Raw genomic sequence first — 72,089 nt, 5'->3', positions numbered from 1 at the left:
TGTCAGCTGCTGGTGTTGGTCCACTGTGTTTTATCAAGGGCAGGGTCAATGCAGCTAGCTATCAGGAGATTTTGGAGCACTTCATGCTTCCATCTGCTGAAAAGCTTTATGGAGATGAAGATTTCATTTTTCAGCACGACCTGGCACCTGCTCACAGTGCCAAAACCACTGGTAAATGGTTTACTGACCATGGTATTACTGTGCTCAATTGGCCTGCCAACTGTCCTGACCTGAACCCCATAGAGAATCTGTGGGATATTGTGATGAGAAAGTTGAGAGACGCCAGACCCAACACTCTGGATGAGCTTAAGGCCGCTATCGAAGCATCCTGGGCCTCCATAACACCTCAGCAGTGCCACAGGCTGATTGCCTCCATGCCACGCCGCATTGAAGCAGTCATTTCTGCAAAAGGATTCCCGACGAAGTATTGAGTGCATAACTGAACATAATTATTTGAAGGTTGACTTTTTTTGTATTAAAAACACTTTTCTGGTGTTTTTTATTGGTCGGATGAAATATGCTAATTTTTTTAGATGTTTGGGATATTTGTTTTTTCTTTACTTTTTTGCCAAAATCATCAATATTAAAACAATAAAAGGCTTGAACTACTTCAGTTGTGTGTAATGAATCTAAAATACATGAAAGTCTAATGTTTATCAGTACATTACAGAAAATAATGAACTTTATCACAATATGCTAATTATTTGAGAAGCACCTAATCTGAGGTTTAGCCTATTCGTAGCCGCAACTGGGCCGAGGACTCTACTATCGGCGGGAGGTAATAGGGCCGTAATAGGGCCGAGCCCTCTATGTGTTACCCGCGCGACCGCAGCCGGAGGAACGGCGACCGGAGGACAGGGACAGACGCAGACATCGCCACAGCCCTCGCAGCAGCGACAGCAGATTGCGGTGCCGGATACCGACACACCGGAACGGGATATATCTTTATAAAATTTCATTTAATTGTGAAAGTGTTTGCTCGCACAGTCTTATAGGTCTTATAGGAATCGGCATGTGTATGTGTGTGAAAATAATGAAAATAAAAAGCGTTACAGTACCACATGTATTTCACGACATTGGGTTTCACGGTTTATTGAATATACCGGTACACAAGCGGTGGGACACGACGGCCGTTTTTGAGGTACGAGACATGATATGCAGTACAGTTGGTTAGACCGTAAATATAGGTTATACAGAAAAGACAGATTAGACTAAATAATACTGGTTTTTAAAACATGTTTCCTCCCGGAGACGTCACTTGGAACTACCGGACCCGTGAGTCGAAACCCGAAAAAAAAACCTGAAAAAAAACCCTGAAAAAATCCCCAGAGTTGAAACATTAAGAAGAAGAAAGTATATTATATTATATATTATTATTATTATTATTTTTATATATTATATTATACTATTACTTTTAACACCAACTAATCTACTGTTCTTTCGTTCTCGGGTAGCTGGTCAAAAGACCATTTTGTACACGATACGAGTTTACCATCGGTTTATTTTCTTCTTCCTTCACACATTCATCGCACGTTACACGAGTTAAAGAGAACTTGGCTTTCCCATTCTTTTTGGCAGTTTTGGAGACACTAATTTTTTAATGGTGGAAAATGCTTCTCTCGGTCTGAAAACGTGTTTAGAATGTTTTGTCATTTCCAGCCTCCCTAAACTGCCAAATGACACCAGCACTGTTCCACTGTTGTGTGATTTAATGTGAGAACTTGGCTTTCCCATTCTTTTTTGCTGTTTTGCAGACCTCTCGGTCTGAAAACGTGTTTAGAATGTTTTGCCATTTCCAGCCTCCCCAAAATGCCAAATGACACCAGCACTGTTCCGCTGTTGTAACGCGTGATATTATGTATGCAGACAAGAGAACTTGGCTTTCCCATTCTTTTTGGCAATTCACACTAACTAATTTACTGTTCTGTTCTAATACAAATGTGGTTATTCTTCCACACGCCGCACGCTACCCTTTTCCTCTGTATATTTCTTGCTCGTGTTGCGTCTTGTTTTACCTTTGAAAAATTGGTGGTTGTAATGAGAATTCGGTTGTGGCTGCAGTAAATACGACCAAACGATAAAAGACCGTTTTGTACACGATACGAGTTTACTATCGTTTGGTGATTTACTGTTCTTAACAGACTCACGGGTCCGTGAGTTACCAACCCCACTTGCCGGCGCCGTGAGTTTGTGAACTCGCGGGCCCGTTCGTTCTCTACGGGAGGCCGAGATGGCGAATATGGAAAAGAATGAACTTTATCACAATATGCTAATTATTTGAGAAGGACCTGTATAAGACTGTGCGAGCAAACACTTTCACAAACTCCCAGCCTGGTTCATTACTCAAAACCGCAATCATGGGTAAGACTGCCGACCTGACTGCTGTCCAGAAGATATGCTAATTTTTTGAGAAATTCCATCGGTTACGTTTAATTTGTATTACAAAAAAGGCTCTTTGCGCAAGCATCGTAGTGCCATTTGCACGTTTGTTATGTTGCCTCAACTTCGATTTACGACGTTCGAACAACGTTTAACGCGGGACTCGCACACGAGTTGACGTCGACACTCGCGGGCCCGTGACTCTCTCTCTCCCGAGCCCGTTCGTTCTCTACGGGAGGCCGAAATCACAAAAACGGGAAAGGGCCTCTCGCTATAAGGGGGGGTGTTTTTTTGCTACCCCCCGCCGCGTCACGCTCGCCACATAACCCAGACCTGGAAACTTGTGGCCATCCACAATGATAAATCGATAACTGACGCAGCTTCTAGGTGATGTATCCGTTGGTAGCATCCGATTTAGAGAAATCAGGAGTAGGCTAGTTTGGGCTAGTTTGCTGCACCACAACAGAGGTGACTGCATTTGCACCTTTTCCAGAATAATAACGAGGAATGAGGGTAGGAAAAATACCTGTTTCCATGGCATTTGTGCTTTCAGAATAACTGATTCAGGTTCACACCTTATGGGCCTCTATACATAGATTACACTTGACAAGTATTTAGTCCTTGATCTTGAGGAGGGAGAAATAGTGTCGGTGTTTCCATGGCAGAGAGCTCCCATTGTCAGAGCCATAGACAGAGCTGCCAACCGTGTAGGCGAGGGATTGGTGATGCATTGTGCACGGGTACTTTCTAACATGTTACTCCTCACTGGATGTATGTATGGTGCAATGTGAGGAGGTGGAAACATGCCAAGCGCAGAGGTAGCAGTTTTTAAAAGTTATAGGGGGGTCAGCTCCAGCTGGTTCTGACCAGTTAAAGACCTAAAATCTATTTTAGAAGATCAGAGAATAGATGGGAGTAAGAATGCCTCACTGACTAAAACTCATTACACATAACATATAGGGGAGACACACAGAGCTCAGTAAAGAGCATTCGTGCAGAGCGAGGTCCACGCGTGATCACACACAACAACAGAGCTGCAGAGCACGGGAGAACACGTGAGCACTGAGAAACTACCACACAGCTCTCCCAGAGCACGGGAGAACACGAGAGCACTGAGAAACTACCACACAGCTCTCCCAGAGCACGGGAGAACACGAGAGCACTGAGAAACTACCACACAGCTCTCCCAGAGCACGGGAGAACACGAGAGCACTGAGAAACTACCACACAGCTCTCCCAGAGCACGGGAGAACACGAGAGCACTGAGAAACTACCACACAGCTCTCCCAGATGCTGACACGGTGAAGTCCACATAGTGTCAGCTAACAAGATAAGCGCTGCTTTAGACAGGGAGTAAACATTCAAGCTGTGTAGGCAACTCAACCAAAAAACCTTGGATGATAACAGAACTTAAATGAGCATTCTGTGAGGCTCATCAGTAGCTGGGATATATTTTGAGTCTGATACTTATATATATGTGACCGCCGCTGGTGATTTGGTCCTCAACTAGGCATTTTCATTTTTCAGTTTTTTACAGATTATGAAAGTGCAGATTGTAAGCTTTCAAATGAGGTCTCATACATTGAAATCTGAACATATTTGAAGAAGATATGCTTATTTGAATGCTAGTACTGCCAAATCAACTTAGCTGAGAAATCGCCCTCCAAAGTTCTCCAACAATTTCACACCTCTGACTGCCAGGTAATGGGCGTGAACAATAGCCTGGTAACCGCACCCCCAGCCACTCCCCCACTGGACGATCTGTCATTATCTGTCAGAGTGGCTGTCAACTTGGGGTATTACCTGAGAGTGGGGTGCTCTCTCACTGATGACCCCACACTCTTTGAGTCAGTATTAATCTTGTGTTGTGAATGCAGTTAAGAACAATATAAGATGAAGTTCAAATTTAACGTTCTTTATTGTCAAATACATGATATACATTACAAGCATAAGTAGTAAAGTGTACAAAAAAAGGCAACAGTCTAAGTGTTAAAGTGTACAGTCAGTTGTGTAGACAAGGTGCATAGTGTTCATTGTGATCAAGTGCACAACAAAGTAATAAGGTGCATAGTGTTCAATGTGATCAAGTGCACAACAAAGTAATAACAAGGTGCATAGTGTTCATTGTGATCAAGTGCACAGCAAAGTAATAACAAGGTGCATAGTGTTCATTGTGATCAAGTGTACAACAAAGTAATAACAGTCCCCAGCTCAATACTCAAGGTAATAACAGTACTCGGCTCAGTATTCAATATTCGAACAATGCAGTCTGTGCAAGTGTGCGCAAGTCTGTGCAAGAGAACACGCAATGCTTCAGTATACAAACAGGAAAAGGCTGTGGCCTTTCTCCTGCAGTGCTGTCCATCCTGATGATCTGCAGTGAATCTACAAGCGGACAGTCTTGTTCTGAGCTGCTGTGGAGTTTGGCGGGGGACATGTGATGTCTCGTCCCTCATCAGAACAGAACTCTCTGATCTTGTTAAAGAGATATGTCTGTCTGGCCATGTCCAGTCCGGGTGGGGCTTGCACAGGAAGACCTTCTCTGGGGGGCAGGACATCAGGCTTGCGCAGCAGCTGAAACTCGACTGCTGGTGCATCACGGTGTTCTCTGGCCACAACCATGCCAGGTCTCTCTGCATCAAAACTGCAATAGAATAGAAGGAAGAAAGTACATTAAACTATTGCCCACAGTACTGGCACTCCATATACATAAAATAGTACCAGAAAGTGTTGATTAAATAGACTAGCTAATGCATGATAATTACCTGAAGTGCTGGTAACTCGAAATCTGTGGGAGTGCCCGGAAGTAGGGTTTCAGATGCTCTTGCCAGTTGTAGCATTTGCATGTCCAAGCGCATGGGGGTCTGCACTTGTCCACCATTCTCCTGGTAGTCTTGGGCTATGGCCTGGAGCTTGTTCTTGCTCATGCTGTAACCAAAACAAAAAACAAGGTGTCAGACTAACATACCTCTCATGTTCTCTCATTCTGTTTCTCTCTGTAATAGCTACCTAGCTAGCTAGATATTAGCTGCCTCGCTGGCTAGTTTAGGAACACAGGGCTAGCTCAGCTAACTAGCATGTTAGCTAACGTTAGCTAGCTAGATATTAGCTGCCTCGCTGGGTAGTTTAGGAACACAGGGCTAGCTCAGCTAACTAGCATGTTAGCTAACGTTAGCTAGCTAGATATTAGCTGCCTCGCTGGGTAGTTTAGGAACAAAGGGCTAGCTCAGCTAACTAGCATGTTAGCTAACCTAGCTCAGCTAACTAGCATGTTAGCTAACGTTAGCTAGCTAGATATTAGCTGCCTCGCTGGGTAGTTTAGGAACAAAGGGCTAGCTCAGCTAACTAGCATGTTAGCTAACCTAGCTCAGCTAACTAGCATGTTAGCTAACGTTAGCTAGCTAGATATTAGCTGCCTCGCTGGGTAGTTTAGGAACACAGGGCTAGCTCAGCTAACTAGCATGTTAGCTAACGTTAGCTAGCTAGCCTTTGTTAGTTAGTGCTAGATTTGTTATGCCAGCTAGACTCAGTCACTTGTTTAGAAATGAGCTACTGCTAAACGACTAACGTTAATGTAAACAGCACAGATAGTATAAAGATAGCTTACTCGAAGCATTGTCCTCTTCTTCACTACCACATTCCGAGTTTGTACCATCGTCAACATCCATGTAGTCCTTTAGGTACGAATCCATAAGTTCTCCATTGTCGAATCGTCGAGCGGCGTTGAGCAGATCTTTGTTCAGAGCTTTCGCAAAAGCTGTAGCATCCATGGTTAAACGTGGAACTGAAATGTAAACAAACGGCGTGCAGTTCTTATGGGCAGGGTGGGGGCGGAGAACCCGGAAGCAATAGCCAATGAAAACAAATCATGCTAATCGATCTGCCCGCCCCCAAGCCCGGCTCGAAATCAGCTAAAAACGAGCTTAGTTTGCAGACTAATTAAACGTATTTCGTGAACCTAAAACTGTTGTCTGTTATAGTAAGTAGGTTCTTCACAACTTCAACTTTGGTAATACGCAAAAAAACAAAAAACGAAAAAAAACGTTTTTTTAGCTATTTTGCCCTCTAGCGCATTTCGGGGTTTGCCGAGTTGCGGACCAAATCACCAGCCGCTGTCACATATTTGTTCTTTCCTCCCTCCTCTGACTAAAGGTAAATAACTGTGGGCCTGACAGAGCGGGGCGAGGCATTCAGAGAATTCATTCATTCTAGTGGTAGAGTGTCCTCCCAGAGACTGAGAGGTTGTGGGTTCAATCAGTGGGACTTTAACTTTAATCTGTTGTCAGCGGGCTAGACGTGTTTTCCAGCTCTCCTGGTGGACGGCATTAATGACACACTGACCGATAGCATTCCTATCTGATAGCATTCCTATATGACAGCATTCCTATATGATAGCATGATAGCATTCCTATATGATAGCATTCCTATATGATAGCATTCCTATATGATAGCATTCCTATATGATAGCATGACAGCATTCCTATATGAAAGCATTCCTATATGATAGCATGACAGCATTCCGATATGAAAGCATTCCTATCTGATAGCATTCCTATATGACAGCATTCCTATATGATAGCATTCCTATATGTTATGAAGAGTTAAGGAGTTGCGTGAAGCATACATCAATATTTCTAGCCGACGGCGAGAAAAGTACTCTGCCTAAAATATCATGCTGTAGAACATAGGCAAGTACTCTTTATATGTATAGTAAATTGTGTTTGTAACTTAATTGTGGCTCATTCAGTCAGTCATAAATTCAGAATAGTAGTAAATATTGTAGATGGATGAGGGACAAAGTACTGAAGATGAGATCATTTCAATGGGGTTTTAGTAACAGGGAACTGTTTTAGTAAGGGGTAAGGGGTTTTAGTAATACAGGGAACTGTTTTAGTAAGGGGTAAGGGGTTTTAGTAATACAGGGAACTGTTTTAGTAAGGGGTAAGGGGTTTTAGTAACACAGGGAACTGTTTTAGTAAGGGGTAAGGGGTTTAGCAACACAGGGAACTGTTTTAGTAAGGGGTAAGGGGTTTTAGTAATACAGGGAACTGTTTTGGTAAGGGGTAAGGGGGTTTAGTAACACAGGGAACTGTTTTAGTAAGGGGTAAGGGGTTTAGTAACACAAGGAACTGTTTTAGTAAGGGGTAAGGGGTTTTAGTAAGACAGGGAACTGTTTTAGTAAGGGGTAAGGGGGTTTAGTAACACAGGGAACTGTTTTAGTAAGGGGTAAGGGGTTTTAGTAACACAGGGAACTGTTTTAGTAAGGGGTAAGGGGGTTTAGTAACACAGGGAACTGTTTTAGTAAGGGGTAAGGGGTTTTAGTAACACAGGGAACTGTTTTAGTAAGGGGTAAGGGGTCTTAGTAACACAGGGAACTGTTTTAGTAAGGGGTAAGGGGTTTTAGTAACAGGGACCTGTTTTAGTAAGGGGTAAGGGGGTTTAGTAACACAGGGAACTGTTTTAGTAAGGGGTAAGGGGTTTTAGTAACACAGGGAACTGTTTTAGTAAGGGGTAAGGGGTTTTAGTAACAGGGAATTGTAACACATTTCTGGTTAGAGTGCACATACAGAGACAAGGAGGGCAGCTTTGAATTGTCCATTAGGCAGCTTTGTCCATTAGGACAATCCAAAGGACAGATCAGGGACCAATTCAAATGACAGATCTTTTCTGATCATTGCTTTCATTAAGTGTTTAGCACCTTACTCAGCACTGTGCATTCTGTATACTGTATTTTATATTAATTTGTATATGATGTTTTGTATGCATTATTGTATTTTTGTATCTATAATTGTATTTTTGTGTTTATAGTTTTATATCATGTTTTGTTTGGAGGGCTCCCTTCCAGAAGATACCTCTGGGTCAATGGGACAGACAAGGTTAAATAGATTGATCAAATTGTATAGAAAGATGAATACTTACATAGCCTTTCTGCAGACCTGCACAGCTGGGATCAGTCTCCTCCGCCCCTCCTGTGATGTGTTGTATTTGTTCAGGTCAAGCTCATCCAGAACCCCCTCTGACATCTGCAGCATGTAGGCCAGCGCTGAGCACTGTATTGGAGTCAGTTCGGTTGATGTCTTCTTCTGCATGTAAGCTTGGATGTCCTGCTGAACTGAATGGTCATTCATCTCCATTAAGCAGTGGAGGAGATTGATGCACCTCTCTGGGGAGATGTTCTTCTCCTCATCCCCCCTGTTCTTGAGGAATCTGCTTGTTTCCTGGATGCTCTCTGGACTCCTCTCAATCTGAGGCAGCAGGCCTCGTAAGAGTCTCTGATTGGACTCCAGAGAGAGGCCGTGGAGGAAGCGGACAAAAAGGTCCAGGTGTCCGTTCTCACTCTGCAAAGCTTTGTGTACCGCCCCCCTCAGCAGCTCATTCAGAGACAGCTCCTCACTCCTCCTCCTCCGCAGATCAGCATCAAGGAAGGGCTCCAGTGCCTCCATGTTCTTGGTTGCGTAACAATGGTACATGTAGACCGCTGAGAAAAACTCCTGAATGCTCAGATGCACAAAGCAGTAGACTGCCCTCTGAAAAAGCACTGACTCCTCTTTGAAGATTGCTGTGCAAACCCCTGAGAACACTGCTGCCTCTCGGACATCGAGGCCACACTCTTTCAGGTCTTCTTCGTAGAACATGAGGTTGCCCTTCTCCAGATGGTCAAACGCCAGCTTTGCCAGCTTCAGGAGAACTTCCCTGTCGGCCCTCAAGAGCTCCTCCTGTTCGGTCTTGATTTCCCCTTGATACTTCTGGTTCTTCAGCTTCGTCTGAATGAGCAGGAAGTGTGTGTACATCTCAGTCAAGGTCTTGGGGATCTCTCCTTGCTTCTCTGTACTCAGCATGTGCTCAAGGACTGTGGAAGAAATCCAAGAGAAGACTGGTATGTGGCACATGATGTAGAGGCTCCTTGATGTCTTGATGTGTGAGATGATTCTTCTGGCCAGGTTCTCATCACTGATTCTCTTCATGAAGTACTCCTCCTTCTGTGCGTCATTGAACCCTCGTACCTCTGTCACCCGGTCAACACACTCAGAAGGGATCTGATTGGCTGCTGCAGGTCGGGAGGTTATCCAGAGGAGAGCAGAGGGGAGCAGATTCCCCTGGATGAGGTTGGTCAGCAGCACATCCACTGAGGTTGACTCTGTGACATGACAGCAGGTCTGGTTCTTTCTGAAGTCTAGGGGCAGTTGGCTCTCATCCAGACCATCAAAGATGAACGTGGCTTTAGAGACAGCAAGTTGCTCTGCATCTTCCATGTGTAGTTCTGGGTGGAAAACATTCAGCAGTTGGAGTAAACTGTACCGGACATGTCTAATCAAATTCAGCTCCCGGAAAGGAAGCACAAACATGACTTCCACATCTTGATTTGCCTTTCCTTCAGCCCAGTCTAAGATTGACTTCTGCACACAGACGGTTTTTCCAATACCAGGGACGCCCACAGTCAGCACAGTTCTGATGGGTCTCTCTTGACCAGGCAGGGGTTTGATGGGTTTCTCTTGACCAGGCAGGGGTGTGATGGTTCTATCTTGACCAGGCAGGGGTGTGATGGTTCTCTCTTGACCAGGCAGGGGTTTGATGGTTCTCTCTTGACCAGGCAGGGGTTTGTTGGGTCTATCTTGACCAGGCAGGGGTTTGATGGGTTTCTCTTGACCAGGCAGGGGTTTGATGGTTCTCTCTTGACCAGGCAGGGGTTTGATGGGTTTCTCTTGACCAGGCAGGGGTTTGATGGTTCTCTCTTGACCAGACAGGGGTGTGATGGGTCTCTCTTGACCAGGCAGGGGTGTGATGGGTCTCTCTTGACCAGGCAGGGGTTTGATGAGTCTCTCTTGACCAGGCAGGGGTTTGATGGGTCTCTCTTGACCAGGCAGGGGTGTGATGGGTCTCTCTTGACCAGACAGGGGTGTGATGGGTCTATCTTGACCAGGCAGGGGTTTGATGAGTCTCTCTTGACCAGGCAGGGGTTTGATGGGTTTCTCTTGACCAGGCAGGGGTTTGATGGTTCTCTCTTGACCAGACAGGGGTGTGATGGGTCTCTCTTGACCAGGCAGGGGTGTGATGGGTCTCTCTTGACCAGGCAGGGGTTTGATGAGTCTCTCTTGACCAGGCAGGGGTTTGATGGGTCTCTCTTGACCAGGCAGGGGTGTGATGGGTCTCTCTTGACCAGACAGGGGTGTGATGGGTCTATCTTGACCAGGCAGGGGTTTGAAGATGTCATTGTAGTTGATGGGTGTGTCACTGGTGATTTGTTTCCTGGATGCTCTCTCAAGTTGCCAAACCTCATGTTCATTATTAACCCCTTGACTCTCTCCCTCTGTGATGTAGAGCTCAGTGTAGATGCTGTTGAGGAGGGTTGCATTCCCTGTTTTTATGATTCCTTCAATCACATATTCAAACCTCCTCTTCAAAGTGGCTTTATGATCCTCTACGGCTCTTTGGAGACCTCTAACAACTAATGAGAGACAGGAAGTATGGAAATTAGATTGATAGGAATACAAACATTCATGGCAAAGCTCTACAGATGGTGAGAGGATCTAAATCATGTTAGAGAGCAGATAACCAAGTGAATCTCTTACTTGTTTCATCACTTCTCTGAACGTATTGCTCTCTGGGTGGCTGCAGTACAGATGGTGTTCTGGGTCTCTCTCTACACTGGGGGCCGGCGTGGTCTGCTGATGGACCAGGTGGTGTTCTGGGTCTCTCTCTACACTGGGGGCAGGCGTGGTCTGCTGATGGACCAGGCTGCTGCCAGTAGGAAGTGATGCAGGCTCTGCAGAACCTGTGTCCACAGGAGGTGAGGACTGGGTCCCTCAGCATCTGCTCACACACAGCACACCTGGACTGATCCTCAGTCAGGGCTGCCCTGCTCCCCTCACTGCAGGGACGGAGGAACCATGTGTATTAAGAGATGTTTCATACAGTAGGAACACCAGGGTAAGAGGGTGTTGGCGGGTTTTTGGGATAATGTAAAATAGATTTAAGAATGTCTCTATCAAGGACCAAATAGTGGTGTGTGTGTGTGTGTGTGTGTGTGTGTGTGTGTGTGTTTCTAGATGTAGGACTAGAATTTAGAAGTCAGATTTAGCTTAAAGAGAGAGACACACATGGAATGAATGACTGAATGAATGGAAATTAATGAATGGAAATGTTTATATGGAGTCACACAGGGATAGATTTCAAGACATACAGAGAGAGAAAGATGAAGAGAAAGAGAGAGGCAAGGACTCACACAGAGAGAGAGAGAGAGAGATAGATAGATAGATAGATAGATAGATCCGTAAATAGATAGATATACAGATAGACAGACAGATACTGTAGACAGATATAGATCCGTTAATAGATAGACAGATATATAGATAGATCCGTATATAGAAAGATATACAGATAGCAGATAGACAGAGACAGAGACAGAGACAGAGACAGAGACAGAGACAGAGACAGAGACAGAGACAGAGAGACAGAGAGATAGATAGATAGATAGATAGATAGATAGATAGATAGAAAGATGGATAGATAGATAGATTAGATTTATCAGTAAGAGTTTACTGACGTGACAGCTGATCATTTTAGTACGTTACAAATGCAAAAATTATTACAATATTGGTAGCTACAGTATGACATCATTGGTAGTTTATGACATTATTAGCTGCTATACTCTTTCTCTGAAAGGGATTGGTTGCACACTAGATCTGTCACACTTCATTTTTATGATAAACATGACTCAGGAGTTTGATGTAAATCTTCCTGTTAACTTCACTTTAGTGAAAAACTAACATGTCACCTTTATTAAATAACATCAGTGGTTCATATTCACCTTTTCTCATCAGGGTTCTTTCCATCACTGAACGTGAGAGGAAGCTCCATAGACCTGTCACTCTTCATGGACACACAGCTGGGTACAGGTGAGGCTGGTCTCTGCTGTTTGAACCTGTCAAAGACACAGAGACATCACCAGAGTATTATCAGCTGTAACTGCTGTGATTGTTGGAGTGAAAATGTAAATCAATATGAACCATGAACAAGACGCCCATATGAAAGTAACTTCTCCCCATACAAGCCTACACATGATGACATCAGCCCACACGTAATTAAATGAACAAAACGGTCACTTGCAATCTACAAAGTAGCAGGAGGCAAAAGCTGCTCATCTGGACAAGGACACATGTAACAACAACGCAGGTCATCACCGCTCAGGACAAGGGGTGTAAATCAGCGTGTCTACCCGGGGTTGGTGTTTACATCACTGCTGATCAGAGCTGGAGCTGAGAAATACCCGTGTCTACTGCAGAGTCAGCAGACATGAGACTGAATGATGAGTGTTCCCTTTACCACTGAAGACTAAACACACGTTAGTGGGTGTTGGTGGGGTTTTGAACTCATGTGAAAAGGATTTATGAATATCTCTATCAAGCGCCATCTAGTGGTGTGTGTGTGTGTGTGTGTGTGTGTGTGTGTGTGTGTGTGTGTGTGTGTGTGTGTGTGTGTGCATGCGCTGCTAGAGATGGGGCTAGGATTCAGAAGTCAGGTTTGGTGTATAGTCAGCTGAACAGCTCTGAGAGAGAGAGAGACACAAGAGTCACACAGAAACAGATTTAGAGACATACAGAGAGAGAGAGAGAGAGAGTGATGGATGGATGGATGGATAGAGGGATGGATGGATAGATAGATCCGTAAATAGATAGATAGACAGACAGACAGACAGATACTGTAGACAGATATAGATCCGTAAATAGATAGACAGATATATAGATAGATCCGTAAATAGAGATAGACACTGACAGACAGATAGACAGAGACAGAGACAGATAGATAGATAGATAGATAGATATATATATAGATATATATATAGATAGATAGATGGATAGATTAGATTTATCAGTAAGAGTTTACTGACGTGACAGCTGATCATTTTAGTACGTTACAAATGCTAAAATTATTACAATATTGGTAGCTACAGTATTACATCATTGGTAGTTTATGACATTATTAGCTGCTATACTCTTTCTCTGAAAGGGATTGGTTGCACACTAGATCTGTCACACTTCATTTTTATGATAAACATGACTCAAGAGTTTGATGTAAATCTTCCTGTTAACTTCATTTTAGTAAATAACTAACATATCACCTTTATTAAATAACATCAGTGGTTCATATTCACCTTTTCTCATCAGGGTTCTTTCCATCACTGAACGTGAGAGGAAGCTCCATAGACCTGTCACTCTTCATGGACACACAGCTGGGTCCAGGTGAGGCTGGTCTCTGCTGTTTGATCCTGTCAAAGACACAGAGACATCACCAGAGTATTATCAGCTGTAACTGCTGTGATTGTTGGAGTGAAAATGTAAATCAATATGAACCATGAACAAGACGCCCATATGAAAGTAACTTCACCCCATACAAGCCTACACATGATGACATCAGCCCACACGTAATTAAATGAACAAAACGGTCACTTGCAATCTACAAAGTAGCAGGAGGCAAAAGCTGCTCATCTGGACAAGGACACATGTAACAACAACGCAGGTCATCACTGCTCAGGACAAGAGGTGTAAATCAGCGTGTCTACCCGGGGTTGGTGTTTACATCACTGCTGATCAGAGCTGGAGCTGAGAAATACCCGTGTCTACTGCAGAGTCAGCAGACATGAGACTGAATGATGAGTGTTCCCTTCACCACTGAAGACTAAACACACGTTAGTGGGTGTTGGTGGGGTTTTGGACTCATGTGAAAAGGATTTATGAATATCTCTATCAAGGGCCATCTCGTGGTGTGTGTGTGTGTGTGTGTGTGTGTGTGTGTGTGTGTGTGTGTATGTGTGTGTGTGTGTGTGTGTGTGTGTGTGTGTGTGTGTGTGTGTGTGTGTGCACACGCTGCTAGAGATGGGGCTAGGATTCAGAAGTCAGGTTTGGTGTATAGTCAGCTGAACAGCTCTGAGAGAGAGAGACACAAGGAGTCACACAGAAACAGATTTAGAGACATACAGAGAGAGAGAGAGAGAGAGAGTGATGGATGGATGGATGGATAGAGGGATGGATGGATAGATAGATCCGTAAATAGATAGATAGACAGATATACAGATAGACAGACAGACAGACAGATACTGTAGACAGATATAGATCCGTAAATAGATGGATAGACAGATATATAGATAGATCCGTATATAGAAAGATATAGAGATAGACACTGACAGACAGATAGACAGAGACAGATAGATAGATAGATAGATAGATAGATAGATTAGATTCATCAGTAAGAGTTTACTGACGTGACAGCTGATCATTTTAGTACGTTACAAATGCTAAAATTATTACAATATTGGAAGCTACAGTATGACATCATTGGTAGTTTATGACATTATTAGCTGCTATACTCTTTCTCTGAAAGGGATTGGTTGCACCCTAGATCTGTCACACTTCATTTTTATGATAAACATGACTTAAGAGTTTGATGTAAATCTTCCTGTTAACTTCATTTTAGTGAATAACTAACATGTCACCTTTATTAAATAACATCAGTGGTTCATATTCACCTTTTCTCATCGAGGGTCTTTCCATCACTCATCATGGGAGGTGGATCCATAGACCAGTCACTCTTCATGGACTCACAGCTGGGTCCAGGTGAGGCTGGTCTCTGCTGTTTGATCCTGTCAAAGACACAGAGACATCACCAGAGTATTATCAGCTGTAACTGCTGTGATTGTTGGCGTGGAAATGTATATCAATATGAACCATGAAAAAGACGCCCATATGAAAGTAACTTCACCCCATACAAGCCTACACATGATGACATCAGCCCACACATGATTAAAAGAACAAAACGGTCACTTGCAATCTACAAAGTAGCAGGAGGCAAAAGCTGCTCATCTGGACAAGGACACATGTAACATGGATGGATACATGGATAGATAGATAGATCAGTAACTAGACAAGACAGACTATAGTGGCTTCTTTCCTTACTTGTCCCACTGTCCCAGCAAGGCAAGGTGTTATTGATGCACACTCTATTATTGCAGAAGTACCAATGTCCATAATCCAGGGTAAAATTTCAACCAAAAATTTGATTCATTTTCCTTTACATTTAAAAAAACATTCACGCATCAACCTAGTAGGCAAAAAATAAAGCAACAAACAATAGTAGCTTAATCAATCCTTCAGCAATCATTGTCTAGGTGAGTGGTCAAAAGACTGTACCTTACCCAGGCTTGCTAGGACTCTGCTCTGCCATGCTCTGCTCCTCACTGATTGGATGATAGCTCTATCAACAGGTGATCAGTATTTCAATCATTCTACTTCCATACTTCCATTACCAACCAAAAGGGGAGCCCTGGCTCCAGGTAAGTATATTCAACTTCTTTTACAGGTTTCAAGGTAAGTGATATTCATAAATCATAATTAAATATTTTAATATGTTTCTTTTGTTCAGGTTAAACTCCAAATGAAACATAAGTCAATTGTGGCTCCTACACAGACAGACAGACAGACAGATACGTTTTGCTAGCTCACTTTACAGTCTTAGCTACCGTTAGCTGCTTTTAGCCATCTGGCTATTATCTAGCGTTACAAGAGCTCTGGTCCAGCCCACGTGAATATCTCTGATAACGTTACTATATTATATACTATATTTATTATATAACATTATTATTTAACATATTGTTATTGCACCTGCTTTTGGTAACGTCCTGTGGCAGTAACCTGCACAGCGCACTCAATTCAACCATAATAATGGACCCTTCCTTGGCATTAAACTGCCCTGCAAGGTTTCTGGAGTGAGAGCCTAAGCTACCAGAAGTGTTGTGAGTGCTGCTGTGTTGTATTTAAGCAGCGTTACGTTGGTTAGAAGTCAGAGGGTTTCTCCTGCTTATTCTCTCTCACTCAAACTACATTCAATATGCTGTAGGTCTACCGCTAATGATGTCATTGGTGCTGTTTTATTCTTACTAATCACTTTCATAATTTCCCCCTTTGTCTTGTAGCTCGATCACTACATTTCCAGTACTGGGAGGGGTCGGACACAATCTTTCTTGCCCGCGCTTCAGGACTCTGGAGGTGTGTAGGTCCAGGTTGCAGCCAATGTCACCTAATGATATTATTAATATTTTAGAACCTCCCCTTTTGAGTATGTCTTCATTTTATGTCATGTTGTATCTGGGTCAATACAGATGTAAACCTGCAGTACCAATAAAGTTTTATGTAATGTATTTATTCTTGAAAACATAGCCTACTTCTCACAATAACATCATCTTCCTTTGATCAAACACCTGTTTACTGAATAACTTGTCCAGAGGCCTTGTATTGTAGCATTGTGCATATAGGGGCTATTGTGTTATTATATGACTTGATGTTTGTGATGTTTGTATGACTTGTGAATGAAGTGAGGAAAATAGCTGTATTTTCAGAGAAATGTTGGTTTAATCTGATCCTGTTAGCTATTTCTAAACTATGATGATTGACTTCTGAGTATGGCTGTCGGCTGGAGTTTTCTGTAAGAAACGGTGTCTCTCTTCCATAGACTTATGAGATGTCATTTTTAGGGCTGGTACATTCTGTGCCAAACAGCAATTGTTGTGGTTAGCGTTGAGGCGGTGTAGCTTATCTTGACCTTGCAGGGCCAGAAGCCACATCAGACCAGACCAGACCAGACCAGACCAGACCAGACCAGACCAGACCAGACCAGACCAGACCAGACCAGACCAGACCAGACCAGACCAGACCAGACCAGACCAGACCAGACCAGACCAGACCAGACCAGACCAGACCAGACCAGACCAGACCAGACCAGTCTGATCGGGGAAGAAGGGGGGTGGAACGCCCCCGAACCATAAGAACCGTGCTCGAGCTCAGATGCTTTGATTTGAGTCCAGACAGCATACAGACAGGTCAGCTGTACATTAGACTAGATGCCATCGTCTTTTGTATGTCAAACTTTCTGTAATAAACAGCTTTTGATTGTCGCTCAAATCCTGTGTTGGACAGATTCATTTGGAATACACCTGAAAAGGGACACTGGACTGTGTGGTATTTTCTGAGATTGGGGACCGTCTTTTACTGTAATCAAAACACAATGCAGAGCTTAATAAGGTCAATAATGATAAAAGACAACGAAAGTCAACAGAAGTCCCCCACCCTACCCCTGACCCCTGCCTCTACCTGGGCCCAGGCACACTCACACACACACAGACATACACCAGTCCTGGGCTCAGATCCCCTTCCCCTCACCCTCACCCGGGTCCGTATCCTTTTCCTACCCCCTCCCTACCCCAACCCCTGCCTCTACCTGGACCCAGGCACATTCACACACACACAGACATACACCAGTGTTTGCCATGTCTCTCTTATGATGTTTTTAGCCTTTCTTACTCTGAAAATGTAATTTAATGTTATTTATTGCTTTATAAATGTTCTTAGCCGGTAGACAAACATACTCCAGGAGCTTTCTCGATCGCCTTGTTGAGAGGGGTCAGGGAAGAATTTTGACAGCTCACTTATCTGGCCCCCGGGTGATTACTGTTTTTTTGCTTCCCTCTGGAATATGTAGGGGTGGGTCGTATGCCCACCTCCCTTGTTCTCTGTAAAGCGCATTGTGTTGCCTCTGGGTATGAAATGCGCTATACAAATAAAGCTTAGATTGATTGAAGTCAATTACATTTCACTGGTGGGTTAAGATATTAAGTCAGTCAATCAGTCAAAGTCACTTAATCAGGACAAAACTGAGGTACTTGTCATTGGAGTAGAGGCAGAGAGAGAGAAACTGACCACTAAAGTCACTGGCACTCAGCCCTAAGCACCAAGCTAAGAACCTGGGTGTCATTTTAGACTCTAATTTATGCTTTGAGTCCCACATCCGAAATGTGACCAAATGGGCCTTTTATCATCTTAAGAACATTACCAGAGTGCGTCCCTTCCTCTCCCTGGTAAACACAGAGAGACTGGTACATGCTTTTATCACCAGCAGACTGGACTACTGTAATGCTCTCCTTTCCTCTCCCTGGTAAACACAGAGAGACTGGTACATGCTTTTATCACCAGCAGACTGGACTACTGTAATGCTCTCCTTTCTGGTCTGACAAACAAAGCCTTAAACCAATTACAACTGGTACAAAATCCAGCAGCTCGTGTGACCGGGGCCAGAAGGACAGCACACATTACACCGGTTTATAAATCACTGCACTGGTTACCTGTTAGTTTCAGAATTGATTTTAAGATTCTTTTATTGATTTACAAAACACTGAATGGTCTTGCCCCTGAATACATGTCTGACATGGTTTTAACTGATGTGCCCGTGAGATCCCTCAGGTCCTCTGACAGCCCTCTCTTGGTTGTTCCTAAGGTGCGGTCTCAGACCCATGACAGTCTCTTGGTTGTTCCTAAGGTGCGGTCTCAGACCCATGACAGTCTCTTGGTTGTTCCTAAGGACTCAGACCTATGACAGTCTCTTGGTTGTTCCTAAGGTCTCAGACCAGTCTCTTGGTTGTTCCTAAGGTCTCAGACCCATGACAGTCTCTTGGTTGTTCCTAAGGTCTCAGACCAGTCTCTTGGTTGTTCCTAAGGAGCGGTCTCAGACCCATGGCGAGGCCTTTAGCCACTACGGGCCGCGCCTATGGAACGACCTGTCGGAGGACCTGATGGGGGCAGAGAGTGTAGATACTTTTAAAAGTAAACTTAAAACACACATTTTTACCCTGGCTTTTACCTAGTGTGTTCTCTCAACCTGCACTTGTAGTCTCTTGGTGTATTGCCTTTTTATTTCATTTATATATATATGTATTGTGTCCGTTTTCTTTTCCTGCTTTTTTAGGTTCAGCACTTGGAGTTGCACTTTGTGTATGACTTGTGCTATATAAATAAAGATTGATTGATTGATTTAAGTTTCTATTTTCCTTTTATAATTCACCAAATAATTATAATTTCTGCAAAGCACTGTCATGGGAAAGTTGTGTAGGCCTAATCTTCACTGCAGTGGTCTTCTGCTCCATTCCTACAATATCACCAGACAGAATGTTGCTCCTCCCAGAACCAGCACCTCCATCCAACCCAACTGCAGGAAGCATTGCGCCTTTTTGGATTAAACAGCTCCAGTAATGATATTCTATTATAACCAGACGGCATTACAATATCACTCAAAACGACCTGTTGTCACGCCCCCGCCTCGCCAGCCCCGCCTTCGTCCCGCTACCACGCCCTCTGACCCTGACTCAGATTCTCCTGGTACGTCCCAGAGGGCGCAGCGGGAACTGTGCTCTCACCACTCTCAGCCACGAGCCGGGCGTGGTCCCACTCCACACCTGCCTGACATCACCAATCAGCCTCAGCCACAAGCCGGGCGTGGTCCCACTCCACACCTGCCTGACGTCACCAATCAACCCATCTCAGCCAGGTTAAGAAGCCGGGCTACTCAGCAGTCGGTGCCAGATCGCTGACCAACCTAGTGGGTATCACGTCTCTAGCTTTAACCTAACCTGCATTCATCCAAACCCTACCTCACCCTTTTTGTTTTCCTTTGTCCTAGTCTGACCTCCCTGCCACTGCCTGAACCTTGCCTGGAGAACCATGTTCCTGCCTGAACCTTGCCTGGAGAACCCGTTCCTGCCTGAACCTTGTCTGGAGAACCACGTTCCTGCCTGAACCTTGCCTGGAGAACCACGTTCCTGCCTGAACCCCACGCCTGTCTGACTACCACGTTCCTGCCTGACCAATAAACGTGCCCCAACATGGGCTTGTCCCCCTACGCCTATCATGTCTGCTCTTGGGTCCTCCTCCACCAGCCCAACACCTGTTATGACTCCAGCCTCTCCACCTCCACCTCCCCAGAGTCCCCCTGTTCACCGTGCGCTCAGCTCCCTCTCCTGCAGACGGACCCTGACGGCCCAGCCAGCACAGTCTCTCTGCTCACTCATATTACAGGACCAGCACTATATTATACATCCTCTATCCCTTTAGGACTCATATTACAGGACCAGCACTATATTATACATCCTCTATCCCTTTAGGACTCATATTACAGGACCAGCACTATATTATACATCCTCTATCCCTTTAGGACTCATATTACAGGACCAGCACTATATTATACATCCTCTATCCCTTTAGGACTCATATTACAGGACCAGCACTATATTATACATCCTCTTTCCCTTTAGGACTCATATTACAGGATCAGTAGAATATTGTGTAAATGGTAAATGGACTGCACTTATATAACGCTTTTATCCAAAGTGTTATACAATGGCCTCTCATTCACACACCAATGGTGGTATCTGCCATGCAAGGCGCTAGCCTGCTCACTGGGAGCAGTTTGGGGTTCAGTGGTAAGTAGTAACGTATGGCCAGCCGGTCATTATGTTAAAACAAGAGCCCTTCAGTGTGTTAGAAAACCCCTCGGCTTCACCTGGGGATTCTGAACACACTGTCAGACTCTTCTTTTCCAGACGTCATCTCTTACTTATTTGATAAACTCCTCTGAAAAGGATGGCTCCACAGATCTGTCATACTTGATTTTCATGATAAACATGATATGATGCAAATCTTAATGTTTAAATCCTTTTATAGAATAACATGTCACCTTTGTTAAATAACATCAGTGGTTCATATTCACCTTTTCTCATCGAGGGTCTTTCCATCACTGAAGTTGAGAGGTGGACTCATAGACCTGTCTCTCTTCATGGACACACAGCTGGGTACAGGTGAGGCTGGTCTCTGCTGTTTGATCCTGTCAAAGACACAGAGACATCACCAGAGTATTATCAGCTGGAACTGCTGTGTTTGTTGGAGTGGAAATGTAAATCAATATGAACCATGAAAAAGACGCCCATATGAAAGTAACTTCACCCCATACAAGCCTACACATGATGACATCAGCCCACACATGATTAAAGGAGTAATAAAGGGAAAATGCATGTTTAGCCCTGTTTTAAGGTTACTTATGATCATACACAATGATTCAGATCAAAACGTTGACAAAACTAGCACTTTTGAGAAAGTCTGATAATTGCTCTACCACCGTTTAGGTCATACAATGGATGTGGGTGGGCACCTTGAAAAATCTTTCAAAAACATGTTAAACCCTCGATTTCAAAGACAAGAAGCTCACCGAGGGGGTAATTGGTGTCCGTTGGTGTTCTGTGATCAAATTTGCCGCAAAGTATGAATCCTGTAGGGTTTTATTGATCATTTCATGAAATCCATTGACTTGTATTGAAGCAACCGTTGTAGATGTGTAGATCAATCCGCAGAGGGGATTCAGCAAGCGGAACTACTTACGGTAGCTATTGTTATTGTTTATGTTGCAAGGCTACCCAGTTTGCGGAAGTTTACACACGTATGTGCTGCGACTAAATAGTTCTATGCTAGATATTTAAAAAAGCCTTTCCAGATGAACTAGAATCTTACTTTATGGCGAATTATATGTCAGAACGCCAACTAACACCTCGGTGAGTTTCTTGTCTTTGAAATTGAGAGTTTAACATGTTTTTTGAATGATTTTTCACGGTGCCCACCCACATCCATTGTATGACCAAAACGGTGGTAGAGCAATTATCAGACTTTCTCAAAAGTGCTAGTTTTGTCAACGTTTTGATCTGAACCATTGTATATGATCATAAGTAACCTTAAAACAGGGCTAAACATGCCTTTTCCCTTTACTACTCCTTTAAATGAACAAAACGTTCACTTGCAATCTAAAAGTAGCAGGAGGCAAAAGCTACTCATCTGGACAAGGACACATGCAACAACAACGCAGGTCATCACCGCTCAGGACAAGAGGTGTAAATCAGCGTGTCTACCCGGGGTTGGTGTTTACATCACTGCTGATCAGAGCTGGAGCTGAGAAATACCCGTGTCTACTGCAGAGTCAGCAGACATGAGACTGAATGATGAGTGTTCCCTTTACCACTGAAGACTGAACACACGTTAGTGGGTGTTTGTGGGGGTTTGGACTCATGTGAAAATGGTTTATGACTGTACCTATCAAGTGCCATCTAGTGGTGTGTGTGTGTGTGTGTGTGTGTGTGTGTGTGTACGTGTGTGTGTGTGTACGTGTGTGTGTGTGCATGTGTGTGTGTGGGTATGTGTGTACTGCTAGAGATGGGGCTAGGATTCAGAAGTCAGGTTTGGTGTATAGTCAGCTGAACAGCTCTGAGAGACAGAGAGACACAAGGAGTCACACAGAGACAGAGATTTAGAGACATACAGAGAGAGAGAGAGAGAGAGAGAGAGAGAGAGAGAGAGAGACGGGTAGATAGATAGATAGATAGATAGATAGATAGATAGATAGATAGATAGATAGATAGATAGATAGATAGATAGATAGATAGATAGATAGATAGTTACAGTCTCCTACTCTGAAAAGGATTGGTTGCTCCATAGATCTGTCCCACTTCATTTTTATGATGAACATGTTATGATTTACATCTTAATGCTTAATTCCTTTTAAAGAATAACTCTAATATGTCACCTTTATTAAATAACATCAGTGGTTCAATATGAACCATGAAAAAGATTGGAGGAATGTCTGAGTGGGAAAGGATGGCTATCAAGGTGGGTGTCGGTAAGAACACATAGGAGATGCTGGGTAACCTTTGACCTCTTTACAGGTGAAGCTCCGCCCTCTACACCTGGGTGGGTGGGACAGTGGCTGGGCAGCCAGGAGGGACAGAGAGTTGGTCGGCTCTTTTAGGATTTTTAACACCCCCCTGTCTCAGAAGCACATTTCCCCTCCTGGTAGGGTGGGTTTGATCCCGCTACAGCCTTCTCCCCTGTGTCTCCCCTTCTCCTCACCCCTCTCACCCCTACTGTCTCAATAAAGAGGAAACTAGCATCTCTCCTTCATTACAGGATATGAAATAACAGCACTGGTCATTATTACATACCTTTTCCCATCAATGAAAAGAAAAGTACATCATTTAATGGACAATTAATTAGCATCTGCATTAATCAGTTGGTGGGGACTATATCTATTAATAATTAGCTCTGCAGGATCTGGGTTGAGATCTACATTATGCAGATGCCACTGGCATTGTCCTACGGTTGTCAAAGCTAACTAACAAGTTTGTGTGAGTGTCATTCACAGTACTCCACCCTGGTGGCAGTTGGTGCTTTTAAATTCATACCCGTTTTCTAACTTGTCACTACAGTTTCTCCTACGGTTCCCAGGATTCCTACAGTGTAAATATCTAAGCTGTGACATTTATTATGTCTGAAGCAGGCCATGTTTTCCTCATGCCTGCCCTCTAGTGCTGGTGTGCAACGGTATTGCTTTTCATAAATTAGAGTGGTGAGCATGTCATGAGATTAGACACCAAACCCCACATACCAACATCTCGCTCACTGAGGTAATTTGAAGAGGGTGAATATTAATTGATGACTACTTTGACAAGGTTGATAAGAATCTGGTCAATATGAGCCAGGAAACGCACAGTAGGGTCTATAAGTTGAGCTGAAGGTAGAGGTTAATAATGAATGACTACAGAGGTAATCATAGATGTTGGTGCAGTTTATGTTTTAGTATAAAACAGTTTAATAACAACAATCTGAAATTCCTACCGTGACTCAGTGGTAAGATCTCCTTCTCTGAAGCTGATTGGTTGATCCATAGACCTGTCACTCTTCATGGAGATACAGCTGGGTACAGGTGAGGGTGGTCTCTCCTGCTGGATTGAGCTTCAACACAACAGAGAGAGACCTTCAGTCTCTCATGTATTCTGACTAAAGATGATGTCATCATATCACTGCTGAGCTCTGAGATGGAGACCAGTCATGAACAGTTCTGGATTCTCATCTTACCTCTTAGCTTTGGTGTCCGTGTGATGTTCCCCAGAGAGACTCATTTTAGAGGCAGTGTTCTCCTCCTCTCTCTCTCCAGAGAGACTCATTTCAGAGGCAGTGTTCTCCTCCTCTCTCTCTCCAGAGAGACTCATTTCAGAGGCAGTGTTCTCCTCCTCTCTCCACAGAAAGACTCATTTTAGAGGCGGTGCCCCTGAAAAGCAGTCAAATTATTAATAGATCCATTGGTAGGTTGATGGTTTATAAAGCAGAGATGAATGCGTACATCTTTTTCACATACAGCATGACGCTCTTATGGCACAACAGTCCCAGAACAGCTCAGTGACAACATGATGTCAACAACAAAAAACAAACATCTTTATTTGTCATGCGGTGAGACACCGCACATCACACGGTGTAGGTGGCGAAACACACAACACACACACACACACACACACACACAATGGCTGGAGCATCTCCACTGTCATGAGAGAACCTGCCTCCCTCAGAAACCTGTCCAGCTCCTCCTAGAGAGACTGGGCAGCTCAGTGAGTAGAAGGAGCAGGAACGTGGTCCTGGTTGTCAGAGGGACTGGGCAGCTCAGTGAGTAGAAGGAGCAGGAACGTGGTCCTGGTTGTCAGAGAGACTGGGCAGCTCAGTGAGTAGAAGGAGCAGGAACGTGGTCCTGGTTGTCAGAGAGACTGGGCAGCTCAGTGAGTAGAAGGAGCAGGAACGTGGTCCTGGTTGTCAGAGAGACTGGGCAGCTCAGTGAGTAGAAGGAGCAGGAACGTGGTCCTGGTTGTCAGAGAGACTGGGCAGCTCAGTGAGTAGAAGGAGCAGGAACGTGGTCCTGGTTGTCAGAGAGACTGGGCAGCTCAGTGAGTAGAAGGAGCAGGAACGTGGTCCTGGTTGTCAGAGAGACTGGGCAGCTCAGTGAGTAGAAGGAGCAGGAACGTGGTCCTGGTTGTCAGAGAGACTGGGCAGCTCAGTGAGTAGAAGGAGCAGGAACGTGGTCCTGGTTGTCAGAGAGACTGGGCAGCTCAGTGAGTAGAAGGAGCAGGAACGTGGTCCTGGTTGTCAGAGAGACTGGGCAGCTCAGTGAGTAGAAGGAGCAGGAACGTGGTCCTGGTTGTCAGAGTGCACCAGAGCTCACTGGAAACAACACTATATTCCACTACTATGCATATTCTGGATCTGCATTTACAACGTTGCTCTAACATTTTTCCACTGCTGAATCACCACATTTCCCCCTAGAGGGATCATTAAAGTCATCCATCCATCCATCTCTAATCTGTCCTCAGTGTTTAGTGCGGGCTACTGGCTGGCTATTCCTTTGCTCAATTATAGCCACTGACCCAGCAATAGAAGAGTTGTTTTAACACATCTTCGTCGTGGGTCCAGGCAGATGAAGATGAGTCAGTTTGTTCAACTATCCTACAGCTAGGACTCTATTGCTCCTCAGTTCAACTCAACTGTATTGCAGAGTCAGGGTGATAAATCAAGACACATCAGACAATACCTTCTTCACTTCCCTTAGTTTGTATGCAGCACAGATCAATTACTACAGGTGTGGCCAGATTGACAATCAGTGGTCATGTTGTCAATCAAAATCAGTTCATTCAGTAATGTTACAGGGCTCCGTTTCCATGTAATCCATAATGGGTGCTCTAAATTATCTTCGCCAGCAGGTGTCAGTAGTGTATAAAGCATTTATGGGGCCTGAATAGACCTAATGAATCTATTATGCAATGTGCCTCGAAGCCTCTGTGTTTCAGAAAGCCTCATTTCTCCAGTCGCCATCACTACCTACTTCCTCGCAAATCCGCCTTTTAGTGCTGCTGGTAACCTCAACGCCAGAGGGAAATTAGCCTACACTCAGGACATTTATGATTTTACAAGTGTCTGTTCTGCTTAAATTTGAACGGCTTTTGAAGAACATTTAAAATTGTTTTCATTATTCATAAACAGACATGATGACAACGCGCGTTTCTAACTTACAGCCGCTTCTGTGAAGTTTAAAATAGTTTGCAAACATTCGCGTAGGAAGACGAAAGTGAGACTGAGAGCCAAAGGCAAAAGCACTTGGCAATATTTCAGATTGAAACCCAAAGCTAATAGGGAGCTTGATAACAGGACATGTGTAAACTCTTGCTTACAGCCTGGTTCTCTCCCTACTAACACAGTGCGTAAAACTGACGGGACACATTGGTGTAATTGTGGTAACTTTGCGACGGTACCAGCAGCGGACCTAGCTGACACCTAGCTGACACTTGCCTTTTCAGTTGCAAAATAACCAAAATAGCCGTCCTCAAGGACACTGTAAGGGAACGTAGCCGCCACTGCTGCTTAAATCCGTAACTACGATGTAATTAAATAACGTGACAATGTGGTTACATCACAGTCCCAATCGGACTTTATTGGAAATGTGTCACAGTGGGTCAGAACATGTGTAAATTACTTAGTTTTAAAATAAATTTTGAAGTCATACAGTTACAGAATTGTAATAATGAGGAGAAATCCTGCATGTCTGTTTTGTGTGTAATTTCTCATTTACAGTTAATATAAACACTAAAGATTTGCAGTCAAGGCCTAATAAAAATAATGATAAAAAATATGCCTATGAATAAAGTCCTAATTTTGCAACCTAAATGTGAGCAATGAACGCTGAGCAGTGAACGTAAAACAAAGAATGCAAGGCATTGGGCTACTTTCTTAGGTGACACAATTGAAGAACTAGACAAACAAGTTACACACTCTGGTACAGTAGGTGGCTGTATGCACATTAAAGTTGTTTGCGATCCACCCAGCGAAGCAGAAGAAGACGGGTTACATTTCCGCTCCGTTTGAAACAGAAACGATTGAGAAAGACCAACACGCTGTCTTTGTCCCCGCGACAACACATCCTGTAAGTATCTCAATTTCAATGTATACATAGCTAGCTATGTATTTTGGTATCGTCCCAGATAAAACACCAACGTTATGTGCAAGCTACCCTTTTGTAATGATTATCTATATGCAGATGCTCTCTTTCCAATGTTAGCTAACTAGCTAGCCAGCTAACATGATTAGCCTTTTTCTGTACATCATGGCTAGCTAAGTAGCCTACGTAAAATGACTCTGTCGCAATTATTGTTATAACTTTCGCTTTTGTGTAATTGTAGCTTAAATTATAATGTTGGCTTGGCAACTTGAGAATATTTCAGTTGTGTACACTATAACTTTTATGAAGTGTTGTCGTGGGCCATTGTTTCCTAATTACGGGCAATGGTGGAGTCTTCTCAAGTCTAGCAGGCTCGCGCAAGCTCCTGCACGTTCGTACTGTTTCATCGCTTGGAATAAAATGCGATAATTAGCTTACTCATTGATTTCGCATTAACCCACAACACCGTTAGTATGTGTTTGTTTTTAGGCATTCATTTTTCTGAAGTTAACGTTAACAGAATACTAGAAGCCCCAACAACGGAGCTAGGCTAGCTAGCAGGATTTGTTATAGCAGCCATCTTGGCTTTTTTGGTTACAACAGCCATCATGGTGGTTTTGGGATGTGATTTCATGTTACTCTTAACTGTTGAAATGGTTGCTCATGCTGTCAAACGGGTAAAGAATTGTGTACTACGTTTTCCCTCACATACAAATCCAAATTTAGCATAAAAGGTACTCATGATGTGGACTACTAATATAGTGTCTTGCAAAATCTATTTAATTACTGAGTGTGAAGGGTGGTAGACATGTTGCCCTGTTCCTCTAAACGTGTCAGAAATCACGTGGTCCTGTGGAGTGTGCAAGTCAGCCAACGAGAGGGTCACCCACCCACTCTCTCTCTCTCTCCCTCTCTCCCCTCCCATGCTCTGTTGCCAACCTCCCAGTTCTTGTTTGAACTGAGCAAGAAGCAGGTGAGCGGGACAGGAAGAGGCGCTAAGACGGGGACAGGCGTGGCCAGGGGCAGTCCTGGGACAGCACCACAGGCTCTGTGAGTCTTGTTCAGTTGAATGCCCTCATGAGTATTAACAGAAGAGCACCATATACATATGCACACATACACTCTAACATGTCGCTCTCTCCTCAGCTCAGCCCAATGGTCTCTGATGGTTCTGTCTGGCCAGCCCTTAGGTGGAGAAACACCTGATCATCAATATAGGCAGGCACACGTAAGTACAAATGCACATACGTTTCCATAGACGGGATAAACAAATGGGAATATTGATATTGAGTTAATGTTAGCGGTAGACATGTGAGATTCATAAGACGCATCACTGACGCCAGTGACGCCACAATATCAGGGAAATTGAGCAATTGCTTCCCTGTAGTGCAAACTTGCAAGATTCGCTCAGTTATTAACCCTTCTTGCCTTTTTTGTTGGTTTTCTCTCTCCTCCTTCCTCTCTGTGCAGTTCTCCTGTGTGCCGAGCCGCTATCCCATGTATTGCCACTGCTGACAGGGTAGAGCTCAGCCCCATGCAGAAGTGAGTGATGAGGAGAGGGAAGATCATTTTCCCTTTTTTTTTCCCTCCAGTTTTAGGAACCGTCTCAAGAATGTGTTCCCCACTTTTATGCCTTTAAATCAGGGTTGGAGTATTCCAGGTGTGTGGCCATGGCCATGAACACCAGTAGAGGAGGGAACCAAGTGTCTCATTCTCTGCGCAGTTGTGTGGTTGTTACCCCCCACTAGCTACATATTCATTCAATCTTTATTTAACCTCGTGAATCAATTGAGAGTAAGCTCTCATTTACAATGACGTATAATCACTCTATATTTGAACTTGTACTACAGGTGAGAGAATCCTTTTTAATGCTCTCCTAGCTGTGATGTTAGAGTTGTGCAAGACTTGGGTGTTCTCCTGCTCTGAGTGCCCATTCTCCTATACCTCCCAGATCTACCTCCACAAGCACATCAAGAGGAGCCATGACAACCTCTGTCTCTGCTGAGGAACACACAGAGCATTATGAAGTAGCCAGTGCCTTGGCGAAGGTGTTTGAGCAGCAGTCATCAATGGATTAACTCCCAAGACACAAGGAAGAGACAGCGCAACACGCGCTATGACTCCAGTGACGAAGGTAATATAATAAAGTGCATTCAACAGTCCCAAAAGAGTACTACTTGAGTTGACTAATCTGAGCTTATTTACCTCTACTATATGTTCCAGTGCCCAGGCAGCCGGTCGGCAGAACTCAGACCAGACCAGCTATGCCAGGTGCCAGAGCCGGAAGGCCTGCTCTGCCAGTTATCAATGCAGGTATCCATGCATGTTTGTGTTGGTGAAATGTCTATGCATATTTGCACACTGACAGTTAACTCAGGACTTTCTGAAGACTCATGTACTCAGTTCACTAATTCGCTAATCTCACATCTCACTACTTGGCAGTAGATGTTCATCGCCCGGGTCCTTTGAGCCAAGGCGCTGTGAGCCCAGGCCCTTCAGCCCTTCAGACGTCCAGGCACGAGCAGCATGCATCAGCGATTAGCACCCCGGCAAGACCAGGTCAGGGTCTGACATGTCTCATGTCGAGTTGATTCTTCCCCTTATGCCAGAATCACTACGCCGCCAGCACCATAGTTTCCTGCTCATCCCTTTATCCTCTGGTTTTCAGGTAGTTCTCTGATGCCATCGCCTGTGAGACCAACAGCTCCAGCAGTGTTGCCATCAAGCTCTGCAGATGCTGGTATGCTGAATTTTGTGAACTACTTCATGCTGCATGTAGGGATATACTTTGAGTTGAATATCCATTATGGGACCGTACAATTGCTTATAGCCACATCTGTGTTTAATATCCAGACTTCCAGAGGATGATGTGTCAGCAGTTCTCCAGCGTCATGCAAAGTCTGAGGGAGATGGCACAGACAATGATGAGGCTGGAGCAGAGGCTGGAGCAGAGACTGTCCGGCGAGTCTGCAGACAGCTATCGGGGAGCAGTACTGGATGACCTGCACCCTGCTAAAACGGAGGAGGAGCTGCTGGTCTTGGAGGAGCAGCTGAAGGACAAGGATCATCAAAGGAAGATGGTGAGTAACTTCAGGGCAGAACTTTGTTCCTTATTTTTGCAGGGAAGTGTTAAGGAAATGTAAAAGTAAATGATTGTCTTTATGTTTTGCAGACACGATATCTGAGTTCCATTGGTGGCAAAGATCTGCCAGATGTGGTCCGGCGGGTGCTGTCAGCCATTGCCATACACAGAGTGTGGTGTGTCTACAGCATCCATGGGAAGAGGGGGAAGAAGCCTCTGAAGAATATGACCCTCTACAATGTCATATTACGTAAGGGATTGTTCATATTTTCGCAAAATAATACATTGTCTTTGCTTCATGCCATGTGCAATGAAACCATTCCCTTTTTGGTTAAAAGGTGCAGTTATGGCCTGTAAGCCAAGCACCACTGTGACGGAGGTGTCTGCCCAGCTGCAGGAGATGCTGAAACATGCCCCTGCTCGATGCAAAAAGGTATGTGATGTCAGGCCGTTAATTTTCTCGTATCCAGTGACATGGCACGCTTCCAATGAACGTATGCGACTTGCTTTTACAGCCATTTCATTATGTCCTTAGGCATCTGCTCCAGCCCAGCTGACCTCCCCAGCCCAGCCCCTGACCGCAGCTCCAGCCCTGACCACAGTGGAGTATTCAGATGAGGATGACCTCTTCAGCCCAGACCCTCGATTCAGATGTGGGTGACCTCCAGCCCAGCCCGTCTCCCTTTCCAGCCTGCCAGGATGGATGCCTTTTTTGTAAAAAGTTTTTGTAAATTTTAACTCTTTTTTTTGTGGGATACAATGGTCTGTTCCCGGTCTGCCTGCCACAGAATGCGCACTTTGTTTCATTTTTGTTTTTAGAACTTTTGCAATTGTCAGATAATGGGTTGCTAGCCAGAGCTTGTACATACTTTTTTTTGCTTTTCTGGCTATGCGTAATGTGACAGACCGTAAACCTCATCCTTGTAAATATGTATACTTTTAATTTGTAATGTACTTTGTGTAATAAAATGTTCTAAACTGTTAATGGTGTTCAGTCTTATATTGGTTTGTATCATAATGCTTGCTGCTATATCCCCATATAGCATTAATTCGTTTTTGTACTGGTAAATGCTAAATATAGCCAGTGGTACTGCAAATGCTAAATATAGCCAGTGGTCAGGGTTTAGTAAGTAAGTGACCATATTTGCACCGTGCGAAAAAGACGTGCAGACCAAGTCATATAAATACCTGTAAATCTAGTGTCAGCCAAGTGAGTTTATAACGGAAGTTCCTGCCCACGTGATCACGTGCGTTCTTTGCACGCGGCCGCAACTTCTGAATGACGTGTCGTTCTAACGTAGCTGCTACTAATCGGCAGACCTCGCGTTTCCGTAAATGGCCGCGTAATTTCCGCACGTGGCGCAGATAAATCGTCACCTATAGCGGCCGTATGTAGAACGTTTGCGCAACCTGCGTGTGTTAGTAGGGCTGCCTGCACACGGAGGGGTCGGTCTACTGATCAACTCTCCTCAGACCTACTTTTATTACAACTCCCCGGACACGATTCACATGAACGACCTGGTTCACACTAAAATCGGTGATTGTAGCCGAAAGGGACGAGTTTGCAGGTATGATTCTCATCTCCACGTTGAGAAGTTAATATTCTCTGTTGACTCAAAGTGGAGGCTGTGTGGAAACGTTTGACTTATTCTCTGCTGCGTCACACCTCTCCGCCCTAAGAACACAATGCTGATTCTCTCCCTCTTTGAAAACTCTGGTTAAACGGGAACTGGATTAAACAGCGACTCATCTCTCTCACTGTTTAATCGACTGTGATATTTTGAAAGGTTATTCTGAATTATAGTAGCCTACTTACTCTGTAATCCCCTCTCCACTTTGAGATTGTATTATTTTCTGTCGAAGCAAAATGGATGCTGCGGAAACTTATTACTTTCGTTTTCAGCTGCTGTACCTTTTCAGCTGCTACCTGCCGAAATCTCACCCCCGCAGAATCCCACACCATACGCGCAGTTTGACTTTTCGATCAGGGGGGGCAGTCAGTCCCAGCCCCCCCCCCCCCATCAAATAGGGATTATAGTGGTAAAAATAGGTGCCCTGCACGGACATTGGAATGCGCATATTCTGTTACAACAACATTTAAAAACATGCTTATTATTTCGTTCTTATTATTTCCAATATCCACGTTTCGTTCAACTGCGCCTCCGCTGCGCCGTCCATTAGCACAAAAATGTGGAATTCGTTTCAATATAGCCTAGGCCTACTTCAAACAATATTTTCCAATAAATTCTTCCAAAAACTAAAACGGAATGTAGGCTATGCTACGCCTTTCATGCTTCAATGTCAAAGGCTTCAATGTCGGGATGTGTCATTATAAACAGCGTATTAGAATCTAGCAATTGCCTCTTCACATGTAGCCTATCTGCATTTATATCAAAGAATAATCACCAGAAGAATAATAGTGCGTACATAATCGATTTGACAACTGGACAATGGATACGTTGCACAGCAAATATGCAGTATCCAACAGTTCGTTCATGGCTAGCAATGGTAGGACTACAGCTATGGGATTAGCTCATGTTTGGGTTGCTGTCAAAGCTGACACTCTTATGTTGCTATAGCCTACAATTATCAGAATATGAACATTCAGTTGAAAGTTTTCCATCCACCCATAACTGGATGAGGAATCAGCACAATCAATTCTCACGCAAGCAGGAGCCGTTCAGTGCATTTCTCTGATCCGGTCGCAACCCAGTCTCTAGAATACATGTTTTGGACGCGTTGCAGACAGTTTGCGCATCTGGCCACCAGGGGGTTAGGGTTATACAATCTGCGCGCCTGTCCCACTCCCCTTCGCGTGAACGCGCGCTCGCTTTTTCTTTAGTTGTCAGTGCAGCTTGTCATTAATTTGATCTGCGCTCTTCTTCCAACAGGACAAGTGTTTCTACCACTCAAAGACCAGAACATCACAAGAGGTGCAATTATCACAAAAAGCGATCGTAGCCTATATTTTAGGTTTGAAGAGGACAATGCGAAGCTCACCGTACGACCCGTAGCCTCTGTAACATTCACAACCCATAATAGTTTTAACGAGGCAGATCAGTTGAGGTAGGCTAGACTGGTTTGGCCGGTGAAAAAGACCCAACGACAGGTCTGCGTTCTAGATGTCGAAAATCAATTTCACTTCATGCTGTAGCCTATAAGCCATGTTTGGTTACTTGACGATTTGACCATTCTGTTGTTTGATGACTCGCAAAACAATAGCCTATAATTATAGGCTTAATAACTTAACCAAGCTATTATGGGCAGATATTACATTGCCTGAGCGTTCCTGTGTGTTGCGAGGGGTGTGTGTGTGGGCGTGTGTGAGTAGCCTACTATTTTAAGATGTATGTATGTTTATTTGTGTATTTTTGTATCATGTTTCTTACTTATTTACGATTTAATTATATTGCTTGTTTATTGGAACTGTTGCCAAAATCGGAGTGCCCCTGCCAAAATGCTCCCCGTTCAAACTAAGAGCTTGTACTTTCTAGGGTAGCATCCAGGCTCCTGCTGGACATGTAAAGATGTCCCCACAACACGTGTGAAGTATGTCGGGCTTTGCAAACAATAAAAAGGGAGTGGTCAGATTTTCAATTTAATTCAAACCTTTATTATTAACCCTATAGAGTAATAAGGTATTTCAGTAGGCCTATGTTGTTTTATTGCCAGGCGGGTGCTATAACAATTCACCTTAATGTAGGCTAGGCTACTTTGTTCCTATATCAATCAATCAATCAAAGCTTTATTTGTATAGCGCATTTCATACCCAGAGGCAACACAATGCGCTTTACAGAGAACAAGGGAGGTGGGCATACGACCCACTCTCTACATATTCCAGAGGGAAGCAAAAAAACAGTAATCACCCGGGGGGTGTCCTATAGGAACAGGATACTCAAATACATGAACAATACTTGTAAATTGAATAAGATGTACTTGTTTAAATTAATTCCAATATACCTGAGTTCATGGTTTACAACCACTCATCTACAACATACCTAAATAAATAAATACCGGTACATAATAAGGTGAACAGTAGCCTAGCCCTAAAAATAGCTCTAAAATGGAACATGACATGACATGTAGGTTTACAACCCTGAGAAATAAAGTAATCAAATGCCTAAGACAGGCTAAGGCATCTCTTTTTATTACCATTATTAATGAGGCAAATGGTAACTGTAAGTTGATCTGGGATAATCTGAAGAAACGGACAGGAAAAGATCATGGAAACTCAAGGAAAAGACTTGAACTAAATGTAAATGGCTGCCTAACTCAAGATGCAATACAAGTTGAAACAGCTTTCAACACCTACTTTGTGGATTCTGTTAAGGCTCTAACATACTGTACAGCCGCCTACCAATGCTTACATGCAGTGAGATGAAACACATCCTGTCTTCTACCAATGCTCACATGCAGTGAGATGAAACACATCCTGTCTTCTACCAATGCTCACATGCAGTGAGATGAAACACATCCTGTCTTCTACCAATGCTTACATGCAGTGAGATGAAACACATCCTGTCTTCTACCAATGCTCACATGCAGTGAGATGAAACACATCCTGTCTTCTACCAATGCTCACATGCAGTGCCAGTAGATGAAACACATCCTGTCTTCTACCAATGCTTACATGCAGTGCCAGTAGATGAAACACATCCTGTCTTCGCCATAAATGAAGTATCGGAATCTCAAGTGGCAAAAATATTAAGATCAAGAACTAAATATTAAGATCAAGAACAAAAGCTCTAAAGCTAAGGATGTGTTTGGGCTGGACTCCTCTTTCCTGAAGAAGCATAGGGAGTCACTCTCAGAGCCCATTACCAAAGTGGTTAATGCCTCTGTTAGAAAGGCTGTGTATCCACAGGTCTGGAAGTCAGCTATCATCACACCATTTTTTAAGTCAGGGAATATAAATGAGGTTAGCAACTACAGACTCATTAGCATTCTCCCTATAGTCTCAAAGATAGCTGAGAAGAGTATAGCTGAGCAACTAATCACCCATCTCAACAATAGTCCCTATCCACTTCACCCTATGCAGTTTGGGTTCAGAGCCAACCATTCCACCGAAACCACAAACTGCTTCTTTTTAGAGACTGTAAAAGTGAAAATGGACAAGGGGGGCGTGATTGAAGCCGTGTTTTAGACCAGAAAAAGGCTGTTGATACCACCAGTCACAATGTGCTCATCACTAAGCTGTCCATGTTTAATTTTCACCTCATTCCTTAAATTGGATGAGATCATATCTTGAGGGTAGAACACAATGTGTCAGAATAAATGGTGATCTATCACCCCCCTGGAACATGATGTGGGTGTGCCACAGGGATGGATCCTGGGCCCTCTCCTGTTCAGTCTGTACTGTACATAAATGACCTGCCCTCTGTCTGCTCTGGTTCTCTAGTCCACATGTATGCGGATGACACAGTCATCTATGTGCATGCTAAAAACAAAGCAGAGGCAGCAAGCAAACTCAATGCAACCATGATACAGGTAGTTCAATGGCTCACTGACTGCTGCCTCCACCTGAATGCAAAGAAAACCATCTGTATGTTCTTTGAAACCAGGCCAGGTCAAGCCTGGCTTGTTTTTGTTCAGGACTGGTCGAACGGAAGCTAGTCCAACACTGAACTAGCTGTGAATTGAAATTACAGGAAATAATGTCTGATAAATTAAGGTCCGCCGGGGCCTTGAACCCCCGTCTCCCGGGTGGGAGTCCTGTGCTCTCACCACTACTCTACTTGTGCAGCGGAGATCGGCGGGTTGGTTTTGGTGTCCTTCTTCCAGTCCCTAGTCAGTCCCTCCAGAAAAACGCGATTATGCGATCGCATAATTCATTGCATTATCAGGCAAAAGGCGCAGATTATGCAAGGGTCACATAATTTTAGAAAGAGCGCATTTTCACCGCGATAATCACTGAACTGAAACGTGGAATATGCGGGGCTCGCTTGATTTCATACTTTCCGCATTTTTCTGCTTCAGGTTGTAATGTTTTTCACCTCGTTTGTAGGGTTGCCACCTTCAATGGGGAAAGATAAGGGACACCTTGCCAGCAGTCCCATGCTCACGGAACACAAATCAAGCAGGGGTCTGGGGGTCCTCCCCCATGAGATTATGAGTGTCAGACATCTCCTTTCCTGCATTCTAGTGAATTGCACCAATTTCTGTTTAATATATCAAGTTCAAAGTCCTCTGCTATTCTCATCATGAATGAAGGAAATAAATAGCCAATAAGAGTAGGCTAAAGCACAGCTGCATCGATTATATTAAGATCAAATCAATAAACATCAGATCATAGACATGGGCAAAATGTTTGGTCTGATAAACTTGGAAATAGCAAATGACCTGAACGACCACAGAGACCAGACATCGGGGGTTGTTTATAAGTTCCCAGGCTGCCTTTTAAGGCTGCCTTCAATCATGACGCCGGTCTATACCGTACCTGGTCTAGGCGCTCTCGCATCGGCTATGGTTTTGTTATTTCTCGTATCATTCCAAGCATGTGAAGACATAGTGTAGGCTATATGCATTAGAGTGGGGTGTGCACGAAAAAACAGACAGGTTCTTGCATTTTTCGCATATTCTTGCAATATTTGCAATTTCCCGCAACTTCAGAAAATCCCTGCTTTTTCAACGCATAAAATCACATAAAAACCCCGCATATTCCATTATATAATCAAGGATTTTTGCCTGCATAATCAAGGATTTTTGCCCGCGTTTTTCTGGAGGGACTGCCTAGTGTGGGTTGGGGTCAGAATAAGAGTTGGGGTTAGAATAAGGGTTGGGGTTGGGACAGGATCTGACCTATAAGGCAAGGGGTAAAGGTTGGAGTGAAAGGATGAACATGTGGATGTTTGGGGTATAGTCCCATAAAGTCATCCCCACTGGGGCCTTGAACCCCCGTCTCCCGGGTGGGAGTCCTATGCTTTCACCGCTACTCTACTTGTGCAGTAGAGATCGGCAGGTTGATTTTGTTGTCCTTTATTTTGGTGTGCTGGGACTACTGCCTCTTGTGGTGCAAACAGAGAAATGCAGGTCAACATTGACCGGAGGGAGGGAGGGAGGGAGGGAGTGATAACCGGACAAACACTATTTTAGGTGCGCTGGCTTACAGCCATGCACAAAAAACCACTGCCTCTTGTGGTAGCAACATAGAACTGCGGGTCAACAACCCGACGGAGGAAGGGAGAGAGGGAGGGAAGGAGGGAGGGAGTGACAACCAGACATTTGCTATCTTTGGTGCGCTGGCTTACAGCCACGCACAAAAAGAGCATGCAAAACACCTGATCCAGATGTCTTCGCTGCTGGTGAGAGACTCCAAGTGGTGACAGAATGCAAATACCTTGGAATCATCCTAGATTGCAACCTTACATTTAAAAAACAGGTTAAAAAGGTTACACAAACAGTCAAATTCAATCTATCGAATTTTAGGTACATTAGAAACTGTCTGAACATTGAAGCTGCAAAATTGTACTTCCATGCAATCATGTCCCATCTCACTTACTTTCTCTCCAGGTGGACCCAGGCCTGCAAAACAACTCTAGCACCCATACAATCAGTTTACAAACAGGCTCTGAAGGTTCTGGACAAAAAACCTATCTGTCACCACCACTGCAATATCCTAGATAAGCATGCCCTTTTAAGCTGGGACAACATCATAAAGCTAACGGATGCCAGTCTGGTTTTTAAAATCCTCTGTGGTCTGGCCCCACCACCACTCAGATGTTTTCACTGAGCAGCAGATACACCAGATCTGTGGTAGCGGGTGATTTTATAGTCCCACTGAGGAACAGCTCATTCAGCCAGTCAGCCTTCTCAGTGAGAGCTGCTGAGACCTGGAACTCCATACCAATTCACATCCGCAATACTGAAACACACAGATCATTCAAGCGCACTCTCAAAACATGGCTAAGAAATAATCACGCAAGTGACCATAACCGCCCGAGTCACACTACAGCCTCCTGACCTTGCCTGCTTGCCTGCCTGTTCATGTGGTACCTTTACGTCTGTCTGTCTGTCTGTCTGCTCGTATGCCATTGTCTAGTACTGTCCTTGCTTTTTGTCGTTGTAATCTGTCTTGTATTCTCTCTGCATTTTGTATTATATTTTCATTTCTTGTCTGTTAATTACTATGTTCTAAATGTGCATGAAATGTCTTTTTACTGTCTTATCTTTTCCTAATCTGTTTTTTAAAATGTCTTTCTTACTGTTTTTATCCGGCACTTAACATCTTTCCCAGGGACAGCAGTTGAAAACTAGCTACTCAGCTAACACTGGCACATTTACTATGAGGGCTCATTTTCTAAAATGTTCCTAAAATTGTTGATTAATGTGCATTGTCCCTGTAAAAAATAAACTGAATAAAGTAATAACAGGCTATAATATCACAGCAGCGCAGATTACAAGATTGGATTTGAGATTATTTTAATAGCAAGGAATGTGCACTAGACATGGAAGACAAACAAGGATAGAAATGGGCACGGCTGATTAGCTGATAACTCTTGTAGGCTAGTAGACTATTAACTAACATGTAGTTTATTGTTCAGCACAAGTTCAGTCTGAACCCATCGTAAATCCCTTAGCGATGCCCTCCGTTCATCCCGTTACAGTTTTAGCTCGATTAGAGCAAAATTATACCTTTTAAAAAGGAGAGTTGCAGTATAGCGCACATCTACTCTACCTGCGCAAATTAGGTCCTTAGTGTGGGCCTACAATACACTATATGAAAATGAATGATGAAGACAAGGTTTTTGTAGACTATACATCACTGGAATGTAGCGTTTTAAAATTGTATTGAGCCAAATAAAATAGAGGGACTATTCATATCTTAATATAAATCCAATCTGTGAACAAAAACATTTCCTTATGTAAAGGGGCAATTTGATGACATGGCTTTTCTAGTTGTCTGTAGCCTAGGCGTAGTGGTGGGGTACAGACAGCCAGAAAAGCCATGTCACCAAATTGCCCCTTTGAAAATGTTGTTCTCAGATTGGATTTATATTAGGCTATGGATAGTGAACCATATGGATAGTTACAACTGTGTTAATGATTGGTGCCCTTTTTTGGGACTTGTGTATATATATGTCCATGTTTCTCATTCACCTCATGGCTGACGAAGGTTCCACGCTGAAACGTTCTCTCTTTCTGCCCATTAAAATGGCAATTTAATATAGCCTCCCATGAGTGCTGGTCTCTCTTTTTTCATATGGATAGTGACCCGACAGTGAGTACGGGTCAGTTGCCTACTATTTTATTCCCTTCTTTCACGTTCTTCATGTCGTAGCTAGCACTAGCCGTTTACTTCAGGTTTTGTTTGCCACCACTACTTTCTGCCACCACACTGCGCACACAACTGCACTGATGCAACTGTGACGTCGACTCCAAATTGGTCTATTCGACACAACAGTACACCCCCCTTCTCTCTCACTCCTGCTCCCATGCACCCACCTGGAAACAGGAGCTGAGCGTTGCAGCTGAGAGCAGAGCTGTGGAAAGAGACACATACAGGTTAAACACCCCATACTGTATAAAAACCATCATACTGTCTCTGTGTGTCAGTCGGTCCTTGGTGATGTGTGTGAATCATGTGTTTGTTTGGATTATAAGAGATGAGTCTGACTAATGCTATCTGCAGGTGCAGTGTGATTTACTTGACCTAAAACTACGGTGGCCGACAAGGGCAAACGCGCTGCAAAGACCGAAAACATTTCCATTAGGGAGAAATGCACTGCAAATACAGCAAACATTTCCATTAGGGAGAAACGCACTGCAAATACAGAAAACATTTCCATTAGGGAGAAACGCACTGCAAATACAGCAAACATTTCCATTAGGGAGAAACGCACTGCAAATACAGCAAACATTTCCACTAGAGAGAAACGCACTGCAAATACAGAAATGACACAAAGTCAAAAACACATACAAAATCCGAAACAAATACAACAACGGAAACGTGCTGCAGAAAGCCAAAAAATATATTTGGCCCGGGGGCTAAATGCAAAAAAATGATACATTGTTTCATTTTGATTTGTCGCGGTTATGTTCAGACTGCCTTTTTACCAACCGAGCCAAATTTGATAACAACGGCATGCAGTGCTGAGGTCGCTCGTTGATTGGATGGAAATTCTGACGGGGGTCATTCCAGAGATTCCAGGGAACCGAGCGCGAGCTGATGGTGATAGCCAGACAGAAAATATGAAAAACATTCAGAAGGTGTGTGGTGCTATTACTGTTGATTTGATGCCATCACCGAATCACCACTGACCAACAAGACCAACAGACCTCTCAAAGCCACTCTGCTTCAGCTGTTCGCTGAATATATTGAATACTTCAGAATTTTTGTGGGTTCTTTTTAGCATGTCATTGATTTCCTCGTCTATATATATATATATTCTCTCTCTCTCTCTCTCTCTATATATATATATATATATATATATATATATATATGTGTGTGTGTGTGTGTGTGTGTGTATATGCATTTTTACGTTTTGGAACCCTATAGCCTAATATTTATAGTCTGTTTGTAGTCTGTGTTTGAAATGCCTGTCTGTCAAATGGCTCTGTCATATGCCAGCCTGTATCAAAGTAGGGTATGTCTAATCATATCTATAATAAAATGTTGAGTACAGTATGTCATGACATTGTACATGGTTTGTTATTAATTCAAAATACTAAGATACTGTGCAGTATACTTTACTTCTCAAAAATAATATTGCATTGGTTTTCAGAATAAGAAAAAGTGATAAAAAGAGGAAAAACCAAGGCAAAAGTGAAATCTTGAAACATCTTGAGACATTCCAAGACATCATAAGACATCTTCCAATAGTGACATCTTAAGACATCTTGAGACATAAATATTCAACATGTCTTAAGACATGTCTTCAGACATGTCTTCACTGACAAAATACATCTCAAGATGTCTTCACAAATGTGTCTTAAGACATCTCAAGACAAGGTGATGACTGGGTATGTTGTCAATCAAAATCAGTTCAATCAGTTCAATCAGTAATGTTACAGGGCTCAGTTTCCATGTAATTTATATTGGCTGCTCTAAATTATCTTTGCCAGCAGGTGTCAGTAGTGTATACAGCATTTAATGAGGGCTTGAGTAATGAATCTATCTCCCCTTACTTTGTAGTTCTTCTTTTTTCTGTGGATTTTCGAACCTAAACATGGAATTGATAAGCTGGTCTCTCAACCCAATCGACAAAATCTTTTCAACAAGAAACTCAGGACCGGGGGAACCTATGTGCCCAGATGGGACCTTTGCCGCGGGCTACTCCAGGGACGCGTGGGACAAGTCTGTTGTTCTTCTCCCTAACCCAAACATCTAATCTACTTTGGCTCCCACCCGGCCGTCAAGGCCGTTTCGCCCAAACTCCCCTGAAGATTCACAGGCTAAAGAGGCGCTGCACCGTCCCCCCTCCTCCCTGCCCTCCTCCTGTTGACTTTTGGTCTTGAGGCTGATCGAGGACGTCTCCATAGCAACCTGCTGTTATCGCTAAGACATTCCGTCCGAGTCCTCGGCCAGAGGCCTTCAGGCATACACACACACACATGGACTGAACTCACGGACTCAGACACACACACACAAACCACACCACACGCACCCACCCCCGCCCGCCCTCCCGCACTCCATCCCCTCCTTTCGCACCCTCCCCCCCCCCTCTCTCATTACAGTACAGTGCTGTCAGGATATTGCCGCGCCGATTGTATGGCTGCTTGTCGAGGCTGGCTGCCTGTATGGTAATTCCCTTCCCCCTCCCCTCCCCTGGTAACTGTAACTGCCTCGTACTGTATTTTGTAACTGCCTTGTAATGTATTTTGTATGTCGTATCTGCCTTGTATTTTGTATGTATTGTATTTTGTATGTCGCTCTTTCTTCCCTTTTTATGTGTTATTTGTATTGTAAATCGCTTTGTGCATTCGTGTTGTGAAAGGCGCTATATAAATAAAACTTACTTACTTACTTACTAATGTGCCTCGAAGCCTCTGTGTTTCAGAAAGCCTCATTTCGCCATCACTAACTAGGCTACTTCCTCGCAAATCCTCCTTTTAGTGCTGCTGGTAACTTCAGTGCCATAAGGAAGTTAGCCTGATACACCGGACATTTCACAAGTGTCTGTTCTGCTTAAATCTGAACGGCTTTTGAAGAACATTTAAAATTGTTTGCATTAAACATAAACAGACATGATGGCAACGAGCGTTTCTAACTTGCAGCCGCTTCTGTGAAGTTTAAAATAGTTTGCAAACATTCACGTAGGAAGCGAAAGTGAAGCTGAGAGCCAAAGGCAAAAGTGCCTATTTATATTGCAGATTTAAACCCAAAGCTAATGGGGAGCTTGATAACAGGTAATCTGTAAACTCTAGAGCCTTCTCTCTTGCTGAGTGGAAACGTTTGAGTTATTTTCCGCTGCGCCACACCTATCAGCCCCAAGAACACAATGCTGATTCTCTCCCTATTTGAAAACTCTGGTTAAACACTAACTATATTAAATAACCACTCACATCTCTCTCACTGTTATTTCCACTGATATTCTGAAAGGTTATTCTGAAATAAAGTAGCTACTTACTCTGTATTGTCCTCTCCGCTTTGAGATGGTATTATTTTCTGTCGAAGCAAAAGCTGAAACTATTTAGACTTTAGTTTTCAGGTGTGGTCAGGTGTGCCTCCCCCTTCTCTCTCACTCCTGCTCCACCCATCTGGAAACAGGAGCTGAGCGTTGCAGCTGAGAGCAGAACTGTGGAAAGAGACACATACAGGTTAAACACCCCATACTGTATAAAAACCATCATACTGTCTCTGTGTGTCAGTCGTTCCTTGGTGATGTGTGTGAATCATGTGTTTGTTTGGATTATAAGAGATGAGTCTGACTAATGCTATCTGCAGGTGCAGTGTGCTTTACTTGACCTAAAACAGCACAGAGATCAACAAGGTTACTCATGAGGGTGAAAGTCTCATGGAAGATGGAAAGATGGTCAGGTAAGTTAGTGCTGGCAGTGTGGTGAATAGCCATATGAAAAAAAAATTGTGCTGTAATAATGTCAGTGTTTGGAGTCGACTCACAGTAACTACAGCGCACTTTAAGAACAACCCTCATTTCATTTCAAACCTTTATTTATACTTGTGAAACACTGAGGTTTCGCTCATTTACAGTGAAAATAGAGAAACACTTACTCTGCCCCCATCTCTCTCTCTCCCTCTCTCTTTCTCTCTCTCTCCTCCTACCTTTACTCTTAAGATTTCAAAATACTCACTTTATTTTGTTGGCACTACTTCTGAAAAATGTACTCAGCTTTGTCCGTACAAAATGGCTCCTTGACTGTTGTTGGGCATCACCCAAATGAAGTATGCTGAAGGTGGAGCTATAAACGTGTTTTACTGTTTACTGTACATTTCACTGCAGCTGACTCACAGAGTACATATTAACAATAGAACACTGATCATTCAGATCATTTATTGTGGTGTATTGTCAGTCACTGTACTTTGCTTCATAATGCCATGATAACAGCTTAAATATTAACAGGAATCGAAAGCAATTCTGTTTATCTGAACTAAATTGGCTGGACTGATGAAGTGCGCAGCTGGAGTGAGAGAGATAAAGAAAGAGAGATAGAGAGAGGGGGAGACAGTGAAAGAGAGAGTGGGAGACAGTGAGAGGTAGATATAGTGCAGGAGAGGGCAGGAGAGAGAGCAGGAGACAGAGTCATAGAGAGTGGGACACAGTGAGAGATGGAGAGAGAGGGCAGGAGAGGGAGAGAAAGAGGGAGAGAGTGTGGGAAATAAAGTGAGAGAGGGAGAGAGTGGGAGACAGTGAGAGAGGGAGAGAGACAGGCAGACATAGTGAGAGATGGAGAGAGAGGGACACAGAGTGACAGAGGAAGAGAGAGATAGGCCAGGAGAGGGAGAGAGAGGGAGACAAAGAGTGATAGGGAAGGAGAGGGAGAGAGAGAGGGAGACAGTGAGAGAGAGAGAGAGAGAGAGAGAGGAGGGGCAGGAGAGGGAGGGGTGAGAGAAAGAGAAGGTTGTAAGCACACAAGATAGATCATCTAGCCATGCATCATCTATTGACTGGACTCATGGCTGTGCCCAAAATCTGTCAGCATGCAAGCTGTGCCATGTTAACCAGATCTACAGTCATGCTATAATTTGTGTAACGTCACATATCAGTCAAAAGATCGGTATAATATATGGTAAACAACTGATATTACCGTGTTTGTCAGTTCAGCCTCATCCATGATGGAAAGAGTATTCCATGTGTGATGAAAAGTTGAGCTAATGTCTATGGCAGCACATCTCTATGAAGCATGAGGCAGTGAAAGATGATTGGCTGAAAAGGAGTTCTGTGAATCAGCACTTGATTGCTCTTCCTCAAGGACCCGGATGAGTATGGGCTTGCATACAAATATCCTGTATAATATGCACATTACTCTGTGAATAGTGTACACATAATTGTACTTCTACCCCCCCCCCCCCCCCCAGTTATAAATTACTTTTTTTTTGTGTGTTAATACAGGGTAAATGGAGAACAAGGAGTTGAAAATGTGGACAAAGCACGATGCATGTTCACAGTTCGAGGCTGTGGAAGGGGAAGCTTTATCTCAGGCCTAACAACAAAAAATGCTGGTTTCTGGTGGCCAACCAACCCTGACGATTTATGTGTGACCCAAATGAATTTTATGAGCTTGTCGGAAAAAAAGTTTCTGAAGCGGTTTCTGAGTGGTCTACATTTTTGTAGAGCGCCCCTTGCTCCAGAGAGAGCGAGACCTCAGCGATGAATGCAAATGGCTGCGATCTGTCAGCATGGACGTGTCCACCATAACCGTTTGGCCATGCAACGCGCCTCTCAAAATTGTCAGATTGGGTGCAAAAACATTTAAAGAAGTGCTCCAGGAAGTCAAACAGTGCCCTTGTAGCTTTGTATCAGCAGCCGGCAAAGTAGATAGAGCTGACAAATGGACAGACAACGATGCGGTGTCAACCTCCACCCAGCAGCTTGGTGCGCATGCTGGCGTGTTGAGTTTCAATGAAAGTATTTAGCACTGAAGTGTGCCCCACAGCCAGAATCGGTGCCCTCCACAGCTCAAAATAAGCCTACTCAGTGTGCCTTCCACATACTGTTGGGTGCAGCAACTCAAACATTTACCTCCACCGAAAACCATACAGAACAACAGAATGTGTTTAACTGAACTGTTTAACTGTCTTAACTTTAGATACTGGGAATGGAGAACGGAACATAACTCTGAGAATGAGATCATTAATGGAAAACACCTCTTCATATAATCAGATGATTCTCTGTTTGAGTTCAGTTCATGCTAGACAATTGGAGAGTGAACTCATCACAACTGCGCAGTGTGATTTTGATGCCAGAGATTCAATAAAGTATTGAAACTTGCATCGACGGATCTGATTCTTCTTCCTTACGACCAGAAACCAAAGGTCACCAAATTTTTGGCGCTGCGAGCAGGATCTGGTTCAAAATATTGAAAAAGGGCCTGCGAGCGCGGGGCAAGTGGTCTGATTAGCCAAAAGAGAGGTAAGCGTTATTATCACTCTCAAAAATGGCCTCGTGAGCGCGGGCCCCCCGTGGGCCGGCTTCAGTCAACCAGACCTAAAGAACTGATTTGACATTTCTGGAAGTAAGAGTCATCTCACATCTGCTAAATTAAACTACTAATATACTGCATGATACATGATGTATCTCACCTAACTTTGAGAGCGTATAGTTGGGTTTATTTTGTACTTGTGTCAGAAGGAAATGCATGATGCGTTCAAAGTAGTTGTTAGAAGAATAATGGATGATCCATTATTTAGTAGTAAAGTAGTTGTTTGCCATAGCGCATAATGCACCGTCCGTCTTTAATATCTGTTGAACTTTGAGTTGTGTCATTCTGAAACTATTCTGAGATTAGAGTAGTCATCAAGAGGTGACAGTGAGATTTTTGTAGAATTGTATTATTGAGAAGAGTTGTGAGATGTTTCCTGTTGAAATAGAACAAGGGTTTTGCTTCAAATGAGTCTAGATAGGGCCAGAAAGATAGGGCCTAGGTACTGTAGCTTTATCTGAGAGCAAGTCCAACATTTGGCATGCATTTGTGGTGTGTTGGTGCCATCCAGTGGCTATTGTTGAAATAGTTCCTATATGAGTGTGTGGGTCTAGACTGATTATAAGGATATTTGTTTAAGTGTTGATTTGGTGTAGGCGAGAAGTAACAGAGTTGTTGTGTGTCTTGTCTTTATTGTACTACCGGTAAATATATATAAGTTTGGTGTTTGGGTGTGGTCCGAAGGACCACCATATAATAGGCTATGTTGTATAAAGGAGTGATGTAAGCTATTGTTATTGGTCTGGTTCTCCTATACTGTCAATCTGAAATAAGCATATACACACCTCACATTAGTGTCTTTCTATTTTACTTTTTTTCAAAAAAGCTAAACCGGTACCTGTTCTCTGCATCAAAACGGTGATCACAGAGTTCACTCCCGCTCCATATGCACCGTATGCGGGCGGAATACAGGGCGTGGCACCTCCGTGCCAGCCTAGCAGCCAAGGAATTGGTCAGCGGGTCCGGAGTTGCTGGAGCGCGAACCCCAACGTCTGTTTCTGCGCGCTGCGGATATCACTGGGAGGGGGGAAGCAATGGGCACTAAAATAAACGCAGAAGGAGATGAGAACGGGTTATGCTTTCTCTAATTGGTCAATGAGCTGTCCTCCAACGACAGACAAATTTGTTTTCTCTCTCTCTTGTTTTCTCTTGTCTTACACACATATTAAACACACTCACTGTTCACATGACAGGAGAACTGGAGTGATTTGAGGCTGGGTTTAGCTGATTGACCTGTGTTCAAGTGAATATTGGTTAAGACGTTATTTTGTGTAGTTCTGTCCACCCTAGGTTTTTATTCTGTGAGGCTACTGTTTTGCATCTCTGATAGTTGTGAAGGCTGGAGAGGTGACTCAGTAGTTAAGGAGGGAGGGGCTCTCTCTCTCTCTCCCTCTCTCATTCAATATGGTATAGGAAAGGGGAGGGGCTGATTTGCATGTTAGGATATTTCTGTGGTTTGTCTTGTCTTGTTTTTATGACCGCCCTCATTAAAGGACAATGCTTGTTTTTGACAACCTGGACCTTATTTATGACATATTATAAGACTCACTTTGGTGTAGTTCGGAGGAATGTAGAAGAAATTTAAAATCCAGCGCGAGCCAGTATATCCATGTAATGGCGGTGGTCGGGGCACTTAGAATGCAGTTTCTAAAAATCTATTTTCTGCCGCGAAACGGTTGTTTTCATCAATCTGTCTTAATGAATCGCTAGTTGTGCTTACATAGAGCATAACTGTTGTGGTTTTCACATGACCTGATCTCTAGAAACGTCTTTCGAAACGAAATAGCTTCCTCACTTGCTCCAGCACTAATGCGCACAGCACGCAATCGTTGCTCCAGCACACTGTGCGCATGCGTGCTGGAGCAAGTGAGGAAGCTATTTCGTGTCTAAAGACGTTTCTAAAGATCATATTACAGAGGCATGTGAAATACCACAACAGGCCTATGCTCTCTATGTAAGCACAACTAGCGATTCATCAAGACAGATTGATGAAAACAACCGTTTCGCGGCAGAAAATAGATTTTTAGTCAGCCATTAAACCTCTGGAACTTGTCCAGAAAGCTGCTGCTCGCCTGGTGTTCAACCACCCCAAATTGTCCCACACAACTTCCCTCCTCCGTTCCCTACACTGGCTCCCTGTAGCGGCTCGCATCCAGTTTAAAACTCTGGCGCTAGCCTACAGGGCAATGAAAGGAACAGCCCCCTCCTACCTGCAGGCCATGGTCAAACCCTACATCCCCTCCCGACCACTACGCTCTGCTACCTCAGGGCGACTGGTTGCCCCGTCACTCCGAGGCTCCTGCGGTCGATCGACACGGTCACGGCTCTTCTCCGTCCTGGCCCCGCAGTGGTGGAATGAGCTGCCCACTGATGTCAGGACAGCAGAGTCGCTGCCCATCTTTCATCGCAGGCTCAAAACTCATCTCTTCAGGAAGTACTACAACAATCCTCCCACCTAAGCACTTATTATATTATATTGCACTGTACTTTAGATTGTGATTCTTGCACTTTGCCTTCAGCACTAGATTATGCTCTTAGTCACTTGTTTTAGAAAGAAGATGCACTTGTGAGTTCTGGCAAGTAGTAGTACATTGGCTCTTCCTACGTTAAATGCAATTATTGTTAGTCGCTTTGGATCAAAGCGTCTGCTAAATGACTGTAATGTAATGTAATGTAATGTATTGGTTGGTTGTTTTTGGTTGATTTAGTCTTCATTGATTTATTGTTTCCTAGCTAATTATAGTCTCTTAATTGTTTTAGTGGTGTTTTATTTGGTCGGTTTGCTGGGTGAATTATTTGCTGCTGTGTTATTGATTTTTGTTTGATTGCTTAGACAGTTGTGTTATTAATGGGTGATTAATTATGATAATTGACTATAATAATAATAATAATAATTGATTAATTGCTTTGACTAATTTATATATTAATTGTCAATTGATTAATTGACAATTCACTGGCTGCTTTGATTGGAAGTTAATTGGTTAACTTAACTTAGGTTAACTTAATTAGCAGTTTAATTGCTAATAAGTATTATTTAATTGACTGTTTTTGATTAATGCTTAATTGATTAACACGTTAATTAGTAATTAATTGATTACTAATTGGAAAGTGCTGGGTGATGCGGGATTAAGCTTCCTTTTTTACATTTTTGCATGGTTTATATTATTTTGCTTGAGCAGAAATAAAAGAGCAGATGGGCAGTGGCTAGTTTCAGTGCGAACTAGAATGGAGAAGTAAGACAGCTCCTTCCCTCCACTAGTCTGGGGGTCCACCTTGGGCAAGTGGTAGTACCCCCTAGCCACCCTACCTGGGGTAACAGGAAAAAAAACCATGATGGAAGACCAAAGAGGAAGAGAGGCCCTTGTCTGGAGTAGGGCTGGGCAATAAAACGATAAAACGATAAATTCAATAAGAATCTTCCACGATAACGATGATAAACACGTTAGGCTTGTTTTCGATAAAGATGTTTACCTATTGGCTACCAAACTCACGAGCAGCCAATCGTACAGCAGCAGTGAAACAAATGCATGGGAATGGGAAGCCAGATATTTCCAGCGCAGCCCCTTCCACTCAACAATTCGGATGGCGACCACGCGTTTGGGTGTGTGAAAAATGAATGAGAACGACAACGTTAGGGAGGAAGAGATTGTGGAAAAGCCAAACAAATTTGGTTGTGTGGAAATGGTTTGGCTACCTTAAGTCTGACCAAGCACAGGTCAACTTTATGTGTAAACTTTGTCGGCGAACAGTACTCTGCGAAACTGGAAACACAACAAACCTGTTCCACCATCTAAAAAGGTACCATCCCACCGAACACTCAGAAGCCTCGAGTTTGCGCTACCATGAAAGTGTCAGCCTCCCAAGTGGGCCTACTTCCAAAGAACGACAACAGCCAACAATTAAGTCTGCTTTTTCCGCCGTTACACCATATGAAAAGACATCGAAGCGATACAAAGACATAACCAGCGCAGTAACGTACTGTATCGCCAAAGACATGATGCCTATTAGCACGGTAGAAAAACAGGGCTTCAAGAAACTAGTTCGTGTTATGGATGCGAAGTACGTGCTGCCCGGGCGGAAATATTTTTGTCAGACATCACTCCCTCGGCTCTACTCCGAGTGTAGGGGGAAACTGGAAGAGGATATCAGGAACATTAAACACTTCGCTACCACATCTGATATGTGGTCTAGTCGCACGTCGGAACCATACATGAGTCTCACAATACACTATATAGACGAGGAATGGGATCTCCAAAGCAGATGCCTTCAAACGACATATTTTCCCGAAGACCACACTGCAGAGATCATTGCCCGGGGGCTTCAGGAGGCACTCCAGTCGTGGGGACTCAGCGAGGACCACCAGGTGTGCATTACTACCGACAGTGGTGCAAACATCGTGAAAGCTGCTTCACTGAACCACTGGCTACGACTGCAGTGTTTTGGACACCGGCTCCATCTCGCCGTTGGTAAGCTATTAACGTTACTCAAACATTTGGATAAATGTTAGTGCTAGCTACAGCTGTCTGGGCTAACGTTAGTTAAACTAGCACTAGCTAACGGGGTCTTGCGTCTAAAATAGGCGGGCGGTCTCTAAAAGGCCGCCGGCGCCCTTTTAAAACCCTCCGGGTTTTACTGGTTTTACCACCCCCCTGGGGCGATCCCGGCCCGTTCCACAAGAGGCCATCCCGGCGGATCCTGTGAGCGTTGTACGCCCGCGGTTCCTGTGGCGGCCGTACAGAACGTACAGCCGACACAGGCTCGAGCGCAAACTGTGCAAACTGTGCGCGTTGTACACGTGTGTACAGCCCAGGCACTTTTCATTCAAAAACGGCGTCTTTGACCACGCGACCTCTCGGGACGCCGTTTTTGGGCGTGGCCTCGACAAATCCAAACCGTGCGCCCTCCAGAGGGCGCCGATGAGGCCCCCGGTGGCCGAAAGCGTCTCGGGACGGTTTTGAGTTTGACCCACACCGATCGGGCTGACCTCCGGTCGGGGCGGAGGCCCGCCCTTGGCCGAACGGCGTGCGGAGTTTCGGACCAATCAGAGAGCTCCATTTTCAAAGTTGTCCGATCGGCACGCCGTTCGGTGAGCGTGATCAGGCCCTCGGGGCCTATGGGCCCTCTGTACGTCGGACCAATCGGAGCATCCCATATGGGCCAATCAGAGAACGGGATATCCAGATCGGTCCGTTCGGCACGAAATCCGGTGAGCGTGATCGTCACCTCAAGGCCTATGGGCCGTACGGGTTTCGGACCGATCGGACCGCTCAATTTCTTTTAATACGCTACAGTAATATTTGGCTGTACACCGACATGTGGGGGCTGTACACGGCCGTTTCTCACGATCGGTTGGGAGTAGGAGGCTGATCTCAGAGTATGTTCAAGGCACCCTTTGGTACTTGAGGACCCCCGCTTTATAGCCTCCTAGCCCCCACCGCTTTGGAGAAATTTGGCGTGTACAGCCGCCATACATTCCTATGGCGGTTGTACACGTCATCTTTTTAATTTTTAAAGGTGTTGTCAAAGCACTAGAGGCCTCAAAATCGGGTCAGTGGGTCATGAGTGAGTGCCCTTCGAGACTGTACAGAAAAATGTCAGCTTACCCCTCTAGAAAAAAAAAATCACATATCTCCAAATGTGCCCCAGGACACTGTCAGGCTCTAAGAGTACAACACCCTTCTGTGCAAGAATTGATCATTTTGATCCAAAATGAAAACCGCTTAATCTTGGGGGCTGACGCTGAAATATGTTGATCCTTGGACACTCTAGAGCAATCTTAGTTTTGATTCATATCTGTGGGATGTTTGTAGGCCGTACGGGAAAGGCGTACAGTGCCAATAGGTTTATATGGCGGCTGTACATTCCTTTATTTCCACACTTAACGGAGAGCTAGGAGGCTGATATTCCCGTATGTTAGTGTCAACACTTGGTACTTTAACACCACCGAGCGATAGCCTCCTATCCCGCACCTGTTTGGAGAAACAGGCGTGTACAGCCGCCATAGGTCGGTGTACAACAGCAATAGGTTTACATGATAAAATTCAAATTGCTCGGATTGGCTCGAAACACAGCACAGTAACAGTACACCATGGAGACATGAACATACTGCCATATCAGCCTCCTAGCCCCCACCACTTTGGAGAAAATGGCGTGTACAGCCGCCACAGGTCGGTGTACAACCGCAATAGGTTTACATGTTAAAATTTAAATTGCTCGGATTGGCTCGAAACCTATGCACAGTAACAGTACACCATGGAGACATGAACATACTGCAATATCAGCCTCCTAGACCAAGAATCTTTGGAGATATTGACCCGTGTACACTGACATGTGGGGGCTGTACGCGGCTGTTTCTCATGATTGGTTGGGAGTAGGAGGCTGATCTCAGAGTATGTTCATGCCACCCTTTGGTACTTGAGGACCCCCGCTTTATAGCCTCCTAGCTTCCACCACTTTGGAGAAATGTGGCGTGTACCGCCGCCATAGGTCTGTGTACAACCGCAATAGGTTTACATGTTAAAATTCAAATCGCTCGGATTGGCTCGAAACCTATGCACAGTAACAGTACACCATGGAGACATGAACATACTGCCATATCAGCCTCCTAGCACAATAATCTTTGGAGATATTGACCATTAGGGTAGGATTAGGGTTAGACTCACACGCTTGTTTCTCCAAAGTGGTTTGGCCCAGAAGGATGACACTTTTTTGGTCTTGGACAACCCTTTGGTGGCATGATTATACTACAGTATCAGCCTCCTAGCCCCTGTCAATTTGGAGATATTGACCCGTACACTCACCATGTAAACCTATTGCCGTTGTACACTGACATGTGGGGGCTGTACGCGGCTGTTTCTCATGATTGGTTGAGAGTAGGAGGCTGATCTCAGAGTATGTTCATGCCACCCTTTGGTACTTGAGGACCCCCGCTTTATAGCCTCCTAGCCCCCACCACTTTGGAGAAATGTGGCGTGTACCGCCGCCATAGGTCGGTGTACAACCGCAATAGGTTTACATGTTAAAATTAAAATTGCTCGGATTGGCTCGAAACCTATGCACAGTAACAGTACACCATGGAGACATGAACATACTGCCATATCAGCCTCCTAGCACAATAATCTTTGGAGATATTGACCATTAGGGTAGGATTAGGGTTAGACTCACGCGCTTGTTTCTCCAAAGTGGTTTGGCCCAGAAGGATGACACTTGGTGGTCTTGGACTACCCTTTGGTGGCATGATTATACTACAGTATCAGCCTCCCAGCCCCTGTCAATTTGGAGATATTGACCCGTACACTCACCATGTAAACCTATTGCCGTTGTACACTGACATGTGGGGGCTGTACGCGGCTGTTTCTCATGATTGGTTGGAAGTAGGAGGCTGATCTCAGAGTATGTTCATGCCACCCTTTGGTACTTGAGGACCCCCGCTTTATAGCCTCCTAGCCCCCACCACTTTGGAGAAATGTGGGGTGTACCGCCGCCATAGGTCGGTGTACAACCGCAATAGGTTTACATGTTAAAATTAAAATTGCTCGGATTGGCTCGAAACCTATGCACAGTAACAGTACACCATGGAGACATGAACAAACTGCAATATCAGCCTCCTAGACCAAGAATCTTTGGAGATATTGACCCGTACACTCACCATGTAAACCTATTGCTGTTGTACACCGACCTGTGGGGGCTGTACGCGGCTGTTTCTCATGATTGGTTGGGAGTAGGAGGCTGATCTCAGAGTATGTTCATGCCACCTTTTGGTAATTGAGGACCCCCGATTTACAGCCTCCTAGCCCCCACCACTTTGGAGAAATGTGGCGTGTACAGCCGCCATAGGTCGGTGTACAACAGCAATAGATTTACATGATAAAATTAATGAAACGTCGTAGAGCTTCACGGATGGTTTCATTTGAAAGCTAGCCTAGGAATAAGTGGGGGTAGGTGGTGGTTCTGAGTAGCTACCAACTTCTGTACTGGAGATATAGCCTATCTGGGAAATGGTTATATCTCTGGTTATAACCGTTTTCCAGAAAATGGGCAAAATTAACGGAACGTCGTAGAGCTTCACGGATGGTTTCATTTGAAAGATAGCCTAGGAATTAGTGGGGGTAGGTGATGGTTGGGAGAGGCTATGACCTTGCACTTTGGAGATATTGGCCTGGACACTCGCCATGCAAACCTATTGCTGTTGTACACCGACCTGTGGCGGCTGTACACGCCTGTTTCTCCAAAGTGGTGGGGGCTAGGAGGCTGACACTGTAGTATGTTCATGGCACCCCTGGGTACTCTAAGACCACCGAGTGTCAGCCTTCTAGCCCCATCCGTTTTGGAGAAACAGGCGTGTACAGCCGCCACAGGGCAGTGTACAACGGCAATAGGTTTGCATGGCAAGTGTCCAGGCCAATATATCCAAAGTGGCTGGGGGTAGGAGGCTCATAATGTAACCTCAGCATCCTCTTACCATAAGGGACAAGCCCTCCGAATCCCGTAAGGATTGGAGGAAGTTGAACTTTACCCTCTCGGCTGCTGGAAGTCGATTTTGCGATTTTGGTCAAAAATTCAAATTGCTCGGATTGCCTCGAAACACAGCAGGCTAAGAGAGTACCATGGAAGTATGAACATACTGCCATATCAGCCTCCTAGCCCCTGTCACTTTGGAGATATCGGCCTGGACACTTGCCATGCAAACTTATTGCTGTTGTACACCGACCTGTGGCGGCTGTACACACCTGTTTCTCCAAAGCGGTGGGGGCTAGGAGCGTTGTACGCCGTGTACGGGGCCCATAGGCCCCCATAGTGCGGTTGGCGGCGGCTCGGAGTCGCCCCCAGGTGGTGTAATCGGGCCTGTACACTCGGGTGTACAGCCCCCATTGGGACTGTATTGGGGCTGTACACATTTTGGTGAGTACGTGTACAATGGTCCCACTTTGTGTACAGCTCAGGCAGTTTCAATGCAAGTAAACGTAAGCCCCCATTGACTTTCGGCTGACTTCCCTACCCCTAGCAGCATCAACCAGATCTGCCTGGGGATTCTTTAGCCGCTCACAGGCCAGTGCGGAGATTAAGTCCCGCCACCTAGTCCTGGGTCTACCCCGCGGCCTCCTCCCAGCCGGACATGCCTGGAACACCTCCCTAGGGAGGCGCCCAGGAGACATCCTCACTAGATGCCCGAACCACCTCAACTGGCTCCTTTCGACGCAAAGGAGCAGCGGCTCTACTCCGAGTCTCTCCCGGATGACTGAACTTCTCACCCGATCTCTCAGGGAGATCCCAGCCACCCTCCGGAGAAAACTCATTTCGGCCGCTTGTATCCTTGATCTCGTTCTTTCGGTCATGACCCATCCTTCATGACCATAGGTGAGGGTGGGGACGAAGATAGACCGGTAGATCGAGAGCTTTGCCTTTTGGCTCAGCTCTCTTTTCGTCACAACAGTGCGGTAAAGCGACTGCAGAACCGCACCAGCTGCTCCGATTCTCCGGCCAAACTCCCTCTCCATGGTTCCCTCACTCGTGAACAAGACCCCAGATACTTGAACTCCTTCACTTGGGGTAAGGACTCATTTCCTACTCGGAGCGGACAGGCCACCGGTTTCCTGCTGAGAACCATGGCCTCAGATTTAGAAGTGCTTATTCTCATCCCAGCCGCTTCACACTCAGTTGCGAACCTATCCAGAGAGTGCTGGAGGTCGCAGGCAGCTGATGCCATCAGGACCACATCATCTGCAAAAAGCAGCGACGTGATCCCCAGCTCACCGAACTGCAAACCCACCTCCCCACGGCTACGCCTCGATATCCTGTCCATGAAAATCACAAACAGGATTGGTGACAAAGCGCAGCCCTGGCGGAGGCCAACCCCCACCGGAAAGGAAGACGACTTACTGCCGAGGACCCGGACACAGCTCTCGCTCTGGGTGTACAGGGATTGGATGGCCCCAAGTAGGGACCCCCTCACCCCATACTCCCGCATAACCCTCCACAAGACCTCTCGAGGGACCCGGTCGTAAGCCTTCTCCAAGTCCACAAAACACATGTAGACAGGTTGGGCAAACTCCCAAGCCCCCTCCAAGATCCTTGCGAGAGTGAAGAGCTGGTCGGTAGTTCCACGACCAGGACGAAATCCGCATTGTTCCTCTTGGATCTGAGGTTCGACTATCGGCCGGACCCTCCTTTCCAGCACCTTGGAGTAAACTTTCCCTGGGAGGCTGAGTAATGTGATGCCTCTATAGTTCGCACACACCCTCTGGTCCCCTTTTTTGAATATTGGGACCACCACCCCAGTCTGCCACTCCTTCGGCACTGACCCAGACTTCCACGCAATGTTACAGAGGCGTGTCAACCAAGACAGCCCCTCTACACCCAGCGCCTTCAGCATTTCTGGACGGATCTCATCAGTCCCTGGGGCTCTGCCACTGTGGAGTTGTTTGACTACCTCAGTGACCTCCTCCAAGGAAATTGACGACCCCCCATCATCTTCCGGCTCTGCCTCGATCGTAGAGGGTGGATTAGTCGGGTTCAGGAGTTCCTCAAAGTGCTCCTTCCAATGCTCAACAACCTCCTCAGTTGAGGTCAGCAGTGTCCCCTCCTTGCTGTATACAGCTTGGATGGTCCCCCGCTTTCCCTTCCTGAGGTGTCTGATGGTCTTCCAGAAACACTTTGGTGCCGACCGAAAGTCCTTCTCCATGGTTTCTCCGAACTCCTCCCACACCCGCTGCTTTGCCTTGGTCACAGCCGAAGCCGCAGCCCTCCGGGCCAGTCGATACCCTGCAACTGCTTCTGGGGTCTCCCGGGCTAACATATCCCGGAAGGCCTCCTTCTTCAGTCGGACGGCTTCCCTGACCACCGCTGTCCACCACGGTGTCCGAGGGTTACCGCCCCTTGAGGTACCTATGGCCCTCAGGCCACAGCTCCCAGCTGCAGCTTCAGCAATGGAGGCTTTGAACACCGACCACTCATGCTCGATGTCCCCAACCTCCACAGGGATGCCTGAGAAGCTCCGCCGGAGGTGGCAATTGAAATCTCTCCGGACAGGCTCTTCCTCCAGACGTTCCCAGTTCACCCTCACTACACGCTTGGGTTTTCCAGGTCTGTCCAGAAGTTTCCCCCGCCATCGAAACCAGCTCACCACCAGATGGTGATCAGTGGACAGCTCTGCCCCTCTCTTTACCCGAGTGTCCATAACGCATGGCCTCAGATCAGATGATACGATAACGAAATCGATCATCGACCTTCGGCCTAAGGTGTTCTGATGCCAGGTGTACTTGTGGGCATCCTTGTGTTCGAACATGGTGTTTGTTATGGACAAACCGTGACTAGCACAGAAGTCCAACAACAAAACACCACTCGGGTTCAGATCCTGGTGGCCATGCCTCCCAATCACGCCCCTCCAAGTTTCTCCATCATTGCCTACGTGTGCATTGAAGTCCCCCAGTAGGACAGTGGAGTCCCCTGCAGGAGCCCCCAAAAGGACTCCACTCAGGGTCTGCAGGAAGGCCGAGTACTCTGAACTGCTTTTCGGTGCATAAGCACAAACCACAGTCAGAGTCCCCCCCCCCCCACAGTCCTAAGGCGCAGGGAGGCGACCCTCTCATCCACTGGGGTGAACTCCAGCACAGAGGCATTCAGCTGGGGGCTAGCTAGTAGAGCCACACCTGCCTTACGCCTCATACCGTGAGCAACTCCGGAGAAGAACAGGGTCCAACCCCTATCCAGGAGTTTGGTTCCGGTGCCGGTGCAGGCCCCCGCCTTCACCGCCACCAAGTTGGCAGCGCACCCGACCCGGACAATTCCTCCCGCGGGTGGTGGGTCCACGGGACGATGGAGGAGGAGATGGTGCTTCCACGTTGCTTATTCAGGCTGGGCCCGGCCGGGCTCCGTGGTAAGCCCGGCCACCAGGCGCTCGCAGGCGGGCCCTCCGTCTGGGCCTGGCTCCAGATGAGGGCCCCGGGCTTCTCCGGGCCGGGTCTCTCTTCCTTTTGGTTGTTTTGTCATCAGGGTTTTTGCCTGTAACATAAGAATGTAACTTGACCCGCGGTATTCTAACAGGCGCTTTACGGCATTCCGCACCACCGCTCGCCTGCCCATAGGGGCGCAGTAATACCACTCATTGACCCATTGCTGTAGCTCATCGCGCACATTAGATTAGCCTACCGTCTCAAACTCCTTGTTCTCTGTCTGGTTGTAATTTAATTATTACGAACAAAGCCTATCTATTTATAGTTTCTATCTCTGTAACTGTCGCCGGGTCTATATCTGTTAACTGTCGGGACAAGAAGAAGTTTAATACATTAGGCTAACTGAGTGTTCTCATATGGAACATGGCATCAGGACGAGTAAGATGGCTAACGGAGATGACCAGAGATGTGTTTGAAGTGGTTCACTCACTCCCTATTCCCTATTACCATGGATGTATTGAGTGCGACTCATAGTGAACTACAGATGTGGGAACATAAGAATGTAACTTGACCCGCGGTATTCTAACAGGCGCTTTACGGCATTCCGCACCACCGGTCGCCTGCCCATAGAGGCGCAGTAATACCACTCATTGACCCATTGCTTTAGCTCATCTCGCACATTAGATGAGCCTACCGTTCTCAAACTCCTTGTTCTCTGTCTGGTTGTAATTTAATTATTACGAACAAAGCCTATCTATTTATAGTTTCTATCTCTGTAAATGTCGCCGGGTCTATATCTGTTAACTGTCGGGACAAGTAGAAGTTTAATACATTAGGCTGAGTGAGTGTTCTCATATGGAACATGGCATCAGGACGAGTAAGATGGCTAACGGAGATGACCAGAGATGTGTTTGAAATGGTTCACTCACTCCCTATTCCCTATTACCATGGATGTATTGAGTGCGACTCATAGTGAACTACATGGGGAATGATTTAACAGTTTTGGGACACTACATGGAATGTAACTGCGTAAGACATTCAGACTCAAACAAGCAGACGCGCCGATCACTGATGGCAGCAGGTTGAAATATCAGGTAGTATTCAGGTTCCATGTTTAGTTGAATGATAAATCCCATATTAATGGTTGGAATTCTAATGATTTGCAAGTGTGATTTTGTCAACTTTAGTGCTGTCTGCTAATAGCAGGCTGTGAAGCTGCACGATAGTACAGCTGTAGCTATTTTGATGCTATTAGTTCAACTTCTGTTTCTCGGGCAGGAACGGAGACGAACTCGCATTATAGCAAAGCAGCTAGAGGAATGATCTTAACATTAGCTAACTGCTTTAGCTACTGCTAGCTACCGTCTTCTTCACTTCTCCTTCGGTAAAACATGACACCGTTGTGTTGTGGTATTGTGGAGGGCTTAGGCAGAAGCAGGAAGAGAAACCACTTTTGCCCCATATAAGTAAAATAATGGTCTCATAAGCATTTTCGATTGTAAAATTGTGTTCACTTGTTTTAGTTTGCAAACATATGCAATTTTCTTAGCATATCTACTGGCTACATGATAACATAGGTTTCAAGTTTCGTGCGAGCAAGTCGTGCCTGCAAGCCAGGGAGAAATGACAGGAGACCGTGTCGGGACAGAAGTCGCGTTGTGATGGCTTAGAACCAGAGGGGTGCGCGAGTGACATTAGGGCAGAATGAACAGGTGAAATGAAAGCTCTCGAAGAGATCTTTCTAATGCTATTGGTCAGCTTTGTATGTAGTTTTAATGTGAAAGATACATCTTGAATGCAGTCAAGACAAATTATTTTGCCTCTTAACTTTTGTCAAACCCCCTGGTTCCAGTCAATTGGATTATAGGCTATAGGTACAATGACGTTACCTTATGAACACAAATAGCTTAACCTATAGGCCTACATAAAAACAATAGCCTAAAACCATGTTTATTTACAATGTATTTTCTTTCATTGATAGCATGCCAATAGTTAGGGTGAGGAACGACGCGCGGTCTCTTTAGCCCTGAGACCATCATCAGGCAGGCAGCTCAGGTCGTTGGCTATATATATGTGACAGCGGCTGGTGATTTGGTCCGCAACTCGGCAAACCCCGAAATGCGCTAGGGGGCAAAATAACTAAAAAAACTTTTTTTTTAGTTTTTAGTTTTTTTGTGTATTACCAAAGTTGAAGTTGTGAAGAACCTACTTACTATAACAGACAACAGTTTTAGGTTCACGAAATACGTTTAATTAGTCTGCAAACTAAGCTCGTTTTTAGCTGATTTCGAGCTGGGCTTGGGGGCGGGCAGATCGATTAGCATGATTTGTTTTCATTGGCTATTGCTTCCGGGTTCTCCGCCCCCACCCTTCCCAAACACGCCGGCTGTTTACATTCAATTATTTTACTGTCCCAAGTTAAACCATGGATGCTACAGCTTTTGCTAAAGAGAAGACGGGGATGGCATCCAGGACATGGAAAGAGTTTTAAGAGCAGCTAAAACTCCAGCAGAGCAGGACTCGTTCGTACACGGAGTTTTATTCTTGATGTCCTGTGATACAGAGATGACTGTATCAGCAAAGCATGTTGCTACCAAGCGACGAACGACATACCAGATTCACACCACCGCCAAGCATTCTGCTTTGCTTTGGGGTAAGCTGATCTTTATACTATCTGTGCTGTTTACATTACATTAACGTTAGTCGTTTAGCAGTAGCTCCTTTCTAAACAAGTGACTAAGTCTAGCTAGCATAACAAACTAACAAAGGCTAGCTAGCTAACGTTAGCTAACATGCTAGTTAGCTGAGCTAGCCCTTTGTTCCTAAACTAGCCAGCGAGGCAGCTAATATCTAGCTAGGTAGCTATATTATAGAGAGAAACAGAATGAGAGAGCATGAGAGATATGGTAGTCTGACACCTTTGTTTTTTGTTTTGGTTACAGGATGAGCAAAAAGGTGAGGATTTGCAGCTCTCCCTTGGCCCCTCCATACCAGCCAGCAAGAAGATCACTATGCACTACAGCTTTGATTTTGCACAACAGGTGAGAATACGTTCATCCTATCATGCATTAGCTAGTCTATTTAATCAACACATTCTGGTACTATTTTATCTATATGGAGTGCCAGTACTGTGGGCAATAGTTTAATGTACTTTCTTCCTTCTATTCTATTGCAGTTTTGATGCTGAGAGACCTGGCATGGTTGTGGCCAGAGAACACCGTGATGCACCGGCAGTCGAGTTTCAGCTGCTGCGCAAGCCTGATGTCCTGCCCCCCAGAGAAGGTCTTCTTGTGCAAGCCCCACCCGGACTGGACATGGCCAGACAGACGTATCTCTTTGACAAGATCAGAGAGTTCTGTTCTGATGAGGGACGAGACGTCACATGTCCCCGCCAAACTCCACAGCAGCTCAGAACAAGACTGTCCGCTTGTAGATTCACTGCAGATCATCAGGACGGACAGCACTGCAGGAGAAAGGCCACAGCCTTTCCTGTTTTCCTGTTTGTATACTGAAGCGTTGCTTGTTCTCTTGCACAGACTTGCCCACACTTGCACAGACTGCATTGTTAGAATATTGAATACTGAGCTGAGTACTGTTGTTATTACCTTGAGTATTGAGCTGGGGACTGTTATTACTTTGTTGTACACTTGATCACAATGAACACTATGCACATTGTCTATAAAACAGACAACTTACTGTACACTTTAACACTTAGACAGTTGCCTTTTTTTGTACACTTAACTACTTATGCTTGTACTTTATATCATGTATGTGACAATAAAGAACGTTAAATTTGAACTTCATCTTATATTGTTCTTAACTGCATTCACAACACAAGATTAATACTGACTCAGAGTGTGGGGTCATCAGTGAGAGAGCACCTCACTTGGCAGCCACTCTCAGGTAATACCCCAAGTTGACAGCCACTCTGACAGATAATGACAGATCGTCCAGTGGGGGAGTGGCTGGGGGAGGGGTTACCAGGCTATTGTTCACGCCCATTACCTGGCAGTCAGAGGTGTGAAAATGTTGGAGAACTTTGGAGGGAGATTTCTCAGCTAAGTTGATTTGGCAGTACTAGCATTCAAATAAGCATATCTTCTTCAAATATGTTCAGATTTCAAAAAGATAAAATCAGATAAATCAGATCAAATATGTTCAGATAAAAAAATGAAAATGCCTAGTTGAGGACCAAATTACCAGCGGCGGTCACATATTATTATGATATTATGTCTAATAATACATTCGTTGAAAGTACACAGGCTGATCTACTATACGGAATTGGACCGAGGAGTGTTCTCATATGGAACTAGGCTGCACACGCCCGCCCGCGACAAGAGCTGAATTGTAGTCAGCTTTCCCCGCTGCGCGCAGGACGCGTGCGTCCCCCGCTCCGAGCGAGAACGCAGGCGGAATATCGCTCTCCGTCTGAAACGGCCTTGACTCCTGGAATCCCAAGATCTTTCATATTGAAATTCTCTTGATGGTCTGGTAAGTTGCGAGACGTGTTAAGGGAGTGCATCAGTCGTGAGCCTTGACAGTAGGCTACCAGCCTGCGCTGCGCTCAGCACAAAGTTGGATGAATGGATGGACTTATTGGAATCGTGGAAAATGTTTATTGCGCTCTAAAATCATGAAAGCATAAATGTAAAAATGCAGCAACAGAAGTAGTCTAGATGAGATGGTGGTTTACATGAATGGCAACACATAAATTGAGACATAAATTGAGACTGGTGATAATGCTGATAATCTACAGTAGGGCCTACCTCTGGCTGAGTTCATGGTTACAGCCATTCATCTCTTACACATGAGCCTATACAATACTTGCAAAATCTACTTTGGACGTTAAATCCATCTATCAATCAAACTAGCGAATTCAATGGCCGGTCATGGCAAAGCACCCGCTAACCCTACTAACACAGTGGGTTGCAGCAACGTTGCACATAAGTTGTACTTAGGTAAGTTGCAACGTTACCATCAGGCGATGTTGTGACAACGTCCATCTAAGGTCGAAAATAACTTTACCCTCCTAAGTCTAATTAGACTTTTCTGCAACGTTGCAGAAACATTGGCAATATGGGTCCCTGCAACGTCATTAAATAACGTTGCAGTGACGTTGGATTAAAGTCCTATTAGGCTAGCATTAGGATTGCAATCGGGCTATCCCGTGACGTCACTGCTTGCTTGGCTCACAGTTAAAGTAGGCAGGATTCTTTGCCAAACTGCTCCTGTCTTTTTTTCTTTTTTTTTTAAATTTTCGCTTATATCCTTCATATTGTACTGTATGTTGAGGTTAATAACGCATCTTAGAAATATATCATTTTTCAAAAGACGTGTCTATAAGAAATCCCATTCATTCTCTCGGCATTATGAAACGCTACCACTAGGGGGCGATGAGATTACTTTCCCTCCCTATAGATGGGTTCGCCTGCTACGGCACAGCAGAGCGAGCATGCAGCCTCTCGGTAAAAAGGCAAACGAACTCGCCACAGTAGCCAGGAGCTCCGTTTCATGTAGCTAATTATGCCTCAAAGCTGCTGTGCTGTGAACTGTACAAACAGAAAAGGAAAAGATGATGGCCTCAGATTCTTCAGCATCCCCTCGAGATGTCACCCTTTTCAGAGGAACCGCCAAAAGCTGTGGTTTAAAGCCATAAAGAGAGCAGATTGGGGACCAACAAACACAATGTGGTGCGAACTTCTTCTCTGGTAAGTTATACCAGTTACCTCGGGGGTTTTTTCTCATCAAATTACATTGATTTTACTGTTGGTTTAGCTATTTATTTGTTTACTTACCGGTAATAATTTAAGTAAACAGAAGTAACTCATAACCTGCACGCTAAACTAAGTTCAGGAATTGGAAGCCTAATGATAGCTAGCTAACGTTAGCTAATGCTAGCTAGCACGCTAGCTAGTGCTAGCTAGCTAAGTCAAGGCCCGAACTTGGCTAACGTTTAGACAATATTGCAAATACTCCGAAAAACTATTGCAAACCTTTTTTCTGTTACTACTGGCTTTGTGTTCGCCACGAACATTTGCAGAAACATAAGCAAGCGAACGGTCTGAGCTGTTAAGTTTTGTGTTAGTTAACGTTACTCTAAAATGGCCGCTGGACATGTGGATTGTTTGTTTGTTTGACTGCTGAATTTGACTCACGTTGGGAGCTCGCTCGTGTCAGGCTTTCTAAGGCCATCACGAATCTTAGGCTAATTTTACATAGGCAAAGGGGAAGGCGAAGCCAAGATAATGCTTTATATATTTTCCATTTGTCTGGAAAGTGGGAGACTGAGAACAATGCCACCCACGAGGTAAGCGTGGTACCATGGACAACGTGGTCCATGTAACGTTAGCTCGAAACAAAGATGGAGGCAGCTTTGTTTGCCACATTAGTAGTATCGGTGTGTATTGTTGGAGTTCACGAGTCAAAAAAAGGCGTTCCTGTTAAAACTGCGAGTAGTAACGCGTGATTCACGGGCCTTATACATTTAATCTGTGCACTGCAGTTGCTAATGCCTAAACTAGCTTCATGTTTCCCACACTGATGATTGACCGCCATTGACCGCATCTGTCCTGGGCCGGCAGAGAATAAAAAAAAAAAAGAATAGTATAGAATAGTGGCGTGTCACTAATTACTTATCGGCTGTAATGACTTGTTGAATTGTTGTTTTAGTCGCTTCTTCCCCTCTGCCTACTTTCCCATAGGGTCCTTATGTGTTTATAAACTTAATATTTTTTTGTTTATTGGGCAGACTGTATTGCAGTGTGGAGTTTCTGGGGGAGGACACTGTGTCGGTTGTCCCAGTATCCTGGCTCTCCAAAAAGGATGGGGTAAGAACATGTTTGTGTGAACAATGTTCTGATTGGTGTGCTACTTTTCAATTGTACAGGGAAGCGGGTACTAATGGTTTCACTCACAGTTGCAGATGTGTTCCTGGCCAATGAATGAGTCAGCCAACGGATAAAGAGCTGTGTGGAACCTAACCCTGGATGGGCGCTCCACAGAGTCCGGGTTTTCCCAAAGTCCACAACTGGTACTGTTTGCATTTTAAGCTATTAAAAAATACTGATGGGGGTGGGGGGAAGATCATGACTCATTATTCTGAGGAAAAAAGGATGGCTGAAATGTATTGATTATGGTACTTTATGCACACAGATCATTACGAAGGTGCCAGGCTCATGGCAAAAGTCTTTGAGCAGCAGTCGCCAATGGACGAGTGCCAAGACGTTCGAAAGAGACGGCGCAACACACGCTATCACTCCAGTGACGAAGGTAATATACTAAAGTGCATTCAACAGTCCCAAAAGAGTAGTACTTTTGAAATCGAGTAATCTGAGCTAATTTACTGATATTCCACTAGATATTCCAAGCCCTGGGCAGCCATTGGTCCCCACTATGCAGGCCAAAGACCAGGTGCCGGAGTTGAAAGGCCTCTGCCAGCGGTCCAGTACAATCCACGTGTGCTGTACAATCCAGGTATGCATGTTTGTGTTGAAATAAAATGTCTATGCCTACTGCACACTGATAGTTGGACTATTTTTTATTTATTTTGAATACCATTTTACTCATCTTGCAGATTTTCCAAGCTTGTCCCATGTGGGCGAGCGGGGCCCAGGCCCCATGTATAGCACCCCAGCCAGATCATACAGCACCCCAGCCAGACCAGGTAAGAGTGGCATGTACTGCTGTGGTGTCTACCTGTCTTGTCTTTATTTAGTTTCCCTCCAAATGCCAGAAGCCAAAGCCAACACCATAAAGTTTCCTGCTAATCCCTTTAGGTTTTCAGTTAGCTCTGTGATTGGCTTTTTTAGATTGAATACCATTTACTCATCTTGCAGATTTTCCGAGCTCATCCCCTGTGAGCGAAAACCATGCGAGCCCAGGCTTCATGTATAGCACCCCAGCCAGACCAGGTAAGAGTGGCATGTACTGCTGTGGTGTTGTGATGTCTACCTGTTAATGTCTTAATTTATTTTCCTTCAAATGCCAGAAGCCAAAGCATGCTGCCAACACCATACAGTTTCCTGCTAATCCCTTTCCTTTATCCCTTTTGTTTTTCAGTTAGGTCTGTGATGCCGTCGCCCAATAAAACGGCTCCAGCACCATTGACTCCATGTACCCCTCTACCTAATCGATGCTGCTCTGCAGATGCTGGTATGGGACTACTTCATGTTGCATGCAGGGATATATTTTGAGTTTCATTTAGTTTTATGTCAATGTACTTATAGCCACATCTGTGTTTATCTAGATTTCCAGAGGTCTGTACATCAGCAGTTCTCAGAGATGCGGGAGCAACTCCGTGAGCTTGCACGGACTGTGAGGGAACTGTCCCAGAGCACGCGGCCTGTGGAGTCTGGAGCCCAGGGAGAAGTGCTGGATGTACTGAACCCTGCCCAAACGGAAGAGGAGCTGCAGGTCTGTGAGGCCAGGTTGAAGGACCGGGAACATCAGAGGAAGATGGTGAGTGTCTGCAGGGCAGAACTTTGTCTTATTTTTGCAGTGCAGGGAAGGGTACAGTAAATGACTGTCTTTGTTTTGCAGACACAATACCTAGGTGCCATTGGTGGCAGAGACTTGGCGGACAAAGTCCGGCGGGTGCTGTCAGCTGTAGCCACACATGCGGTGTGGAGCGCCTACAGTGTGCACGGGAAGAAGGGGAAGAAGTCACTGAAGAGTATGACACTCTTCAATGTTCTAACACGTAAGAAATGGTTCATATTTTGAATATTTTTTAATACATCGTCTTTGTTCCATGACCGATGTGAATTGACACCATTACCTTTCTTGATAACTTAAAGGTGCAGTGATGGTCTCCATGCCAAAGGCTACGATGGCGGAGGTGGCCGCCCAGCTGCAGGAGACATTGAAACATGCCCCTGCTAAATGCAGAAGGGTAAGTGATGTCTTTTTTTTTGGTTTCTCCTACCCAGTGACACTGCATGGTTCCAAAGATTGTGTACCACTTTTTTGTGCATTTATGTGCGTTATGTATTTCCGGCCATTTCATTGTGTCTTTAGGTATCTGCAGAAGTCCGCCTGAGCACAGCCCATCCAAGAACAGTCCATCTGAGCACTCCCCAGCATTCTGATGAGGAAGACTTCCCTTCCTAGCTGCAAAATAACTTTTTTTGTAAATAACTGTTTTTGTATTATTTTGTTTTAAATCCTTTTTGTTTTTAAACTTGTTTATCATGTTGCAGGCCAGACATTGTGTACTTTTTTAATAAAATAAATTGTTCTTGACTGAATGGTGTTGTGTCATAACTTTTGTACCATAATTTTGCTTGCTGCATTGACTATGACATTAATAGGCTCTTTGCACAAGCTCCACTACTTCCTGACACTCTACAGGCGTATTTCTTTCCTGGCCTATACTAGTGGATGGAAGTGATTGATCAGGTGTGCTGCACACCGGATTCATGGCAATTGCTATCCAATAGTATAGGACGGTAAAGAAATATGCCTGTAGAGTTTCAGGAAGTAGTGGAGCTTGTGCAAGGAGCTGATTTGTTTTGTAATGCAAATTATATATGTATATATATAAACGTGTATACAACGTTGCTGCAACATCATCACGGAAATCACAACGTTGTGTACACATTGCAGGCACGTTGCAGACACGTTGGACCTGCACGTTGCAGCAACTTGTGTGCAGATACCGCGTTTGCGTTGCATGCACGTTTAACTTGACGTTGAGTGGACCATACAAAAGTCTAAATTGCACGTTTCTGCAACATTGCTGCAACCTGATTGTGTTAGTAGGGTTATATGAAAGATACCGATTTTCGGCAGAAGGGATCATTTATATATGTCAGCTGCTTGAGCCACATGTAGCTACAGTGACACGGCGAAGTCATGCGCTTACAGTCCCACAGACTGTATGTATTGCTTTGCGGTTTCTTGCTACAGGTAGCTACATGTATGCTGTCGGCGATACAGAAAACCTGAGTAAGAACACGGTCTGTCGCGCAATACGCAAGGTGGTCTTTACCAAGCTGCTTGACGCGTTTGTGACCTTCCCAGGCCACTTGCCCATGCAGTCCATAAAAGAGGGCTTTTATGAAATGGCAGGTAAGAACCTACTTGATATAGCCTACTGTAAACCAATATAACGTTTACTGTTGTAGCCAATGCTGCCCACTCTTTGCATAGGTTTCCCCAGAGTGATCGGTGCTATAGACTGCACACATATCCCAATCTCCACCGCCCTTGGAGAGAATGAGGGGGATTATGTGAAGCGCAAGTCTTTTCACAGCATCAATGTGCAGGTAAAGACACTTCAGTATTTGGCCTTCTCATTCCTTGATATGATTGTTGTAGGAGCTGATGAAAGTTAATTCATTCATGGCACATATGGAAATATTCACATCAATAAATATCACCCCCACCTTCCAAATTCAATTCAATGTCATTATGAGAAAAGCACATATACAACCAAATTAGTGTCAACAGGAGCAGTACAGAACAACTATACATCACATCATATCAAAAAAGAAACCATCATACCCACCCCCACACCCATCAACAGTCTAGTGCAGTCCCTGCGTTCATTCAATAATAAAATAATCAGCAGACATGTACTGTAGCAGTAATTCAGTCAAATGCACATGCTACATTCACTTTTAATTCTATGGTCTTATGTTGTGAACCACAAATACTTTTGCAGATGACGTGACCACAACGGCATGATCACCAGCCTTGATGCGAAGTGGCCTGGGTCAGTGCATGACTCCCGGATCTTTAGGGAGTCTACACTGTGCCACAAGTTTGAGCAAGGTATGGCAACTGTAGCCTACATATTGTGTTTCTCATGTTATTTCCCACAAAGCATGTGCGATACTGACCATGGCAATATTCCTCTTCACCTTCAGGGCTTTTCAATGGAGTGCTGCTTGGGGACAGGGGGTATGCGTGCATGCCCTTTTTGATGACACCCTATCCTAACCCAGAGCCAGGGCTACAAAACACATTCAATGTGGCCCTTACCAAGACGAGGGTCAGGATAGAGATGGCTTTTGGGGTTCTGAAAGCCCGCTTCAGCTGCCTGCGCGGGCTCAGGGTGGCCCCAGAGAGAGCCTGCCAAATTGTGTCGGCATGTGTTGTACTCCACAACATAGCTGGCATTAGGAAGGAGAGAGCCCCACCGGTCACCATGCAACCCCCTGATGTCGTGGACCCCATCACTTTGGATTACCCTACTGGCAGGGCTGTGAGAGGCCGTCACCCAGCAATTTTTTGCATGAACATTGAACAGGAGGCCTTTTGTGAAGTAACAACTTTTTATTGAAATGTATCATCAGATGTCCTCTCATTGCTAGGAACAAAGAGAGAGACATGTTAGTTGAATTGTCATCCATGCCGGGAAATAAATTACGTTCTTACTGATATACCTTCTTTTCATACTCCAGTTTCTCCACCTCCAGCCTCAGTTTCTTAATCTCCAGGCTCACTTTCAGCCGCTGCTTCTCTTTTAGGAGGATGTCAGCCTCTTTCAGGCGTATGTCTACCTCCAGCTGCCTCTTGTAGAGGGCCCTCACATTGTCTGCTCCAACCTGAAACACACATACACTTGGTTTAACAAGAGCAGTCCCTTGGCCAGGCTCACTTAAAATGCAACTGCAACATTTGACTACCCTGTTTCAATTAGGCTTCATACTTTACCCTTGTGATCGCCTCAGCGGCCTATGACAATAGGGCCTAGAAGTGGAGGCCCTAGATGTGGAGGCTATGGGCTCAGGTGATGGGTAAATGGCCTCTTCCTGGAGAAGGAACATCATAGCGATGGAAGCAATTGAGTCATCTATAGATAGGGAGCACTAGAACCAATTGTGTCCCATCCCAATGCAACTCAGACAAATGTCCACACTCACCATCTGTGTCAGAGCCTCCAATGCCCTCTCTGAGCATACAGACACTGTAGCGTTGTCTACTGGCTCCAACTGATGGGAAGAAAATATGTCAATGATGTATTTAATACATACGTGACCACAGATTACATGCCAGTGTAGGCTATATGACAGGTTGCCTCCACTGTTACCTCTGTATGGGACTGGGCTGTGTGTGTGGGTGGTGGCAGCAACACCAGAGTATCCCCATGGACTGTAGAGAAAGTTAATGCATTTTACTACTTACTCGCACAATGACTATTATTAATAAAAGTTTGCAATGGAATTGTGATTCGTTTCATTAGAAACCCTGTATTTTATTATTAAGTAATTGAAATACCTACCCTGTACATACTGTTGGGAGCTGCAACTGGCACCAGGGTCGGAGGAGACCCCCCCCCCTTCACCCCGTCCATCACAGGGCGACCCTTGTTGTTGGAGAGGGCCAGCTCCTCAGCAGGGGTGTAGTCCTTTGGAGCAGGGCCACCTCCAGTCTTTCTGGACTAATTTTTCTTCCTATTGGCTACAAGCAATTTAAAATGAATTGTAATTGTTCTATATTCCTTTGTACACTACAGAACATCATCCTAAAACAGTGATTTTTGTATTAAACATTACAACCATGTAGGCTGTTTATTGGAGAAATTCAAGTAGGCCTATGCCTAGGCTACTTACCGGTTTGGATTATGTTTTTATGTTTGTTATTCACTTGCTCCCATGAACGTTTTCCATTGCCAGGGTTTGCACTGAAGGTATATATAAGAATAGTCCTAACGTTACATCTATGCAACTCATTCATGTTAAGGCATGCAAACGTTAAGGCATCACATCTAGGCCAGCATAGAGCGTTCATCATGGGGCATGTAGCAAGTTATATGGCTATTGACCAAACAGCTATATTAATTAAATGTAATATTGATAAACCTATTAACTTACGCATTTAAACAGTCAGCAAGTTTTGCCAGCTTTCCTTCCTCGCTTTAGTTGCAGCAACCGTGTTACTCTTGGCCAGAATAATATGTTTGTAGTCTTGATATTTCTGAATGATGAGCGTCTGCTCCTCTTGTGTGAAGTAGGCGGCTCTAGATCGCTCCATGTTTGCGATTGGCCATACCAGCAAACACCGCCTCTTTATATGTGCACGCGCTCATAGCTAGATTAGATCAGCTGGGTCGAGTTAACGAGTTGATAACCACCTTTGTGGTACCGTTTATCCGTGATTGCGGTTGTCTCGTTTACTCAAGCGAGCTAGCGAGAAGTTTAACTGGATGTGTTGAACTACGTTCGTAGTACAGGCCTCTGGAGTACCCTTCCTCGTCCGCTCTGCCTGGAGAGCTGCTAGTGAAGACTTGCCTTCTTAACCTATCTAGCAGACAGACATGCAAACTTCCAGTCGTGATCACCAACGAGTCTGAACATGGCATCACCATACCGGCCAAATGTGTGATAGCAGAGCTCAGTGCAATCCAGACCATTCTTGCTCACAAACAAAGCATGATGGAGAAGCAAAGTGCGAAAGAACCATCTGACTCTATGCCCTCTAAGACATCTAACCTGGCATTCGACTTTGCAGAGTCCCCGATCCCTCCGGAATGGAAAGACAGAATTAGTCAGAAGCTAAACAGCATGCCTGAGGTCTTTGCCCAGAATGCCATTGACTTTGGAAAGACGGACAAAGTCAAACACCACATTAAACTGTCTGATGAAACACCATTCAAACACAGAGCGCGACACATACACCCACATGACGTGGAAGCTGTTCGCAAACATCTTAAAGATCTCCTCGAGGCTGGGGTGATACGCGAAAGCAAGTCTCCATTCTCTTCCCCCATCGTCGTAGTCAAGAAGAAGAACGGCCAGCTACGCCTGTGTATTGACTACAGAAAGTGTTTGTCTGCCCACTTGGTTTCTGGGAATTCAATCGCATGCCCCAGGGAGTGACAAATGCCCCAAGTACGTTCCAGAGACTGATGGAACGGTGCATGGGGACATGAACCTGAAAGAAGTAGTTGTTTTCTTGGATGACTTGATCGTCTTCTCAAAGACTCTGGAAGAACATGAGGAAAGACTCACAAAGGTCCTTGATCGTCTGAAGGAGTATGGGTTAAAGCTGTCTCCAGAAAAATGTAAATTCTTTCAAACTTCTGTCCGGTACTTGGGACATGTCGTCTCGGAGTGGGGAGTAGAGACTGACCCAGAAAAGACAGTTGCACTGAAGACATGGCCAGTTCCGCAGCATCTGAAAGACCTGAAAACTTTCCTCGGGTTCTGTGGGTACTACAGAAGGTTTATCAGAGGCTACTCTAGTATAGTGAAACCTCTGAACGACCTAACGTCCGGCTACCCACCACTGCAGAAACACTCGAAGTCCAAAGCAAAGATGGACAGTATCACCACCCCAAAGAGTTGTTCTTGAATCGTTGGACACCGGCCTGCCAACAGGCCTTTGAAACAATCATAGACAAGTTGACGACGTCCCCAGTCCTGGCATTCGCGGATCCTGCTCTGCCTTACGTTCTTCATACGGACGCGAGCACCACCGGCCTCGGAGCGGCCTTATGGCGCTGAAGTGGTCTGTTACAGAGA

General features: G+C 44.8%; 1 protein-coding gene and 1 pseudogene across 2 annotated transcripts in view; one reads left to right on the top strand and one right to left on the bottom strand.

Moving 5' to 3' along the window:
* The window catches only part of LOC311322613 (uncharacterized protein), a gene marked incomplete at both ends in the record, with an annotated part of 201,709 nt that extends 186,112 nt beyond the window's left edge, over positions 1 to 15,597 (bottom strand). The window contains 5 exons of the mRNA XM_084454697.1: positions 8,299 to 9,841; positions 10,562 to 10,825; positions 11,112 to 11,248; positions 12,188 to 12,301; positions 15,569 to 15,597. Of these exons, the coding sequence (XP_084310823.1) occupies positions 8,299 to 9,841; positions 10,562 to 10,825; positions 11,112 to 11,248; positions 12,188 to 12,301; positions 15,569 to 15,597 (2,087 nt within the window). The remainder of the gene's footprint in view (positions 1 to 8,298; positions 9,842 to 10,561; positions 10,826 to 11,111; positions 11,249 to 12,187; positions 12,302 to 15,568) is intronic.
* Positions 15,598 to 49,727: 34,130 nt separating this feature from the next.
* On the top strand, positions 49,728 to 68,905 carry LOC311322612 (putative nuclease HARBI1; annotated as a pseudogene). The gene is made up of 6 exons: positions 49,728 to 49,818; positions 50,020 to 50,196; positions 67,453 to 67,689; positions 67,771 to 67,886; positions 68,285 to 68,394; positions 68,490 to 68,905. The product of its transcript is annotated as a putative nuclease HARBI1 (transcript).
* The last annotated feature ends 3,184 nt before the right edge of the window (positions 68,906 to 72,089 follow it).

This window comes from Borostomias antarcticus (assembly GCF_949987555.1).
Source record: "Borostomias antarcticus genome assembly, chromosome: 20".
In the NCBI taxonomy this organism is placed as follows: Eukaryota; Metazoa; Chordata; class Actinopteri; order Stomiiformes; family Stomiidae; genus Borostomias; species Borostomias antarcticus.
The sequence above is the reverse complement of the archived record's forward strand: the minus strand, read 5'-3'. Positions and strand labels throughout refer to the sequence as shown.